Raw genomic sequence first — 72,089 nt, forward strand, 5'->3', positions numbered from 1 at the left:
TAAATACCTAATTAATGCCAGGAACATGCAATACCTATTTCTGTAGTGCTTCACTTCAGAATGTCACTGTAAAAACAGTGTAAATGGTGTTTCTGGAGAGAGAAATCAAAATTATCTTGAAATTAAGTATTTACACTAGAAATTCTCTCACTGACTCACTTTGACTTCTACCAAATGAAGTCAAAGGAAAAATGTACTATAAAATCCCAAAGAGACAGTACTGAATAATAAGGTTGGTCCCTTGATAGCATTTCTCTTTTATTTCTGTCTTTCTCATAGGAATGTTGATCACCCTCAGGGATGTGAGGGCTGGAGCAGGGTCTGGGGCAGGTGCTGACTTTTGCATCCCAACTGAAACCTGTTGCACATTTTGCAGCTCTAGAGAACAGTGTGCCTACCAGAATTACTTAGAAGAGCACTGTAATGATTTCCCTCTAGTGATGAAATATGTCAACTACAGATTATTCTACATATTTTGAGTGCTGGCATAGTACAAGTAGTTGTTTCTTCGTTCTTTTGAACAGACACTTTTGGAGAGGAAGAAAAGGCAATCAGAAGTTTATTGCTGTCTGGAACACTATGAAGTCAAAGTGAAAATAACAGCACTCTCTACTATGAAAGAAAAAACCCCAGCAACCAACCAAACCAACAAATGAAGCAAAAAAAAAAACCCAAAAAAACCCCAAAACCACCCAAACAAAAAACCAGCCAAAACAATTAGAAACAAAATTTTGCACTAAAAGTGCCTCTACATTTAGTTTGGTATTCTGCATAGAAAATGGCTACCTCTTAAATTGAATATCAGTGTATTTTTTGGTTGGAACAAGTAACTCTTTCATCAGTTGTTTTCTCTTAGCACTTGGAAAATACCTTATCTTCTCTGAGCCTGAGACACTACTTTAACAGTTATCATTTCAATGACAGGGCTTGAAAATTATAGCAGAAATAGGAATGAATTCCTCTATTTTTGCTAAGCCAATGAAGAAATTATTTAACTAAATGGGCACAAAATGCTTTAACCAACCTTTTATTATTTTCTAAAGAGCTGTCACTTTCGGCATCAGAAGTCTGTATTATTCCTCCTGAAAAATTATAAAATTATTGCCCATAGCCAAATGAATTTGACAGTGGGAAAAGGGTTTTGGAGATACTAAGTTTGACATTATTTGTAAAAATAACTAGATATTTACAAAGGAAAACTAATTAAAAATGCCCCGAAGGGCATCAGAACACCAGTAAAGTCTGTGTGGACACAGAATGCCTGTGGGAGGCTGACATGGAGAGAACCCAGCCACACCTTCACTGGTGTCTCACACCAGATTAGAGAGCAGGTAATTTACACCTAGCTCGAGGTGTCTCTTACATGGATTTTCTTGGCCACAAGAAGATGTGAGCAGAGGGGAACAAGGTTAGAATTAAAAAAAGTTGAGAATTTTGAGATAGGGATGACTTTCATCACAGTGATAAAAGAAAGATGGTACAGTTGGGCAAGAGTCACTGAGTACTGTCACTGGACAGGGAAAGGATCAGAGGACTTTTGGGGACTGCAGGTCCAACAGTGCTGCAGTAACCTCCCAAGGATATGAAGCTATGGAAGAGCCTGCATGGGTGGTTGTGGAGCTAAAACAGCCAAAGGTTGGGAAGTTTATTTTTACCTGTAGTTCTCCCTGGCCTTGATGCAGGACCTAGACTCACTGACTTCTTTAGGTCTTGTACTGCCTTATGGCTGCACAAATTATCTTTCTTGTGGTTAAATCACAGTTTGCTGCCTGAGGATGAGGTGGTGGCATTGGCATCACAGAGTTTTTCATGTAAATAGTCAATCAAAAATGAAACTTAAGGAAATGGGGCCTCTCTAATCCTGGTTAACTTGACAAATGCAGAGAACTGACTGATTATGTGATTAGATACCAAATTTTTTAATGAGTTAAGTCATGAATTGGTCACAATTTATTAAAATTGAAACACTGGATAGGCAACCTGGCTTGCACAAATGGCTTGTATCTTGATTAAAACCACTTCCTTATATGTTATCCTTAATTTTGCAGGAAACGCTTGATGCAAAATGCTAAAGTGAGGTGAACAGTGGCAAATTTCTGGTTGATCCTGACTTGTACAGTCACTCACCTCTGACAAACCCTGCCCTGTGTCTTTGTCCATCAGATGACCTAAGATATGAGGACAAGGTGGGGCAGAAAGAATAATATACTTTCAAACTGTCATTGGGGACATGCCAAACACAGTTTTGGAGGGTTACATTGCCATAATGTGCAGCTTTGGTAAGGGAGGTCCATGCCCAATGTCTCCAGCTTCTTGGAGGGGGGATGCCCCCCACTGCCTCTAGCCATCTGGGCTGTGGATGCACAGATGAAATTTGGTGTGTGTGGGACCACCAATCATAGTTTAGGCATCCTGGTATTGATGATCCCCAGTTTTTCAAGATTCAATTGGGCAAAGCCAGCAGCAGCTAAGTCTGACCTCGGGGCTGTGAGCAGGAGGTTGGGCTGAGACCTCCTGAATGGTGCTGTGAGCCTGTGGCCAGGTGCTGGGCTGCTCTGCAACTACCTCCAGATAACATTGTTTCTATACCTTATCTTCCACTCTCTTATCCATTCCTTCTTGCTTTCTTGATCGCCTTTTTCATTTCCCTCTCACATCCCTTTTCCCACCTCCCCCTATCTCCACTTAGATAAACAGTCTGCCCCAAATCAGTTTTTCCTCACTGCTCCCAGTTTTGCTGCATCCCACTTCAACTTTGCAATTGGTGACATCCTCAGCCTTGGAGGGCATTACCAAAGTAGATCCCCAGGTCTTGGGAGGTACAATGTGCCCAAAAGTCCCTAGCACAACCTTCAGCTGTCATGCCTGCCCCTTGCTCACACACCTTCTCCTCAGCTCCCTGTGAAACCTAGTTTCTCCCCCTGTCATCTGTCACCACCAGCAATTTCTCCATGTCCTGCTGAGAGAGGTGGCATCAGCTCAGGCCGGGGACCAGCTGTCCACCTGCAGTCATTAGAAATCCTCTCATTTCTTCCCTCCAGCTTACTCCTTAAGATTTCTGCCTCTCTCTCTGCCCCCATCTTCCTCTCCACACATTATACTCTAATTATTTAATGTGGTTTTATTTACGGAATATTCAGCATGTGCAGGAAGACAGTGTTAACAAATATTTAAAGAGGTGGAGGATAGAAGGACATTATAGTTGCTTGATACTCTGCATATCCTGTGTACTGTGGTCATCACAATTGCAAAAAAACCCCACCATCCTGTTAATTTTAAATTTCAGTCTCAGTGGTCATGAGATATCTATGTGAACATGCAAAAATCCAAAGCTGGAAGGCTGCAGAATCTGAAAAATAATCGGCATCACTTTAGCAAGACCTGAAAATCGCTAAATATGTGAACAAGTTTCTCTGAGGATTTTAATTATATTTAAAGAGCAATTCTTCTTTTGCACATGAAAACAAGAATGGTGTCTTCTGTGTCAGTAAATTTGCATCTAGGCTATATTTGCACTCAGTGCCATGGTTTAGTTGAGGTGTGAGAGCATGGGTTGGACTTGTTGATATTGAAGTTCTCTTCCAACCTAGTAATTCTTTGATTATATTTGAAATCAATTATGCATATTTTAAAAATTAAAATAAATTATTTTTGTTTTTTAGAGTTGCTATCATCCCAATACTGATGTAAAAAAACCCATCTATAATTAGATCTTTTACCTTCCCTCTAATGAGTTCACGTCTCCAAAAGTTAATTTTGTATATATTGCAAATACAAAATTTAAGGGCATCTATCTTTTTTTCAGCAGCACATTAACTATGTATCTTTTCAGTTTTATTTGCAGTGACTAGGCATCTTCGTCTTAAAAAATCCCTACTATGGGCAAGACCCATAAACTAACGTGCTCACAGCAAATTATTTTTCCACTACAAGTGCACTTGGGATGAGAATCAGTGTTATTTTTAATCAGGAAGCCAGTCAAAAACCTTCAAGCCACTTCACAGTTTTCAGTATAGTTTAAATGGCTTAAAAAGAATAGGATACAATTGTTGGTGCTGAAAAATGGAAACCTTTGCTCCTGTGGGAACTTAATTAATGAAGATTAAAAAAAAATAAAACAAAACAACAAAACCCTCCTAATTTGACAGCTCTCTGGCAGGCTTTGCAGGGCTGACTATGTAAAAACTCTTTGACCTCGTAAACTCATCAGATTCAAAACACATCTGAGAGACAGGGTAGGTACCAAGCTTCATTCTCACACTTGCTTAAAACCTATCTGTTCAAACTTACATCTCCAAGTACATAGAAACCTTTATTAAAAAAAAAAAATTGAAGTAGATTTTGGCCAAATTAACTTTTTTACTGAATGGTATCCAAAATACCCATTTTGTGTCAGTATCTTTCTGTAACTACATCTATGTAGTTTAGTTTTCATTTAGATGAAATCATCTATGCATGATTTCAGTTCCTTTAAGGCAAGAATTGTTCTCCTATAGACATTTTGACTTAAGGCATGCAGTAGCCTTCCTTAAACCAGGAAAGTAGGATCAACTCCTAAGTACTTTGTAGCTTTACATTTCAGCAGTGAGATGTCAAAGCAGCTTTGCTTGGCACATCGATTAACTCCTGTGTCAGGGAACAACAAGAACAGACCACAAAAGCTTTAGATAAATACAAGAAGAAAGCTGTTTAATGTGTTCAGTGGATATTTATTTACCTGTGTCAGGGTACTACAAGGCAAGACATACACAACTGTTAAGATCAGCAGCTCTGATAGATAAGTAGCGTGTCACTGCATGTCACAGAATCAGAGATGTTTTGGAGAAGGGTGAACACATCTCATTTATTTTGGAGGAGAGTCTAAAACTGAAATGCTGAAATGTCCCAAAAGCATTAATCATCAGCAAAGGTTTAGGATCCAAAGTGCTTCTCATCTAAACTCATTCTTGCTAATTAAGCTAAGAAAGGGGGCAGAATCCATGAGGCAAGCACCTAATGCTCTTGTGGCAAAAGAAAGGAGTTATTAATTTTCTGCTAGTAATACACAAAGGAATATGTTTCTGTGCTCCAAACTATCAAATCAATCATGTACAAAAAGAGGCCAACAATTCTTTTTCTTTGGGATTTATTCTCTTCTGAGGCTGTCATCCAGGCCTTGGCAGGAACTCAGAGTGAACTAGGACAACCCATCACCTCCCAGGGACATAGATGAGAAAAATACCATCCAACTTTCTTTCCAGTATGGCAGCAGATACTGCAGCAGTTCAGTCACACAAATGGCCCATTTGTAAGCTGCTGATCAATATGAGTTAATGGCAATTATGGGAGAGTGTTTCCTCTAAAACCCAGGGGGAGAACAGTCTGTACCTGCAGATGAAAAATATTTATAGTAAGAGCAATAAAAATACATGGGTTTTGTAGGAAGAATGAGTTGCCCTTATACAGATACCTAATTTTCATACACATAAAGAATTTTTGTATACATTTTTTACCATATCAGAAGTTGACACTGTACATGAAACCAAGCAGTGAGGTTGCTGACATTTGCAGAAGACAGTTTTTTTATGTTTGTTCCACATTATATATGTCCTAGAGAAGGTACAGCGTCACCCCTGCATTTCTTGCTTTCAAGTGTTTGAGTCTTTGCAGCAGCTTCTAATGCTGCTTCATGTAAACAATATGTATTCTTAGAATTTATCTGTATGTTTTGCATTCTTGTTCTCTGAGAGAGAACTTGACTGATGGTCATATTGACCAATGGAGTCAGGAGATTGTAGCTTCTTTGGGCCAATCTTGGCTCTCTGTACAAAATGTATATAAGCCTTTGGAGTCAGATAATAAAGAGCCTTCCATGTTTCACCCTGCTACTGCCTGCTGTCCTCTGTGAGGGTCCACACCACGTCGCAACGTGTTGCCCCTCTAAGGGCAGGGGTAACAGTACAGAACAGCACCATTGTGCAGTTTCCTTCAGGTTTCTGCAGAAAATCTCTCTTGCAGCTTCGGAAAGTACTTATTTTACAACATTGCTGTGGCCTTTGCTATTGCAGCTGACGATCTACTGATTAATTTTAAATTAGTAGAATTTTAAAGCAAGAAGTTCTTCTCCTGTTAAACATGGCAGTTAATAATATGGTATGTGATGACAAATATGTAAGGGTAATTTTGGGTGAAAGATAACAACTTTCCCTCTGATGATAAAAATTATTTTTTCTTTGCATTCTAATTGAATAATTTCCAGTGGTATCTTGTGCATAAGAATCCTCCAGTGTTTCTCTGCCCTTGTTTACTAGTTTCTTCAGGAAAAAGACGATCCTGTTTTGCATCTCTGGGAAGTCCCTAACTGTTCCTTATAAACAGTCTGCAAATATTTCACTTACAACACACTTCCCTTTCATTTATTTCCATTTACCATTTGTTGGATATTGGCAGTGCTGGATGTGGGTGTGGGATGTGTTAGCTTCAGACTACTTTCATAAGAGTAGTCTGTCTCTCCCATGACTTCTCAGGTCCAAAAGCAGTTTGCAATATCAAGATACAGTGGAAGCTGAAAGGGTGGGTGTGCATGCATTGGCTTCCTCTAACAAACACTCTGTTGTGCAAGTATAGCAAAAGGTCTCTGGGTTTAAAATTCTTGGCAACCTGTGCAGCTAAATACACACTGAGAACAGCTGTTCAGGAGAGACTGACTAATTGTTGTGGCTGGTGCCTGCAAAGCAGAGGAGAAATGGGATATGGAGATGGGTATGATAACCTGAGCTCTGTGTGGGCAAGTCCCACTCATTTCCAGGTTTTGTTGTGGGGCTGTGTATCCCGGTGAGTGCAAAGATGTGCTGGGTAGTTTTCCATATGTTTCTCTGACACAGTTCTCTTGCACTGACCTTGTGCTCTCCTGTGGGTGCTTTACCTGTAAATATGAGTTAAGAAAATGGGAGTCTAGACACTGAGGTCAAAGGTAGCATGAACAAGAGAGAAAAGTCAGCAGTGAAACTATGACAGGTTGTAGCAGTGGCGATTTGAGTCACAGACATTCAGGTTGTCCAGCCCACAGATTTAGGAAAGACTGTAGATTGTCCTCCCTGCACTGTGCAAAAGTGACAGGTCTCACACAGGGTCAGCACGGGCTTTTGGGCAAAGCTGGAGCAAAGCTTGCAAAGAAGCAAGAGTATGGAGCTGTACCCAGAGTGGTAGCCTCCAAGGATCCTGGAGCCAGGGGCAGCATGAACAGAAGCAAGAGACCAAACACTTCACTTTCCTGCACACTCCCTTTTCCCTCTGCCTCCTTTATCACAGATAAAGGCAAGTGGCTGCTGGCTGCATAGCTTCATTGTGGAAACCAATAGTAGTAAAAGTTGGGGGTGAAAAAAATGTGTTTGTGAAAATACTCCAATTAGTAAATACTTTAGGAAAGTATTTACTAATTTAAAAGATGGATGATCGTATTTCAGGAAATTAGCAGGGGAGTCTACAAGACCTAAAAGCTACTATGATTTCCTTTAATAGTCTTAACATTTTCTCCTTGCTGGCTAAGAATTGCATTAAGAACTATTGCAGAGCTTGTATATTCAGTATACGGTAATTTAAACTAGTATACACTTTCTTTTGAATTTTGTGATGATACACTACAATATTTTGCAGCTACACTAGAAAAAAGGTGCATTTTTTGAACTAATAGGCTACTTCTGCAGTACCAGCAAAATGGAGAAAGATTAAAAGTTGTTAACTCTCAATAGTTACTATGGTTTCATGCGTATGTTCTTTATGGTTATTGTGCAATGTAACACAATTTTATTATTATGCTTGCAGTACACAACATGTAGTCGATATAGCTATCACAAATTCCTCCGTGTTATTCAGGATCAGTGCCTGCAGGCTGACCTGTCAGGATGAACTCTGGGCAAGTCAGCAGTTAAATATCTGGGAACATCTATCCAGTCAGCAGTAGTTCAATCAAATCAGTAGGACTTTTGCCATGTCCTGCTGATTCTTTGGTAATACCCATAGGCTCTGAAAGACATTTCATCAGTTCTGAGAAACCATGAGGCATATCCAACCCAACGGCTCATTCCTCTGCCTGCTGTAGCCCCTTCATTGCTATGTTAATCTAACAAAAAATTGTGTTGAATCTGTTTCCTGGTCACACACAAAGACTTTGAGTTATTTGGCTTCAGCCAGAGTTAATATTATCCTCTTAGGGGCTGTGTGAATTTGGTATGAGTCATAGTTTGCTGACATATGGCATTGGAAAGAAAATCACTAAGCATCTAGCCAGATTTGCTGGTTATCAGGGAAAGTTTGTAAACCTGTGAGCATTGTTTGGAAGTTATCTTCCCATTTTATACTATGTCACTGTAGCTATGTAAAAAGAGATGCATGATGTACACAAAGTACTATGAAATCCTATACCTGCTCTTTGTAAAGATCAGCTGAACAAGTTAAGTTATGAATAGAGAAAAGAATTTTGATATTGTTCAGGAAAAAAACTCAAGAAACTGCATTTCCAGCTACCTTTCATCTATTTTTCATTCAGGGTAAAATGCCTGTCACTGCAACACTGCAATGTAGTGGGAAGCACAAAACATTTTTGAAGCAAAGACATAATTCACAGGACTGTTTTTTATGTGGTGATCAATCCCCCTCAAAATGGAGGATCAGCAGATCTGAGGCAGCAGACATCACTGTGTAGGGTTGATGTGATCCCTTCTGCTGTCATTAAACTCAAGCCTTCTTCTGAATGTCATAAATCCTAAAAAAACAACCAAAGGGAAGAGGTTTTCCCATTTCCAGAGAAGTGAGCTTAGGCTTTCTGTACTTCTATATGAAGTAAGAAGCCTTGCTTTACTTTTTTAGGAATTGTCATTTGTTTTGCCAAATTTTCATTGTCCTATGTGCCCTCCAAGACACTCATGTTCCATGGCCAACACATGTGACTAGGAACTCTCAGTGGAACCACAACAGTGAAGATTAAACAATTAAATTATACTTTCAGTTATAAATAATCCTCATCTTGTCTACCAAGAGTTCTTATGGAAAAAAGAAATACTTGAATTACCTAATCTAGTTTTCCTACTTCGTCTTCTTGTCCTTCAATTTGATTAGAAATAGGTTATAAACTTCTCTTTCCCTTTAGTTTATAGGCTTTTACTTGCAACACTGCATTTTAAAAACAGATCCACATAAATCTTCAATTTCTAGAGTCAAGTGATTTATCCAAGATTCTCAGTTTATGAGTTTGTAGGCTTTGTGACTGTGATGAAAATCAGAGCACATTGACATGTAATTCAAAGCCTAAAGAGATATATAAGTAAAACAAAAGGATTAGAAATGTTTTTCAAGAGCCCTGATCCATGATTAGTGAATAGGCAGTGTTTGGTTGCGATACAACAAAACAATCACATCATAAAAACTGTGGTTGATAAAGCTCCATTTTCCTAAAAGTGTAATGTTTTTTCAAAGTCTTAAATTCTGGGGTTGTTAAATCTAGAAATGTCCTTTGAAATGTAACATTTATTCCTTATGAAGAATCTTCTTTTTTGGAGTTTTCATTGAAACATCTGAAGACAAGAAGAGTTCTTTTATGCATCACGTCTCTAAGAGTCATCAGGGACCCAAGGATGACAGAAAGACATATAGGGACACAAAGATTGTTGGAATAGGTAAGGTTGGACCTAAGAATTCTACTGACACTTTCAAAGTCTCAGGAGAGCAGATAATGAGAGATCCATTTACATTTATTAAAAATATTACTGAATTACTGGTCTTCTAGAGTAGATGGAAAATAGAAACACTTAGTTTTTATATTTCACAGTTCTTCAGTAAGTTCTGAAGTGCTAATCAGAGGTAATAACTTTAGAAGTAATAATGTAAATATTAATCATTTTAATACCTACCAAGAATATTATTTACAGAAGCCTGAAACTAAGTTGTCACAGGCCACAGAAGTTCAGGTAGTAGCAGAAAGACAAATAGTTGTATCACTGAAATAATTAAAAAGCATTTATTTTTATATATGAGTGAGCATGTCAGGTCCTGAGTATTGCCACTGGTCACCCAGGCAAGGAATGCTGGCACTTAGCAGTTCTGCATGGAAGTAATAACAGGGCAAGTCAGAGCAGATGACAGAGAAAAGTGGGGAAAACAGTTACTCAGGGTGTGTGTTAGTCTGTTTCAAATTTTACACTGAAAATGTTCACAGCCTTCAGCATCCATCTTCATCTAATGGATGAAGACTTCATTAACACATACATCATACATACTGCTGCTGCTCATGAAGGATAATAAATGCTGAATATGGCAGGACCTGTTTCCAGTAAAGCAATAAATTGTATTTTTTGTTGATCACTCTATTGCAGACTGGCACCAGGAAGACCAAAAAGACAGAAGCTGGCAGAATAGGATAAAAATTTTATGAGATAAAACCTCTAATTCTTTACTTTCAAGTCCCTCTAACACCTGTATTTGTACATCTTGACCTAGCTTGAGTGGGGACCTTGGACATGGTGACCTCCAGAGGTCCCTTCCAACCTCAACTGTCATCTCAGAGCTTTTTACTTCAGGGACAAGGGTCAGGCACTTCTACCTCCAGTGAAGCCCTTGGAAGAGCTAAGTTGGGGTGCTCCTTCCATTGGCTCACCAGGGCTCCCCCACTGTAGTGTGGGGTGCCTATTTTCTGGGTCTCCATCTTTAGTACACTGGACCCACATGACACATAGACCCCGAGGTTCAAACCCACTTCCAGCACTTCTTGCTCCTCTATTCAGCTGTGTAGGCCTGTGTAGAATCCTTGTTGCCTGCCCTGGGACCAGACATACCACGAGAGCACCAGGGATTTCAGCCATGCCAAACATTGCCCAGATTTTCTGACCACCTCCTGAAGGCACACGCCCTGTGCTAATCCAGCTGGTGTCTGGTGAAGAGCACGGTGCTCTGGGGGCTTGGAGGCTCCAGCTCTCCCCTCATGTCCCCCCAACAGCTCTCCACAGTTTGCCCCAGGCATCTTGCCTGAGGGGGCTTGAAAGCTGAGGAATTGCTGAGGAGATCCATCTGGGTGTCCTCCACAGCTCTCTGGGCTTTTATCTGCTCCTCTTTTCTCAGCACCAGAAAAGCTCCAGCACTTTGCATGTCTCTCTTGGCAGGACATGACATTGGGCACCATTGAGCCAGACCTGCAGGAGCAAAGAACAGCAGCATGAGGCAGGTGCCACAGGCAGGCCTGGAGGAGCCCATCAATGCCCCCTCTCCCTGGAAGATGTCAAGGACTCGGCCTGTGTGCCCTTCTGCCTCCACGGGCTCTGCTCTGCCTGCATCCAGCACTGGGCCAGACAGAGTGCGATGTGCTCGCTCTGCAGGCAGCTGTTCCAGCTGCTCGTGTGCTCGGTGCCAGCAGATGGCCACTCTAAAGAGTACACGGTCCCCTCACATGACCTCTGCCACAGCACCAGGCCCAGAGGGGAGCCCCAGTGCCCAGCTGGAAGCTGCACTGGCAGAGCACATTGGCAGAGTGCTGCAGCCAGCTTGGCGTTTTGCTGGCTCCCGCCCTCAATAAACACTCAAATGCCTTCCAAGAGTTGTTTTTTGTTTTATTTTCAACACCAGAGACCTACCTATTCTAGGCAATGCTTTCCAACACAGTGAGCTGCCCCAGGGTGTGTATTTTGCAAATGGAGAGCAAGCATTAGGAGCAGAAAGGTTGCACTCCTCCCTGCCACCAGTAGACACATATTAGGGCAGAGCACAGTACATAGGTCTGACTAAACTTATCTGGCTCCTTGAATTCCTGGAAGATGTCATCCCCATAACTGTGGGTGCTCTGGGGCCCTCTGCATCCAAAAAGATATAGCATTCCATTGGGTTCTTCACTTCTTAGCTTAGCTCCACTTTGGGGAATGGACTATTCTTGCAATATTTTTATATTGTGTCTAAATAGCTGTGGACACAGAAAGCCATGGAGCTAAAACTGCCACTAAGACAAGAATCAGATTTATTCAGATATTGTAGAAATACTATGGCATTTTAATTCTATCCTTAGAATCACTCTGAAATGAATGTGTAGTCCAAAGCAGCCACAGTACAACCTCTCTTTCTGCCACCACTCACCATAAGTCAGAAGATGACTATAATGCTTTTTACAGCTTGAAGGAATGACCCAAAGCCACATTTAGATTTTGTTGTGACAGACCAGGAGAGACAAAGAGCATGTCTCCAGCATCTTACTGCAACTGGCTCTTTTCTGATGTCGTTTTCTGACACTTGTTTTATAGCTGTTCAGCACTTTTGTTGCCCTCCAGTTCACAGAAAGGCTATTCCCTGTTGCTTGCTCTAAATGCTGTAGGAAAGGGTGAGATGCTGGAGAAAGGCTATTTACAAAGCTCCAGGGGATCTTCTGCTGCCCAGCAGGACATCTACATGGATATGACCCAGCAGCATGGGGCATGGTCACCCAGAGGTGCTTGGGTGCCCCAAGGCATTTGGTCTGTGCAAAGCAGACAAGTGCAATCATCACTTTTTTATTTATTGGAAAAGTTTACCTGGATTTTCATGAGAATAAAAGGGCAGATTTCTGCTGCACAAACTGTCTGCAGGCAAGTCCAAATCCCTACTTCAAATCTGAGGTTGCTGGAGCTGATAGAAGGTCTTGGTACTTTACATCAGGCAGAGGAAAAGCAGTGACATATTTTTTCCTCAGCCTTGGCCCCAAAAATGGGCAAACTATCTTGACTGAAGCTTTTGGAGTACGGGGGAAAATCAACTGATAACAGATGCTCATTGTGTAAAATTTAATTCCAAGTTGTTAAGCAACTGTAAGCACAACTTTTTCAGCTTTTATAGCTGGCGCTATTACTTTGTATTCATCAAACAATAATTGCTAATTCTGTTTGCCTTCTGTTCTCTCTGTATGCTTTTTGTTCTATTCCAATTTCTAACAACACACAATGCCATCAAATTTGAAGTGCAGCAGCTGGAGACAAAGAGAGTGTCGTTAATGGAACGATTTTCATACAAATACCATGCTCAGGAGCTAATTGGGAAGTTCACTTACCTGAAAGATGGAAAACTGCTTGGCAAACAAATGTCTTCACCAGACATATCTCCCTGCTCACAATAGTTTGACTTCCTCATCTGTCACTTACAAGAAGAGATAGACTATACTGAAGAAAAGCATTAAATCAAAGTGACTGAGGTCCATAACTCCTGCTCATGGGCAACCCACAGATCCTTCTCCAGGCTCCTTTTTCACAATACCTCAGAGTCCCCAGGTGCTGCTGGCCTCTGGCACTGCCAGCAATGCTACATGTGAAGGAAGATGGGGAGGAAGAAGAAGCGCTATCGGCCCAGGGCGACTGCCTACTTGGCTGGCTGTGCTTGTGACTTTTGTTGGACCACAGCTGTAAAGGGCTTTTTTGTCCAGTGCTAATACTTCTGAGACACCTGCTGACTCACTTACAGAGCTAATGTTTTACAAAGAGAAGCCAGAGCCTACCAAAATCAGCTTCATGAACAGGAGATATAAATATTGTGACTGGAAAATGCCATGATGCCCTGAGTCCACCCCACGGCTTTTCTGACTAAACTACCTGTCCTACACTGTGGCTGGGCTGCATCTGATACTGGAGAATCTCAGAGAGGTTTTAGAGATAATGATTGGTGTCTGAGAAGGTCTGGACAGCCAGGGAATTACAGACAACTAAAACCAGTTTCCCTGCTGAATAGGAGCTAATCTGTTTACACTTGGCAAGTTTGCATAAAAATGAGTAGCTCCTGTGAAGGTAAATATCATATATGATATTTATATCATATATGATATATGTGTTATATAAGAATACTCTTATATAACACATTTTTCTATGCAAACTCCAGGCACAATTATAGTAAAATTCAAATTTTAACAGAAGCATAAAAAATATGTGCCATATGAACATACAGTTGCATGTGCTCATGCAGTTGCCTCTGTTGAGTAGCAGTGTATGTGGAAATATTTGTAGAATCCATTAAATAGGACAAAAATTAATATATATTTGTTTAGCATTGCACACTATCGTGACACTCTTCCCAGTAATGTATTTGTTATTTGGCTTCTCAGGGCTGCACTGGAAATGCAGCCCCAGGAAATTAAAGATGTGAATTGAAAAGTCAAGAATTAAACCTCATTTAAAAACATAACACAGACGCTCCTACCCAGAATTTCAGTTTCCTTAATACAATCTGCTTTAGTTCTCCTTGGAAATTAAATAAATTAAATTAGGGCCGCTTTAGGATTTTTTTTTTAAATTCTGAATGAGCATATCCAGATAAAAGTGTAAAGAAATTAAACTAATACACCTTAAAAGACTCATTCACATGCATTTTCTTGAGGTTGCTTGAAGCAACCTTACCTGATTCACATGTGGAACTCAGGGAAGATTTTAAAGACTGACACCTACAGCTCCTTTCTTATCATTTATTTTTCTCTGTGTGTTTTTGCCCACAGTCAGCAGATGTTAAATGAGTGCCCATTTCTCAACTCACTGACTTAATTAAAACTGCAATAATTTGCCACTGAGGTACTGATTTTGGGAAAGTGTGATATAAGGCTGGATACCTAGCAGGGAAAATGTTGCTTAATATGTAATATCATGGGGTTTTTTCTTCCCTCAAAGACACAAAAATGAGGTGTTGTTTTATATTCACAGTGTATATATACTCGTGTATATATACACTTGAGTAATTTCACAGGCAAAGAAATGAAGGAACAAAATGCCAAAAAGGTCTCCCCAACAACAGAAGTGTTTTCTAGTTGGTGAATAAAGTAGAGGGAAGCAAAGGCTTAAGAGGGGATGGAGCTTCAGTGTCCAACATGGCAGTGAGCGGCTTAGCCACTGGACTGTCCAGAGAATCATAGGGAGGATTGCTGGAGTCCAGGGCATCCCCTTGGATGACCTGGGATCCGAGGAAAGGAGCTTGAACCCTGGACAGGAGGGTGTGGAGCCAGTCCAGAGGGGTTGGAGACCTTGGCACAGAGCCCAGGAAGACACTGGCTTTGATTTTAGTCCATGGGAGAGGCTTCCAACACTGAGAGAGGAATTACAAACCACAAAAGTGTGAAAACAATAATTTAGCACATCACAAGATGAAAAATTTAGTAGTTTTGGGGTTCTTAGAATAGAGGTAAGTGGAGGGACAAAATGGAGGAATTAGGGTGGTTCCTTGAGTTCCTCTCCTTCTTCCTCTTCCTCCATCTTCTGAGGTGATGATGACAAAAAGTAGTCTGAGACGATTGGGTCAAAGTAGAAATGACCCTTCTAGTATAGGCACTAGGCATTGGTATGAAATTGTAAATAACCAACATGTAGTTATCTGTATAAAAGCAAAGCGACACTCCATCAGCAGTCAGTCGCCTGGTGTCCCAGTCACTGTTCAGATCTTGGCTGGTGTGGAGAAAAATTTTGAGATATCAAATAATAAACAACACGAGAAACCTGAAAACGAGACCTTGAAGACTCCGCTTTTTTCCTTGTGACGCGACTCGGGGCTTTTAGAGGGCCAAGGACTTTTAATCATTTAATCACCTGAATCACCCAAACTGAGAGAGGATGGTGATGTGCCACCCAGAATTTTGTGACAACGTACTAGGGAGCACCTTCTGGGACTTCCTCATACAGTGCTGATGGGAAGCACCAAGCCAATTACCAAGCACACAGACCTCTAGCTTGTTTTCAGGGATCAATATGTGAGAATTTTGCAAAACAGGTCATGTCATGGTGGGTATTTGCAGCTTCTGGGTCACAAGATAAGGAGCTCAGTGTAGAAGGAGGTTTTGCAGGGGGTGACTGTAAGGTAATTTTGTGATTAAGCTTATTCTTGGGTAGCTGATCCTGGTCATACCCCATGCAAGTGAGGACATGCTGGGGAAACACACAGAAAGGGAAAATTGAATAATGAATTTTTAAAAAAATCTACATGCTTTGCATGAATGTTCTTTGAGGTATGGGTTTGTCTTTGACACCACAGCAGGTCAGTTACCCATGTGTCTGTCACCTTTACCATTTTTCTTACCAACTCCTCGGATTATGGAAGAAAATATTTATATTTTGTACTATGAGGCTACAGACTACCATTGTCAATCCTGTTTTTCAATGAGACATCAAAACTCTCTCCTTAACAGCTATTTATCATGAACTGCAGAAAAGAAGTTGAAATTTGTTGTCTGTGAATGTTGAGTGAAAATACCATGTTCACATCAAGCATTCACAAGCTCATTTTTAAACGTTAAAACACACTATATTCAGCATAAAATACAGTTTACATTAGAAACTTCAGTTTTCATTACTTGGAAACAAAAGCGATGGGCCCTGAAATTATGACAGCATAGAGCCGCAGCTATAGGGCCATAAATGAAGTGCTACAGGGAGCACTGGTCTGTGGGATGGTTTCTGAAAACTGATGAACTGCAAAAGTTGATGAGGACAGAGGATGCTATCTTGTTAAAAAGGTCTAATAATTAAAACAGATATGGAAATAACCACTGTGGGTTTGCCTCACACTCTGAGGGTCCAGCCTGGCAGAAAAGTGCCTGTAATTAATTTCAGTGAGACTGCTTCTCGAAGGTGTTTTGTAAACCAAAAGGTTTAATAAAGAAAAAATAACAAAATAACAAACTTTGCAGAAAACAAATAATAAGTTGTGCATAGGCACCTGAGAAACCTCAGACACCCTGCTAACACACCTTGAAAAGCCTAGAGTTCCCTTTTGTGCTCTTTCTTAAATTCTTAATATTTTAGGAGGGATAACCTGGCTTAGAGCCAATAGAGAGGGATAGAGGGTTTGAAGAACAGTGACAAGATCCAATAGATGCTTCTTTCTTGGCCCTCAGCCAACCCTTGTCAGAAGGGTAGGGAACAATCTGGGCTCTTTACCTTAAGGGGTGAGCCTTAAACTTTCCCTGTATGGAAAACACTTGCTGGGTGTGAGAAATGCTTTACTACAAACTACCTTTCTTTGCACTTTCCTTTTTGTTCTAAGGCTTTCAAGCCAAATGTTCTGGCAGTGCAAAGCTGCAATTCTTTGGTGTCTAGGAAGGTGGTGCTAAACTACAAATTATGGAAAAAGCTGAGGGAGCTGCATACCCTGCAGCTAAAGGACTTAGTGATGGTTGTTGCCGTTTCTTAAAATCCAGAAAGATTGCAGAAGGAATGCTGTAGGAAGTAAAAAAAAAAAAAAAAAAAAAAGGAGAAGGTGAATAAGCTTAGGATACTATTATTTATTATCTCCTGATAAGTTCCCAGTCCAGTGTCAGGAAAGCTCAATCCTTCCTGCAGCATCTCTTACTTTTATTATGTGAGAATCAAGATCTGCTTTCAACTTTGTGGCTTTTAGGCTGTTTATAATGTAGAGTGATGTATGTGCACATAGGACTGTGCCTGCTGTTTGCATCATAAGCAAGCTGCATCCAGCTCAGGATAAAATATATTTTATTCTTCATATGCATAAAGAATTTCATTCTGTCCTCAAGTGATGAGTTTTGTTCTGCTATGCATAAAATTCTTCTGTTTGCTGTTTTTAACCTGAGTTTAAAACTGAGCTTCTGCTTCTGGTCACGTTCTTTTTCAAGTCTGAAGATGTTTTCACTAAAACCAGAGATTAATTGCAGTGCAGGCATGTGGGATGTCCAGGAATACCAGGCTTGGGCTACTGGACACTTCCACCCTTCATCATCAGTGCTAATATTCTCAGTTTACTATGAAACTTCCTACATAACAATGGATTTTTTGGAGGAATGGCTTGAGATAAAGGTCAATAGTGTTTGTTTCCCTAATGTTGTGACACGTTATCAAACAATTTCTTTACTCATCATTTTGATAGACAGAAGTGATGAAATCTTCTTCCTGGAAAAATGGTTTCAGGTACTGACTTGAAATGTGTTTAGAAATCAAGGGTTTCTGAAAATTGATCCTTCTGGGGTCCTCAGACTCATTGTTTTCTCCTGCTTACCTGACCAGGCTGTCTGCAGCTTCAGTTCCTTACCTGATTCTCACAACATTTGCAAGAAGTGATTATTATAGCAGAGAAAAAGACAACAATACTCACTCCTGGTCCACAGAAGAGAAGGGTGATAGAATTTATCATACAATCAGTATTTTCTGAGTGCCATCTGTGCTCACTACCTATCTGTGTGACGAAAAAAAAATAAATCTGTATCATTACTAATATGTCCTTATTTCTACTAAGTAAATTATTTCAGTGTGAAAGTGTGATTTGCACATAACCCTGTATGAAGCAGTGGTAATGTACAGGCTGTTCCAAAAATACCCATGTTATTTCTGGTCTTTAAAATCCAGTGACATCTGCATGGAATTGCTTCAGAAAGCATGGCCTGAGGGACATGTGTGGTATGCAGAGGTCTGAAAGACCTGCCTGCAGTTGGTCGCTTAATAAGAGGCCAACCAGCAAACGGCTTCTTATGCCTTAAGAAGAGATGAATTAGAGAAGAATTAGACAAGAACCATTCCTGGGGCTCCAAGGGTGAGGAGAATGTATTTTTAGAAAGCATCAGATGTCTGCCATTTGAAAGCTGGAGACTCCCATGAGCAGGACACCAGCTGGCACAGCAGCAAAACCCTTTATAAAAACCATCACAATCACCTCAACATGGATATGTATGTGCTGGTTGCTCCTGAACTCTGTGACAAGGGACAGCAATGTAACCACATCCAAATGGGCACATAGCAGAGTATTTAATCCTCTCACAGAGCAAGATTGCTCACTGATTACAGCATTACCTGGTAATGTTCACAGAAGTGTGCTAAATGTAAAAACATTGATTTCAGTCCATGGAATCCATATTGTTTTCTTCATGTTTCATTTTTTAAAGCATTAGTTTTCCCTTGATTTTGTGTATGCATTGGTATTTATGTTGAGGTGTACAGTTATTTTAGAGGCATTATGCAGGAACACTGTTTAGGACGCACAGAGCTTGTCCTCTGGGAAAAGGAAGTCCCTATGTCACATCCCTTGTGGGAGCAGTACAGCATGACAGCTATAGCCTGTGGATAAATGGGGCTGACTGTGACATTGATGGTTGCTTTAGGATACTTCCCACACGAAAAATGCATGTTTTTACAAAAGCACAAAAGCCATGTTCACATACTTCCACTTCTAATCCCATCCCAAAGGCTGACAAGCTGACAACTACCAGCAAGGCAGGACAACTTTACTGGCCTTTACCATTATAATGCAGGATGGCTTATCAAGAAGGAATTGCCATCATGATTCACTCAGTACAGAAGAGATTAGAATTGACTGGCTCTAATCTTAGCACAACTCACATCCTTTTGCTTATCTAATTTCTTCATAACTCACCTTGAAGTATTTGCCACTGAGAGATACCTGGAGCTTTTGTAGCTGTCAGTCATCCAACGCTTGGATGGGGTGCGGGATATCGGCTAAAAATGAAGGTGTCAATCGGACCCACCACCCAGAATTCAAGAGTTGTTTGTTCCATTCCTATGAGGATCACAGTGCTCTCAGGACCATCTCTGGAGACCAGCTCTGCAACATGACTTGGTCAGTAATGGGAAGTGTCTGTTTTGGAATGGCCCTAGAAGCTGGTTTATTTTGATGTTACCTGAAAAGCTTTCAAGATGAAGTCAGGAACATAAATATATACATATATGGAGATATGTATTTTTTTAAATCTGTGTAATATATATTATGCAACATATATGCTCTACATTATATATTTATAATGTTTTTATGCATGGGTCTATATATGTATAAGGGCAATGAAGCTGACAAAGGGTCTAGAAAATATCTTACGATGAGAAGTTGAGGGAGATTAGCTTTTATTCTGCTAAATTAAATATAGGTAAAGGAGAGACATGCAGACACACAAGTTAAACACAGTAATTTGAAGGAAAAGAGAAATACATGCAGATGCTGGAAGGAGTCCCCACAAAAAAAGGTGTTAAAAGAGAAATTCAAGGAAAATAAGTGTGAAAAATACAAAAAAGTTAGCACAGCAGGACACTTTGCATAGATGTTTTCAGGGAAAAATAGTTGTAGATTATGAGGCTTTTATGCTCAAGGCAGTTGATAGAAAGCTGCTGTTTTAAATCTTGAGATGTCTCAGTTATTTCTCCCCAACACTATTATCCTAACTCCAGTGTCAGACCCCTGAATGTGGTTCTTTGCAGCCACACAGAGGAGACAAGGGCATCTGTACCTCACCAGGTATCACACCAAAAAGCAACTGGTGGCATTTTGCAAATCTGCACTCCGACACTGGGATTTGTCTCTGTTTTATTAAAACACAGGAAAATGCATGGTCCCAGACAGCATACAAGATAGCAATTCACTTCCAGCTCCTCTACAGAGGTTGTAGCACTAATGAAGCAAATCACATCTCAGGGAATATAGCCATGATTTAGTACGTGTATAACTGTAATAAAATGTTGTTATGGCTGAGATTGTTATGTTTTTAATGGAAAAAAAGAAGAATTAGGATTGAAATTGAAAAACAACCCAGTTCCCATAAAGGGTAAAAATGTGCTTGGATAAAAGGTTAATAGAGTTAATTGTGGGGAGTAATACAAGACAGCAACTCGTGCTAGAGAAGATAATTGTGATTCTGATAAAGGGGAATTGTAATTAAATAGAGGTTGGATAAACACGATTATCCTGAAAAGGTTTCTCAGCACAGTACGGGAAGGTTTTAAGATGTGGAGGCAGACGCCTGTACGTGATCTGGAAGTCGAGACACCACTGCTGCCAGCCCTGCTAAGTGCTCACCACAGCGGCACACTGCCCACGCTGCTGCTCTGGCCAGCAAAAGGCAATAAATTGAGCTCATTTTGAAGTTTAGTTCACCTGCAACACTTAACTGGCAAGTGATGTCCCTGTCTTGCTCACAACCCCCAAGATTTCTCATTTCTGCTGGTCCCCATTTCCACCCCCATCCTGCTGTGGGGGGAGCAGCTCTGGGTGCTGGCCAAGGTTGATCTGCTGCAGGGTGGCTGCGGGCTGGAGCAGGTGAGGGCATCCCTCCCATACTACGCTTTTTCCAGAACTGACAGAATTTTTTTACATGGATATTAAAACGAAATGCAGTAGTTTGATACTGAACCCTGAGAGGCAAACAGAAGCTTTCCACACTGATTTCTTTTACTGAAATGGGTATTTGTGATAAATATTTTTGATTAGCTGAGTTACAAATGTTCTACAATAACCTATATAGAGGAAGGGAATCAAATACAGCATATTTCTCCCAAGAAGAACAAAATTCCAAAAAGCTTTTTTGTTTCCTTTGTTTCCTTTAAATTGCAAAACATTTTCGCTACATTTTCAACTTTTAAGTATATATCATTAAAAAATATAAATAGACTGAATTTGAATACAGGATGGTATTAATTCACATTTTTCTAGAATTCCTATACATTATTTTACAGAACACATACACAATAAAAAACCCTGAGAATTTACTAAGAAAAACTATCAAATACTTCTGCTGTTCAATTATTTATTGTACTGTTTGGAATCACTGTATACCATAACAACATACATTCCCAGATGCCTAAGGAAAATTTCTACTGGAGTTCTATTATTTCCTATTTGGAGCAAGTGAACATCTCTCTAGGGACTCTCTAGGGCCTTTTTTCCCCCTCCCAAAAAAAGAGGGTGAAGATCTTTTTGCTTTCAAATTTTTTGGCTTTGCTTTCAAACTTTTGTTTTTCCAGTGCCAACTGTACCCCAGATCTTCAGACAGACTTCACAACCCCATATGCAGAGACCAGTTGTGAGCCCTGTCACCTTTAAGCTTGACTTCTGTCAGTTTACAAGCTGGAGTGAATCATAAAAGTGGGCTTGGGTTCAAAATGTGTCCTTGATGATTTTTGGGCATAATCTGCAATGTTTGGTTGCTGACAATATACACAGTGGAATAATCCTGTAAGTATTAGGGTGGATAGCATCTGTTGTGATAGTGAATGAGACTGAGAGCAAAGTGAAAGCTGAAAGCAAACTCCCAGCACATTTTCTTTGGCTTTTTATCTCTGCATCTGGCACGTGATACAGTAATTGTCTTACTCACATTCCTGTCTTGTTTGTTTCTTCGCTTGTTAAATGAGTTTGTTGAAGTTTCTTGTATCAGATATGCATTTATTCACAACCATTTCTAAGATCATGACTCCATTGCCTAAATCAGTTGCTGAAACTTGAATTCTGTGCAAGAAATATTTAGGTAACAAGGTTATTTTTAAACTCAGTCATGCACAACAACACCTTTGCTTCCCAATCTACATTCATTTTTTTTTACAAGAGCTTCTGTTTATCAAAGCTTATTGAGTGGTTTTTTTTGTTATTGGTTTTTTGAATTCATTTATTTATTTAATTTTCTTATTTATTTATTTATTTATTTATTTTTTGTTTGCTGCTGTTGTTGCTGTTTGGATTTTTTTTAATATAGATATTTTAAAGTTTCCACTCAGTTCATTTCCTAGAGGGATTTTCTTTTTGTTGCTATACAGCAAGTATACACAGGATCTAGAATCAAACACAGGTCATAGAGATGACACAGTAACATTATTCCCATAAACCACCTCTAAGGATATTGGCTGCCTATGAAGCATATATAGGGTTTGGCATCCACAAAAATGAATGTAGAGATGGGAAACTTAAGACCAAGTTGTACACCTACTTAAAACACATTTTGAATAGTCTGCCACACAGTAGTTTCTGGAAAAACAACCTTTCACTGGTGAGTAACATATTTCCGATTCCTAAAGGAGGGGTTTTAAGAATACTACTTTTATTTATTCTGCAACAATCAAAACTGAACTCTGAAAAATGTGTTTAATTTCTATGAAAACTTAATTTCTTTGGCTCTGACTTGCTAGCAGTGATTTTTTCCCCAATACTTGAGTAACAATAACATGACACATTTACTTCAGAAAGTAACTGGCAGATGCTGTAATTTTGTCTTCCCAAGGGAAAAAGAAGTGAGAGCTTTAAAAAGGAAATAGTGAAATGGTTACTGCTTGTGTTTACTGACAACTGAAGGTGAATCTTTCAGTTATTTTGCTGTCTCCCCAGCCTAACAGCCTCCAGTGAGAGGATGGAACACTGAGCTCTGCCATGGAGAAGGATCTCTGCACGACTTTCTGGTAGTACAATGATCCAGTGAAGCAGGGGCAGCTCCATATGGAAAACTGAGGCTAACACTCTTTGGAATTACCAAAGCGGTGTTCTAAAACATTGTTTAAACTCAGTGAACACAGCTATTCCCCTCCAGTGCAAACTACCACCAGGAAAGATGATACTGCACAAGAGATCAATGTTCAGTATTCCAAATGTCTTGTTCAACTAATCTTCACCTAATTTTGATTACAGTGTCTCCATAGATGCATTTGTATGAAACAGAATTTAAGAAAGCTTTGTAAGCATGGGTGCCAGCCAAGTCCACAAAGAGAACTTCAGCCTCAGGAGAAATATGGAAAGAAGTAATCAGTTCACATAAGACTTCTGTTAGCAAAAAATGTTTGACTTTTATTTCTGCAGACAATCTATATTTCTAAAAAGCTTTAACACTCCTGAAGTTTCAAGAGGCTTAAATAATCTTGCTGGTGATAGGTATCCAGCTAGTAGAAAGTTGACAAACAAAGCTATGAAGTGTTTTTTTTTTTTTTCTTCACTGATGAGATGTTCCTAGAAAAAAGATTACAAAAAGCTTCCTGCAATGAGATTGGAAAGCATTTGAGCCTTGTATTTGTAATTCATTCAAATTAAGAACATTAAGGTCAGATAAAGGTGGATTTCTTCTGCTACTTTTTCTGTCTTAATTTTATCAAGAATATTCTCAGCTTTTTCACAACACAGGAGAAATTATGTCCTTCACAGCTGTGTCCCTCATTCATGAAATATAAAGAAGCATCCTGGTAAATCTCAGCTAGCAAGGTGATGCAGGCAGTAAAAGAAAATAATGTGGAACATTTTACGGATCAAAGATGCCATGATAAACACCACAGGTGTTTATCAGATGTAGATACAGACAAGGTGGCAAAGAGAAGTTTAAATTAAATATTGTGGTTTTCAAAACATTTTGAAGGTGATGTCCAACCCAAATCTCCCCTGACAGAGGTTGAGGCCATGTCCTCTTGTCCTGTCACTAGTTGCCTGGGAGAAAAGGCCAATCCCCACCTTGCTACAACCATGCAGAGCAGCATGGCAAACACCGGAAAGAGCAGATGGTAGTGATGTTCTGCTTGCTGGTAATTTATTTAGAAGACACCAATATTAAAGTGTTTATCTTCAGTTGTTTGCCATGGGTGTGTGTGCCTCCACCATTCCTACCCTTACATGCCTAGATCTCTTTTGCATCACTAACATTCTTACTTTACCTTTTTACTACAAAGGTATCCAAAATGAAAACAGTAGAGTTCTGTCTACAGTTAAACTACCTCTTTCTTTATTGCAGTGGTAGTGGGAAATCCAAGCCAAGGAAGACAAAAAACTCCCCATCCAAACCTAAATCCTTGAAAAACTCAGGTTTTGGGTGTGCAGAAGTATTATCGATCATTAGACTGTTCATTAGGAGGCATTATTTTCCTATGTCAAGAATATCTTCCATGATAGTTCTGCTATATTTCATTGGTTTCACTTTAAATCCCTTATCTGTTATTATCAAAAGTCCTTAGTGGAGGTCCTGAGAGGCTACTTCCCATAACACAGCCCTGAAGCTGTGAGACACAATTGGCAACACCACACAATTCATGTGTAGCCTGGCTACAACATCATTATCCAATGTGAGATAAGGCAGCAGCTTTGACCGTTGGCTATCTGTTGTCTTCTATAACAATGGTTCTTCTTGGATAGGTCTCAACGTCCACAATAATATAGTGAACCTTGAATTTTCCTGTTTCAAGATTCTGCAAAGAAAAAAATTCAGAGTGTTTTTTTCTCTTTGGTAGTTTAAATTCATGACTTGTCAGGTTGTCAGGTGTATCAAGCAATTGTACATACCTCTTTGACTTCCACATGGACCGTTCCCTGTTTCCCTGATTCAATGCCCTCAATATAGAACTTCAAACGCATATGTTTCAGTCCGTCCTTTACGTATTCAATGTGACTAAAAACAGCAACAGAAAACAAAAACCCAACCACCCAGCAAGAATACAGATTATATGCTAGTTAAGACTTCAAATTTAAACTTACTTAGAGGAGTTGCTTACTTATTTTGTAAGAAAGTGTATTCCAGTGGTGTCCTTACTCTACCTTGGGTTCCTTCTCTACTGCTCCTCTCAAGCTTTACTGTCAGTGCCTAAGGACTAGTGGAGTTAGAAGAGCTAATTAGCTGCTGAGGATTAAGAGATGAAATGCTTAAATGTCCTCACCCCAGTCCTCCCCTCAAAACTGAAAAGCAATCCAGTGCTGAAGACTATGGAAATGCCTTGTATTAATTCTAAAAAAACCCAGATTTGAAGCCTGACATCTAGAAAGGGACCTCACATCACCAAGAATTCCAGAGTTATTTTAGGCACCTAAACTAAGTTATCAAACCGAAACACACAGAGCATATTTTTTCAAATTAATTATTAGGTTGGTTAAACCACATCAAAACAAACAGTTTACTATGTGCAAAGTTACTTTGGCAATAATTTTGTTCTGCTGAAATTGTGTAACTTTGGCACTGATATGAGATCTCCAACCTAAATGCTGGTATTCAGACTGGAGTTGGGTTGCGCTCAAGTATTAAATAAATAGCACATCACTTTCAAAGTGACCACTTTGGGAAACTAATGACCCCATTAGAGTTCTGGTTTATGTTTCCTACTGAAAATATTAACTGCTGCTTAGCACCAATCTCTTATTTCCATCAGTCATGCCCAGGTACACACTGTGAAATAAACTTCCAATATAGTTTAAAGTGACATGATGGTAGAGAGAACAAATATGAAAGAAGAGCCTTACTGCAGTAAATTTACATTCAGGGTATTCATACACAAAAAAAACCTGTAGATTTTTGAGACATTTAAGATCATTCTTATACTGCAGATGCAAACTCTACAATCTTACACAGTTCTCATCTCAAAAATTTATTTAAGATACTAGTCATTCAAAATAATGGAAATTAAATACTAGGAAAGCTGATTCATAGTACATTTACTTATTTACAGACAGGTGCTCAAGATGTTTGTGCACGTTGATTTCATTTAGCAGCTTTACTTTAAACATTTTTTCACTGAGTCTGGTGAAGAGATAGAGCTTCAATGATTAAAAGCCACTTTCCTCAGACCTAACAAGGAATCTCAATTTCATGGTTCAACCTCTGTCTGGGCTTATGTGTCTCATCCTATATGAAACCTCATTGAATATATTCCTGCCAAATAACCCAATAAAGGCAAAGCAGGGAGGACTTACGTTTTGTAAGAAATAGTTTTCTTGTTTCTTTTAAAAGGAAAGTAATAAAAAGACACACTCATGAGAGGTTAAGGTGATAGACGTTCTGTTAAATATGCAGTAGAGATGCTGCTTCAAGTACCAAAAAGCATCCTGTGTATCAGCTCAGTATAGTTTCAGACTGTAAACTTCTGTCAGATTACTGCTCTCCTCATGCAAGCCTAGGCCTCTGCACTACTGTTTTCAGGCTCATCCCATTTTCTGGAGAGCTCTATGTTTACCATGATGACCATTGCTTGTTCTGAGGCATTCAGAATTGGCATTTTATATTATATGTACACTGTACTTAGTGATATATGGCACACAAGAGGCACTGCAAAAAAACTTCTATGTTTGATCAAAAGTGACAGGATATGTTACATACAGTTCATCACTCTAGAACTAACTTGTGATCCAAAAATATCTTTGCTGTGCAGAAACTGATGTCTTTATGGGGCAAACACCAAGGGGTATCTGACATGCTGTCGTCTTCCTCTTCTTGTTGCCTCTCCGTAACCTTTGATAGATTCACCAAAAACACCAATTATCTACAAGAGAAAAGAGGTTTGAGCTGTCAGAAGGGATAACATACAAACAGGTATTCCAGTATCAGCTCACGCCTCTGCTGTGAATACACCCTCTTTTAACAAAATGCCCCTGGAGAATCTAACATGTCAAGAATAGGAGTGTTTATGAAAAAAAAAGAGTTTAAGAAAAATGCCTCTGTATTCCAGTCTTTTTTTTACAGTTCTGTATTAAATGCCTAAAATAAATCCTATTGATATCTTCTATTTGTACTGTTCTCTGAGATGAAGATGTGGAAATTGACATTTTGTGTAAAAAGAAAAAAAAAAAAAGCACAAAATATTTGCCTATGTCTCCTCCAAGAGAATGTTTCAAAGTTTAAAATGCAAATGCATTCCCCTTCCTATTATCTAAAAACCACGACTGAATAAGAAATTCAGTAATTTTTTTTTTCAGATCTATAAAATCAGAGTAGATCAACATAGTCTTAAACTTACTTTAAATTTGGTTAGAAGAAGAGAAGTTTTACTGTGCAAGTACTGGAAAGAAGTATTAATTCTACAAACTTGTTCCAAAGCAGTCTTTTTATTGTTACTAGAGCAACGACTTGTCACTTCATTTCTAGGTTACCTTCAAAGGCATCTGCTACAATCTTTTCTGAAGGATGTTTTGTCTGAAGTAGTGTTTTTTAAAATCTAGTTTCACACTGATTTTTTTGTTTACACCTAGCTATGATGACTGTGTGATCCCATGACTGTTCTCTGCCTGTTTTCCTGTTAGCCAAAGGAATGCTAACTGTGCTTCAAATGAAGAATTTCAATTCCTGGGTATCAGTGCAGTGCTTCACAGAATGACAGAACCATAGGGAAGTGTCACAATAGAGTAAGAGTGTTGAGAAAAGGCAGCAGGTTAGATCTACACAACTTAGTGGGACTAGTTGCCTCTCTGACATGGAGAATTCAAGTTCTATATTTAGCAGGCACTTAGGTAAGTCCCTAAGAGTTTCTGTATGGTGACACAAGCCCAGGCTCTGAAAGACAGACTGTATTTCCATCAGTTTTTATGCTGTGGCACACTCACTTGGCTTCTAGCAGGCTAGTTCAATGCTTGCACTGACATGTCCTGATGAAGGCTCTGCTCTGGAGCTGACCCACCCCATCCCAGCTAAAAGCACTGGCAGAACTGCTAAAGCACCACACGGGTCTCCAAGTAGCTTGTGAGATTCCTAGTGTGAAGTTTTGACTTGAAGAAAGGCAGTAACTACTGAGAAACACAAACTGATGACTGAAGTTCAAAAACCAACCTCGGGGTGAGATCTGCATTTCTCCAAGGCATCTCCATAGATCTTATTTGGACTAGAAGAAGAGAATAGCTCTTTAAAAATCACATAGAACAAGCCACCTGTAACAGAGACAACAGCAGATGAAATGAAAACTTATGAAACCAGATGGAATTAACGAGAAGTGTCTTCTGATAAAGAATGTAATTTAAAAAAAATAACCTGTAACACCAATTCCAACAAGCACCACAATAAAATAGGTAAAGTCTCTTCCAGCTTCTTTCACTGAAATAAAAAAGATAATAACACATAAGTTGCAGCCTTGGATAACACTTGGATGCCTTTCTTACATAAATGCTCTTCTGTTAGTCTGTAGTTCAAACAACGTTTTACCAGAAGAAAAAATTCCAGTAACAGTTTCCATAATGCCACATTGCTGTAAAACAGGCCAAGGAACATCTCTTACATTGTACAGGTCATGTTTACATGTCAGTGTTAAGCCTTATTACTTTCGGTTTGCCAGATGTTTGCAAGATCCAAAGTAGCAATTACTGCTACTTCTTGGGTACATGAGAGCTAGATTTTTTAGGAACTAATGAGGCATTTAGCACTGCAGTATTCACACTACCACCTAAACGCACAATCACTGCAATCCTTATGCAAAGAAAAGAAGTAAAAATAAAAAAGTGAAAGCTTAGAAGTCACACACACTGAAAATAACCGGTTTTATGAATTAGCAATCAATAGAACAGTAAAAGGGGCAATATTAGCCCCAAAACAATATTTTATTTATTAACAAAACTAACTGCTGTTTGATTAGTTTTTATCTTTCAATTTTGATCTAAAGTACAAGTGTCAGTATATACTTCAAAGTAAGTCATATGAGAGTCTCTCTTTCAAAATATTTGAGTATTTGGAAAGAGACTACTATCTTTTAGTGGCAGTGTGCATTTTAGTGGAGTACAAGTTAAGGAGGAAACGTTAGTAACTATTTCTCCTGCAGTCTTCTAATTAGTTGAAGGCGTTTTTTGTAAATCATTTCAAAGTACTTAAACTTTCTGAGGCTAATTATGCAGTAATCACTTTTCACTGAAGTGAATGAGTGAAGGCAATCCATCACGTGTAGTGACGATTTGGTTGGAGGTGAATTTATCCCAACAGCCCTACAGTCAGGCTGCATGTGATAGGTTTTCCTTCTGAAAAGGAAAATGAGAGTCTGCTACACCTTGTGCCTGATAATTACTTAAATCCACAGATTATTTAGAAGAAATGACATAATTTGTTCTGATTGTGCAACGCATACATAGAAATGTAATAGCTGCTCCAAACAATATGATGCGAAAAGAAACCGGCTCGGTGTGCTGAGATTTTTTTTTTTTTTTTCCTAGATACTTGATGTTTGGAACTACAAAACTTTAGCTGAGCAGCGTACAGCATCCTGCGCCTTACCTTTCTGAGCCGCCGACACCAGCGTCTCCTCGTTCAGTGCCCTTTGCACGGACACATCTTTGCTATCGCCGCCAGGCTTTGCAGCTTTCAGCCCTCCTGCCTGGGTCCCGATTCCCCGACGGGCGGCCCTGAGCAGCAGCGGGGGCTGGTGCCGCCGCCCCAGGCAGGAGCAGGAGCAGGAGCAGGCCCCGGTGCCGGTACCAGTCCCCAGGATCGCCCACCCGCGGGTGGCGAGCAGCCAGCGGCCCAGGCAGCGCCGCCCGAGGGAGGCCCGGGGCAGCATCCCGGGCACGGCTCCGCCGCCTCACAGGGGCACGGCCGGGGCAGGCCCGCCGGATGGAGACTCTGTGCCGCTCGCCACCGCTCTCCCGGGGAACCCTCGGGGAAGTGCCCGGGCGGCCTCCGGCCCCCAGCGGCCGCTGCCCCAGCTCAGGAGCCCACCCGAACCTTTGCCACCGGCCGCTGCTGCCTGCCCCCGCCCCGGCGGAAATGTTTGGGGCGGCGGAGCGGCGGGCCCTGGGAGCGGTAGTTTGAGCGGGCTCCCTCTCCCGCCCGCCGCCGGGAGCGGCTCCCAGCGAGGTCACTACAGCGCCCGCCGTGCCCAGCGCCGCCACCGCCAGGGCCACGGCCCGCCCTCCGCGGGCGGGGACACACCGCCCCTCACAGGGGGGCTGCTGGCGGCGCCTGCCGTGCCCGTCACGCCTTTAAAGCTGTGTTTTCATGCCTGTGTTTTTTCTTGGTCTTGTATGTTATGAATAAAAATGGGCGGAGAAAATATCAATCTCCATAAACGCCTTTATTAATCAGCTCTTATTGATATTTGCCCGAGGGGTTTGGTCGCCATGGAGGAGGAGGGCTTTATCAGCTCTGCTGCATGCAATTCAACAGAGTTGGAGGACCGACCCTCGCTGGGAACAAACCCCAGAGTCCTGTCAGTTCTTTGTTTTCTCCTGTGGTCTCATCTCTGGTTTGGTCTTTTTAACTTACGGCTAGTAAGCAAAACCGGAGAAATTAGCTCTTTTGATTCCTCAGGGTCTACACGGCTGAGTATTAGTTCTTATCCGTTTTAATTTTACTTGGTTTTTATTTGATAAGGGTTTTTTTATGTTAGATTTCATCCCGGGACGCTTCTGGAGTTTTTAATTTGCATGCGGGATCACCGGGGCGGGCACTTGGAGCTCTTTGCGGCCACGTGGTAGTCTTTGCCGCAGCAATGGCGTTTCGGTCTCACGCTGCTTCACAGCGGCGGCAACGTTGTGGGGGTTTGGGCCGGGGCTTGTGCGGTGGGAGGTGGAACGTGGCGGGTGTGGGGTTTTTCTCTTGAAGCGGGGCAGCGGTCCGGCCAGCTTGGGGACGCTTCATCTGGCCAAGGCGGCTGACCGCGTGGCGGCTGCGGGCAGACAGGCGGCCGGGGCTCTTTTCTTCGCTCCGGCACGGGGAGCGGCTGGGGCTTGGGGAAAGGCTGCTCCGCGGCTGCGGGCGGGGGCGGCCGGGGTTTCTTTGCGCTGGACCGGCGGCGCCTGACTGCGGGCGGCTCCGTGGGCTGGACGGCCGGGGAGCATGGCAGCTGCGGGCGGCTCTGCAGACCCTGGGTTTTCTCCCCCGCCGGCTCCCGGCCGCGGACGGGGCTGGAGAGGGGCTTTTCCGCGGCGAACCGGGGTGGGGACGGGACAGCTGGCTCTCTCCTCTCTCCTTGTCGGTGGCAGAGCCGGCCGCTCTGCCGCGGCTCCCTCGCCCCGTTTCCGACCTGGGATGGGGGGGCGCAGCGCCCGAGAGTTTCTCTACGGGAACGGGCTCCCTGTTTTTAAGGTGGTCTGGGAGGAAAGGTGCCACGTGCCACTGAGGTGGCTTTTTACTGTTTTATTTTTATCATTGTACACGCATATGTGTTAAAGAGATGCAGTTGACATTTCCACAGATAGGGCCGGCTAGAGTGATCTGGACAGACTAAATGGGTGGGCCGAGATGGACGGCCCGAGGTTCAACAAGGCCCAGTGTCGGGCCCTGCCCACAACAGGCTGGGGCAGAGGGGCTGGAAAGCTGCTGGGGGAAAAAGATCCGGGGGTGCTGATCTACAGCGGCTGAATATGATAATATGATATCAGTGTGTGCCCAGGTGGCCAAGGAGGCCAGTGGTGACCTGGCCTGTGTCAAAAGCAGTGTTGTGAGCAGGACTGGGAGGTGATTGTCCCACTGTATTGGCACTGTTGAGGCCACACCACTGAGAGTACTGTGTTCGGTTTTGACACCCTCGATTTAAGAAGGACATTGAGTTGCTGGAGTGTGTCCAGAGAAAGGCAGTGGAGCTGGTGAAGAGTCTGGAGCACAAGTCTGAGGAGTGGCCGAGGAAGCTGGGGATGTTTAGCCTGGAGAACAGGAGGCTCAGGGGGACTTGATCACTCTGCACAAATGCCTGAAGGGGGGCTGTGCCAGGTGGGACTCGGCCTGTTCTCCAAGAGGAAATGGCCTCAAGCTGTACTAGGGAGGTCTGGGTTGGATATTAGGAAGAATTTCTTCACAGAAAAGGCGATTAGACATTGGAATGGGCTGCTCAGGGAGGTGGTGGAGCCACCGGGTCTGGAGGTGTTTAAGGAAAGACTGGAATCTGCACTTAGTGCTGTGGTCTAACTGCCGTGGTGGTGTTTGGTCATAAATTGTAAAGTAATCTCAGAGGTATTTTCCAGCCTAATTAATTATGTGATTCTGAGACCCGAGCCCACAGTGCCCGAGAGCTCGGAGCTCGCCGTGGAGCCGGGGCGAGGCTCAGGCACCTCCGCCGTCCCCGTTACCGCCTCCCCCGTGCCCGCCCGGCCCCGCTCCAGCCCCGCCCGCCCTCAGCCAGCGCTCCCGGCCCCGCTCGGCCCCGCCTCGGCCCCGCCCGCCCTCAGCCAGCGCTCCGGGCGCCGCCGTTCCGGCCCACCCCGCCCCAGGGCGTGCCCCGGGGGGTGGCTGCCCTTGTTCCTTCCCTGCCCTCCCCGCGGGCGGTGCGAGGCCGGCGCTGTCCCGTGCTGGAGCGGCCATGGCGACGGGCCGGGGCAGGTAACCGTGGGCTCTGCCGGCCCGGGGCCGCCCGCTCGGCCTTCTTCACCTTTAACGGGGAGGGGGGTTTAATTGTTTTCCCTCAGCTCCCATTGCTCCTCTGAAAAACTTATTTCACGTGTTGCACGGCTCTGGTTTCCAGCTCTCGAGTCTTCGCGGCGAGGGCTGTGGGCATGGTACTCTCCTCTCCTGGCCCAGTGGACGCCTTGCAGTGGAGAACGCTGGTGTTGCCAGGTGCACAGAGGCCTGGGGTTAACACTTTTTTTCCTGCCTGGGGAGCCTAAACTTCTGTGTCCTTCAGCTTGGAGGAGATGCTGTAATGGGTACCCACAAAGTTAGTTTAGTGGCTGCTTTATACGTCCAGGGTGGTTTGGGTTTTGTGATAAATAGGAGGGTTTCGCTGTGGAAGGTGTGATTACCATAATTCTTACAGTACAGGGTAGGCTTTCAAAATTTTAAAGCATCAGTCTTAGAGGCAAAGTTGAGAAAACAGATTTTTCTGCCAACCCATTTCTACAGCCTTAGGTTTCATAGCAGTTTCATTCCCCCTGCTGTTTTTTGGGTGGGTTTTTTTGCCTTTTTTCAACCTGCTAATGGATTGGGGTAATATCCACCCTTTAAAAATTAAATTGAAATAGACAGCTGAAGGAAAAAAAAAAACCCACAACCAACCCATGCCAAAACATCATTGTAATTTTTCTTTTTCCCTGCATACGCTTACAGAGGTGGAGGAGACACGTTTTTTCACTACTTAAAACTTTGTGTACATCATCTGAAATGTTTCTCAGAAGACAATTGTTTGCTGACCATCAAAAAACCAAGGCACATTGCAAGTATTATAGGGTATGAAAATGAAAATACTGGAAAAGTGAGCCCCACAGGTTGAAAGCTAATGAAAAAGCAATTGAAGTTGTGCCTCTTGAGTAAGATCATCTCAGTTCTAGAAGTCTCTAAAGAGGGGGTGTAACAGCTGTCATTGACTTTCATCTTAGGCTTATCTGCCCAAACTGTGTCAATGCAACCTAAAAGCATTTTGTTAATGCTAATTTAAAATCTTAGCACACGCAGTACTTGAAAAGTAATTTATGGATTCGGTTGCTGTTTGTTTCTTCACACCTCGAGAATATTTTTGTTTTGGCGAATACAAAAGTTCAGCAGATTTTTTTTAAAATTGAAGCTTACAAAAACAATAGCTATTACATTAAAGTTTTCAAGGCACCCATGGGCAAAATGTTTCCTCCCTCAGATATTTCTCCCTGGAGTGAAGAAGGGAGAGGTTAGTGGTTAAAATGAGCAAGAAGGACAGTCTGTGCAGTTTATGCTTGTCCAAGGTAGCTTATTTTAAAATCCAGAATCCAGCTTCGTATCTGAATTATTTCTGTGCCTGGAGTTTGTGAAATTGCGTCCCTAGAGAGTATGCCCAAACTCTCTGCTTTCAGCATGGATTTAGGGCAGAATAGCCTGGGATGTGCTGCCCTGGAACATACAGAAGTGATGGCTCTGCTGCTGTTGAACACAACTTGTGTCTCTAAATCCCTTTAACAGCAGTTTGTTACTGCTTCATCATCTAAGTGTTTAGGGCCTCATCATCTAAGTGTTTTTGATAATGATACATTAGTAAAACCCTTTGTTTGATCTCCAGATTGTATTTATTACAAGACTACTTTTTTGTAGTTGTTAATGTAGTTGGTTAGCACCCAAGCTCAAATGTGCATGTCTTTTTGTTAAGCTTGTAACAATTCTTAGTAAAGTGTCTTGGATATTTTTGTTTTGTTTTACATAGCACAGTTGACAATGTAGGCCAGCGCTGTTAATTTATTTTGATTTTTTTTTCTTTAAGCATAAATCAATCTTAAATCAAGAACTTATTAAATGTATATGATAACCATATACTTCAAAATTAGCTATTTCCCCCCCATATGGATTGGTTGCCTAGAAACCCCGAGCTGGTTTGACCAGGTGTTGGAAATCTGCTGGCAATTTAAAGCGTCAGTAATGCAGTGAATGGGGAGCTCTGCTTGTTCAGTGGCATCCGAGGGTATGAAGTGTAAGGATTTGGTTTAAGATTGAAACTCTGTCCCCATCTTTCTCTGTGGATTAATGATAGGATTTGTTTGCAATTACAGCTGATAAAGACCTTTCTATCAGAAAACTTGGAAAAATCTGTGAGCAGTTGGATTGTAAGAATTTGTGTTAGAAATATGCAAAGTTTCTTCCTTTTCTATCCCAACTGTGATGTGGAAATGTTGCCAGAGCAGGTTCTTTCACCATGGTGTGCAAGAGACCAATCCAGACATGGAGTTATTTGATGTATTTACAGTTCTGCACAGTGCTGGGTGGCATTTAGCAAAGGAAGGAATTAGTTCCTTGGCTACAAGCTACATAATTCTCTTATTAATTAATTTTCTATCTTCTGTTGGTTAACAATTCTCTTGCTTCTCATGCTGATTAGTTTGCATGCTCAGTCTTTCTCTTTTTTGAGTCAGTGGTGGCAGTCTCACATTTCTGGAAGCTGTAGCTGATTTCAGCACAATTGCTGAGTTGGCTTTAATAGTTTCTTCCTTATCTTGGGAGTTGTTCCAGGTATCCCTCTGGCCTGTAAATTCTGCATTCTTTGTGTCCACTCTCAGTGGTCATCCTTCTTCCCAAGCTTTGTTAACCTCTCACTACATCTGAAATCTTTGAAGCGTGTCAAGCCATAAACCTTACTAAAGCAATTCTACCGACAAGTAATTTGTCTGTCTAACACCTAGACATCCCTTAGACCTTGTTAGCTGCTCTCTGTTTCATGGGTTAAATCTCCTTTCTTTTTTGTTTATGCTTGAAAGGATACAAATTCTTTTTGAACCTCAGCAGTTTCTGAGGAAGTTTCAACGTATTGTTTTTATCTGGTATCTTTTAATCCCTTAGCAAAGTTGAGTGGCTCAAAAATGTCTCTGGAGTAATGTTGTGAAACAGAAGAATAATCAGTGAGTTTGACTTGCTGCAGGGGCCTCAGTGGAGCTTGGCTGTAGTGGCCACAGGGGTGCAGCTGTCTAAGGGTAATAAACCTCTACCGGATTCAAACTGATTTGGGGGAGCAGCAACACTATTATTGCCTTTGCCTGCTGTGAGAGATCAATCACAGGGTTGACAGCTGTGAGTTTAAATCTGAATCTTCCTGATGCCAGGTATTTTAACTTGGGTGTAATTGTTCAAATCATAATGATTGCCACGTGGTGTATTCCCTGCATCCTGCCTTGGTTGAAGTGTTGTGTCTAGGTGTGCACAATATGCGTATTTCTTCATTTTGTGAATATGTGTTAACAGCTTTTCCTTCTTACAAGTAGGTTAAGGACCTTTGCTGCCAGGCCTGGGGAATGTTCTGAAACTGTAAATGCTGGCATTGAAAGTCTGTATTTGACACCTCCCAGAAAACTGAAACGAAACATGAGCTTTGAGAGGTGAGTATGTCTGTGAGTAAGTCACCCTGTAAACTGCCTTTTGACTGCTTGCAGTAATTGTATTCATATCTTGGAGATTTCTATGTCAAATATTCTGAGTTGAAAAGATTTTCTTTCCTGGCCTGCTTTGGGATCCTGTGTTCACCTTCTAATGTTTTCTGGCATGGTTCTCCTTTGTGTTATTTGCTAGGTTCATAAGGATTATGTAGGTTTTCCAAGCCATGTGAAGCCTTCAGCAACTTCTTTGGAAGTCATGGGCAGTGTTGTTCCTTGAGAATAAAAATTGTTATTTTATTACTTCAATAAAAGCCAGATTGGAATTAAACTTCATGTGTTTCTCTTGGTTATTGGTTGTCATCAAGTGTATCTTAGTGTATGGAGAGGCTGAGAATGGTGGATTGGGATAAAAGGAGGGAGGAATTACTGGCTGCTGCATATTTACTGCAAGGTAAATGTTTCTCTTCCTGTTTGGCAGTGAAAGAGTAGTTTCAATATAATTATGAGTTGTTTTCTTTTTGAAAATTAGTTACATTTTTACAAAAAATATTCTAAGACTATGTTACCTGAAAAAGCAATTAGTTTTATACATTTGATCACTACTGTGTAGTGATTTCTCTGTTTTGCATTGGATGGCCAGTTCAGCACCTCTATGCTGTCTGACTGGTGTGATAGTGAGAGAAAAAAGAAAAAAAAATCAGCTTCCTTCAAAAGAGAAAGAATACAGCTGTAAAAACTGCTGTTGAAAATTCTGGATCAAGTATATTATTTTAGCTAATTTGCAGCTTTTTAAGGTATCACTTCTAAATTGTCTCTGGAATGAGTGCACTAATTGCTTTGGACTTAGAGTTTATGAGTTATTTCACATAATAACAGTGCAAGTTTTTGCATGTTATTTCTATGTCAATGTAACTAAGATTGTGAGTTTAATACAAACATTGAGGTATTGGCATTGTTGTGCTACCCTTTAAAGCTCTCTGCTTCTGAAACAGTGTCATAAATCAACAAGTGTTGCAAATAACCCCGTAGTAAAAGGACAAGAGGCACAGATGGGGTGTTGACTTTCACAGCACCTTTTATTTTCAGCAGTGATTTTGATGTGGCCATACTCAATGCTCAAAAAAATTAAGAGTATAAAATGCGTGTATTTTAAACTCTGCAGCTATGAGCTACTGCTCAAATTGTATGAGGTTCATGTCTGCTAATGCAAAAATCACTTTGGCTCAATCCCAGGGTATGTTCTGCTTGTCATGCCTAGACTGGCTCCTGCATTTCAGGCAGCCTTCCAGATGCAGAGACATTGGCATTTTCAGGATATCACTTGGCTCTTACTTTGAAGTTCACATCTTTCTGCTGACATAAATGAAAACTGCACAAGACCCCTGAGCACGTACAGTTTGGAGATGATGATGAGGTAGAGCATGATCTTGCTGTTAGACTAGGACATTTCTGTCCTGGTGCGTTCTCAGGCCAGACGCGGCAGTCAAAAGGGAGAGTGAATGTATCTGCAGTTTTGCAAATGCTGGTGATTGTGGAATAAACGTTAAAATCATGGTACAAGCAGTAAGGAACTGAAGCTAAATGAGATAGTTTCATATCAAACATAGTTAAAGTTAACAAAGTCTAATAAAACCTCAAACTTACAACTTTTTGTGTAATCGTGCTGTGCCACTGGAATAAGTTGTGATGAATTATTTTAGGCAAATGCCACATACCAAAGAGTGAAGTTACAGCCCAAACTCCACAATTTAACTCTTTGTTTCATCTGTTTACAACCTGCTGCTTTCCACCTCTTCTGTTTTTGTCTGGTTTGAAATTAAAATTCTCTGCCATTGTAATTTCTGGAGTTTGCAGGCAAGTCTAACAGAATTCCTCTTTCTCTTCTTTTCTAGCATGCCATCAGAAATGCTGCTGAAGATATTTTCCTATTTAGATGCTGTGTCCCTACTGTCTCTTGGTTGTGTGAATAGACGCTTCTATGAGTTGGCCAATGACAAGTAAGGAAGAGAGAAGGTCTCAGTTTGTGCCCTAGTTGTGTTTACCTGAATTATGAGTCTTTCCAGTTCAGTTTCTCTGATGCCAGAGCACCTCTGGGCAGTTACTCTGCTGAAATTGCCCTGCACAGCGTACAGTACATGTTGCATGCAATTCTAGCTGTGCAGGGCCTGTTGTTTATTGGGGGTTATGAGGCAAAAACTAAATCCAGTGCTTTGAAATGTTGGTGTTAGCACTTTTTTAATTTTAAAATTTCTATATATTTATTTGTATTCACATGGACCTGCAGAAACTTTTCGGTTCAGGTGATCCTTAATGGTGTGTTGCCAGTAGCTTTATGGAATTGTAGCTTTGACAATTTTGAAGTCCTGCATACTTTATTCTTTCATTAGATTTTTGAAGAGGAATTGATTCAATCAAATGATCCACTAGTGGTTTTTATCTGTTGCTCTGTTTGTGACTCTTTGGTGACGTCTAAATGAGAACAAAAGAGACAAAGATAAATACCGACACGTTTTTTTAATAAGGATTGCTTATACAGAGTTCATAAATTGCTCCAACCAATATCATGATAATTTTGTGAAAGGGTAAAGAGGAGAGACTTGGGTTGGTGTGTGATAACTAGGATCTGGGCATCCTTTTCTTTGTAGGATTCTACTGCATTAGTGTTGTTTGAATGAGAAAATGTCTTCCTCTATAGGAAGTTGCTGTACCAGGTATGAGTCTATTTCTCCCTTATTTACTAAAAATTGTGTGGTGAATTAGTTGGTTTACCTTGGCATTAATACCTTTAGAACTGATGAGTTTAAAGGGAAGATCTGTAATCCAGATTTAGGTTTTGAGGGTAGATAAAAATTGCATAGTTGACACAAATTACCAATCTTGGTATGTGTTTTCCACTTCAGGATGGTGAAGCAGGATAAAATCACTGTGGCTGTCCAGGGGAAGATGATTCATCTGTCTCCATCTCGACAATGTCTGTTTCCATTTTCTAATCTCAATAGAGATTAGTGTGCGTGCACAAATGAGACTTTGGAAAGAGTTAGTTTCCCTTATCTAGGAGCCTGACTGGTTCAGGGGGGACCAGGTAATTTCTTCCTGATGGATTTTCCTGGACCTTCTCAAGACCCTGAATCTTGCAGTGAATGAACAGAAGTTTTAATGGGAGTCACTGCATATTTCTGTGACAAATCTGACTGTGGTTTTTAGGATATTTCTGGTGTCCTGGATGTACAGGGAGCTGTCCTTGTTGCAACAGGACCATCAGTCTTTCATTGTGCTATGTCTGTGCTGCCTAATGCAGTGGTTTGTCTTTGGGCTGTTCACTTGAACAGTTCTTGGCACTGATGTCTCTCCAGTGTAACTATTGAGGACAAGGAAATGTTTATGACCCTCCCTTTCTGTACCCTCCTTGTCACAGCATGGGATATTCCAGCCTTCCTACCATGCAGTGTGGGAAGTTCATGGGTATGGTCTGCCTGTGAAGGCCTGAGGATTCTGATCACCAGCAGAACGTGCTTGTGTGAGAGGAAGTGAGAGCACAGGGCAAAGTCTTTGCCACTGTGGTCAAGTGATGACTGATGATGATGTGTCTGATTCTGGCATCTGAGTTAGCAGTAGAAGATTTGTTTGGTTTGTTGTAGTCATGTTCAGTAAGAGACCTTGAGATGAGTATTAACAATTTGAGGCAAGAAGGGCAGGGCATGTATTCTGCTGTGAAAGAGGCAAACTTGTGCTTCCCTGTTGGATGACTTTTTGATTTATCTGCCCTGACTTCTTCAGAAGTTGAGGATGAAGGGGAAGTGATACCTTCCTAAACACTTGTGATTCCAAGTCCTCCTTCATCTTCTTCTCTGTCTCCCTGCCCTAGCTGAATTTTTGAGTTTCTTGAACTAATTTCTTTGCTTGCCCAACACTGTTTTGGGAAAGGAAGATGCAATATGTTTCTGAGAGTGAGGATGAACATGGTAGGTATTTGTCCTTAGTCTATCTTCAGTCAACTAAATTGCCTGAGCCTGCAACTTCAAAATGCAGGAAATGCCTAGTACTAAGCCCTGTCTTTTCAGCATCATACAGTAAGATGCAGAGTATCTCTCTCCATCAAAGGATATCTTTTTTTGGGAAGGAGTTTCTAGTTATCAGGAAAGTTTTATAGGAGGTTATTTTACTGGGTGTTTTAGGCTGGTGAAGACCAATTGGATGATACACAGCTCAAATTCCCCATGTGATGTTATGTTAAGGACATCTCTCCTTTTTTCATGACTGGACAGTTCTAAACTGCTTTGGAGTTAAAAAAAGAACTTTCCCCCTCCATCAGAAATGTTTTTATACTGTCTGGTAACTTGGCTACCCTTTATGGTCTTAAAGTAGAAGGATTTTAAAACTTTGTTTCAGTTATTGGGGATTGTTCTTTATGTTACCCTTCCCACTCTGCTTTTGGTGAATGGAAGGTTGAAAACTCATGTTGACTGTGAACCCACCTTTACCAGTTATGGTAACTTATTGGTCTGTGTGTTTTAGACACTTTTGTCTTAAAAAATGGCAGTGGGGAATTCTGTCTATATCTGCAGAGCAGCAGGCTGGAAGGTTTTTGCGAAATTCCTGGGTCTGCTTGCATCAATAACCAGAGCTGGCTCTCAATATGTGGGGAGTTATTCTCAGTAGCTAATGAATTGAGAATGCTTTTGATGGGTAGGAGGCAGTGTGGAATGGATCTAGTCCTTGAATACTTTAAGGAGAAGGGAAGATGCCATACCATACATGCTAGTGTAAGTTTGCCTGAGGATAAGTGAGAACTGGTAGCCTTGCTGATAAATGGTAGAAAATGTCTCAACTATTTGTTGCCCTCACTAGTAATTTTCTTCAGTGCAGTTATGTACACTGTGTGTCTAGCATTTCAAAATTAGAAAACTTATTGGCAACCTATATTCACAGATTATTGATTGAATTTTTGTAGGTTCCTGGACTCAATGTTCTGTGAATTGTCCTAGAGATACTGGGGTGTGCTAGAGATACTGGGGTGTGAGGGGCTGAAATGTGAACTAATAGTTTTCCTGGCATGAAAGAGATGAACCCATCGTTACAGTCACATATTTCTTTGACTTCAGAAAGTCATGTCTTCTCTGGGATTTTCCAAAGAGAGTGCAGAAAGGATTGAAATTACATTAGTACCACCAAACAAAGGTGATTCTAATTGTCCTCCTCAGCTGAACTGAGAAACTTGAAGTCTACAGATGGTCTTTGTTGAATAGGAGATATTAAACCACTTTTTCCACTAGCTGATTTTCTATGAGGAGGACACATCATTGTTTTAGGGTGGAATTTTCAAAAATTTCTGCTTAACCTTTATCAGTTTTCACTTACTTGCTGACTGACTGTGCTGTCACAGAGCTTCATCCTGGATCCCATATTTTTGAGAAGACAGACAAGACTGGTTTTTTGCTAACACTATGCTCAGTGGTAGCTGAGATGTGCATGTAAAAATGAAGTGACTATTCTTGAAATTTACTCCTCTTTATTCTATTTTTATTTTCAGTGGAATTTGGCTGAAACTTTATTCCAATTATTTGCAACCAAAATGGAAAATGAAGTCTAAACAAACAGAAGCTGTTTCTTTGGGCCGTGCTGCTCTACATGATAAAAAGCCTGGGTACTGGAAGAAAGAATACATCTTCGAACAAACGTGTGCCTTCAAGACTAGAGTAATGCGACTCGTTAAATTTCTAGATCCTTACACAGGTCTTCCATGTAAAAACACAGAAGCTATGAAGTAAGCAATGCCTTGTCACAAAGATTTACTTCAGAACAATGTACAAAACATTAATGGCTTGGAGTAGTATAGAATTAGAGCTATAAAATGTATATCATAATGGAATGATACAATGATAATCTATAAATGACTGAAACTGAGTCGCAGTTAGTAGAAATGTAAAAATTCTGTTGAAAGCATAGTTTAAATTTTATCACTTTGAGAATTTGTTTTTAAACACTCCTCTCCCCTCTCAATTCCTAAATAACAGAGTCTCTGGCTTGAGTTGGATAATTGTTCTAAAGGACAAAAATGGAAAAGAACATGTAGTAGAGAATCCAAAACTATCATTTAAGGACACATCTGTTACCATACTTTGGTATGGTACAGACTGGCCATGCTTGGACATCCTGTCAACCCTAAAACTGTTTGGAGTTACACCATTGCTTCCTGACCAAAACAGACCTCCCAGCAAGAATGGGTGAGTTTTAATATAGGATTTTTGAGGATTTTTTGGGTGTAACTGATTGATAATATGTCTGTAGGACCTATCTGACATTTGTTTGATTCAATAAGTTAACCCTTCATTTGAAAGCCTCCCCGCAGTAGTTCTTTCTATGTTCTTCTCTTTGGTAGAGCTTTTTAGAGAGGAATAGTAGAAATAGTATAATCCAGCAAGCTATGGCATTAATTCATAGGTTAATTGGCATGTGATATGCAGGCTGATAGGTCCTGACTTGGAAAGCTGAATCTAAGCCCTAGAGCATGAAAGAAAAATGTAAATCTAGAAGACTTTATTGTGAGAAATTTAGCTTGGAAGAGTTAATCAGTATTTATGTGGCTACAGTCAGGTATTCTATGTTGTTAAAATTTATTTTCTGTCTGGTAGGTGTGTATATGAATTTAGGGAACTTGATGTTTAACTATGTGTGCAGTCTTCAGTACATGCATATGAAGTCACACAGTCCACAGCATGTCTCTTGTTTTTTAATTTACATGTGTACAGTGGTTTTTGTCATTATATTCTAAAAAATAAATGAAAAGTGTTTATTTGAGGTATTTGGTTGCTGTCAAGGAGTTTTGCCCACATCTGGGCCTGTGTGTATAGTAGGTACAGAGTCAGCTGCCTGCTTCTTACACAAAGCCCCTGGCCATAGAGCTCTGAAAAGAGGGAATTGGTCACCTACAAAACATCTGGTTCTTCAACCATAAGCAGAGTATATACTTATAAAACAAATAAATCAAGAGAAGCCTTTTGTATAAAGTTAACTGAACAAGTCTTGCAGTCAAATTATGTGGGAAATGTAGTTGTTTTACCGAGATGATGATTCATATGTAGAAAATAAAAAAGCTTGCAGGCAGTTGATGTGTTTATTTCACAGAGTTACAAGTTTTAGAAATTGTGACTAGAGATGAAGTCAGTGGTTTCACCAATTTCAGTATGTCATTGTTTAGACTATAAGGCAGTAGTGCAGGGACAGGCCTGATTGACTTAAAGATGGAAAAGGTTGATGTTGATCAAGAAGAAATGTTTTACTGTAAGGGTGGTGTGACACTGGAATGGGTTGTCCAGGGAGGTTGTGGATGCCCCATCCCAGACAGTGTTCAGTGTTTGATTGTAGGTGGTATTACAGTGATACTATGTGGAAGTCTAGGAACTGTTTTGAATATAGTAAGAGCCTGAGTCTGAAAAGGATTTGAGGAAGACTTCTTCATTCTGAGTAGGTAATGCAAACTCTTACTTACTGCCCTTTTTTAAAATGCATCATTAGTTAATAAGAGTGTTCATGAACTTATATTTAAGATTTTTTTGGAGCTAATGGCTTTAATTATAGGTAAAATATAGAAAAAAAATCTAAAAAAGGAAAGCTTCCTGTAGCACATACTTTTAATTTATTATATGTACAGTTTGATACTTTCCTTTGAATTTTGCTTCTCAGTGATTTCATCTAGTATCAATAGAGTATGAAAAACAAGTTATAAAGTAATTCCGTATCTTGAAAAATTGGGCAAGTACGTAAGTTCTTTTTTTAAGCATGTTTTAGAAGATCGTAGTGTTTTTTATTTCTTTTCTTGTTAGGGGTTGAGATCCTGCTAGTACACTGTGGTTGTTCAAATGTATGGTTTATGATTCTGCATGGCAAATGCTTTCAAAACCATTTTCATCATGTGCTGCTGGTCAGACTTTACAGTTAAAAATGAAATTAAACTGAACTTTTACATGAATAAGGAGACACAGCCTTTTTACTTCATTCTGTATGTTCTTTTCAAAGACCTCGTCGATTTTCCTTGATTGCTGAATACCCTCTTGGCAACCTGACTGAAAGTAGTGTCGCAGTTGGTGCTGATGAGCTTGTCCAGCTCTTCAGTCTGAGTCCAGGACTGTTAGTAGGAATTTGGAAGGTAAGATAACATTTTGTTTCTGTATTTTATTATGATTTGAATGAAAAAAAAAAAAAAAAAAGGCTTGTAGTTTGGGTTTGAGGAGGGCTTTTTTTTTTAATCTTCCTTTTTTTTCCCCTTTGGATTTTGAAAGATCTTGTCTAAACTAGTAACCACAAAACACATGTAGGGACAGTAAGTGGAAGATTTATTGTATCCTGAAGAGCTGTCACAGGAGTATATATACTTTTTTAAAAAATCCACTTCTAATTAAGAGATCAGTTATCTATCATTCCATATTAGATGCTGTGTTCAATTTTATTTATTTTACAGTCTTCACATGCCCAAGTTTGATATGCTCGAATAATTTTAAATGGAATGATTTGAGAAAAGAAGTGCTTCTTCCTCTGATTCATGCCATTACCTGCCCATGCCACTCAAAGTGATGAGTTCCCACATAGCAACTTAATTTTAATCTACATCACCAGGTAGCTGTATCCTGCTCCAGCAGCAGGAATGCTGTAAATGGTGCCCTTTTGGGGGTATTAAATTCTTGGTATTAAGAGTCTAGGTTAAGCAGTTAGCCTCTGTCGGGTAAGTGTAGACATGAATGTCTTTAGAGGGCAGTGCCGAACATCTGAAGTCGACTTCAGAAGGAATCTGCATCTTTGCATGGGATGCACTGGCACCTCTGTGTCTGCCTGTGGCTATGTAGGTCTGGGTGCTATGGAGGCCTGTTTCAGGTGTTCTGCTCTTGGTCTGAATTGAGAGGTGGTAGCCCTTTTTTCCTCCCCTCAGCCATGCTCTTGATGTAGACTTAGGTTATTTGGAACTTTCCTAAGGGAGGCTGTGAGCAGTTCCTCAAAGTTGTGTCTAATCTCCAGCTGCAAACATGCTGCCTCAAATGTACACAATCGCCAGAGGCAATGTTTAAAAGTGCAGAAGGACTATTTCTTTCACTCCTACTTAAAGGTAAGAGTGAAAATCCATTTCCTGGAAAACTTGAAAACCTGACTGGCATAAACCCATTATTGGTTGTTTCAGTCTGTGAAAATCTCTGCTAAGTGAACAGCCATTTCTCTCTTATCTTCAGACGTTTTGTAGATGGGTGCCCCTGTATTGTTGGCTCTCTGGTCTTGCTCATGCATTGGCCCCATCCATGCTCAGAAAGAGAGATCTTTCAGCACCTGGAAATGGTTCAGTCATAACCAAGTTTCACATCATTGTTAAGAATCGAGTGCCTCACTCCAGTATATTTTCCCTGCTTGCTTTTCTGAACAGCAGTTCTTATTCTCTGTGTAGGCAGAGTAATATGAGGTAGTTAAGTGTCAGTGGGTGTAATAATTGTAAATGCCACACGTCTTGTTTTTTGCACATATCTGCATAACAGAAACCAAGGGCAGGTTACGTGGGCCTTCTGGTATTTGGACAGAGAAAGACTGAGAAATTATGAGATTGATAGATCTCCCTAGTTAAATCTTTTATAGCTGTAATTTTGCACTTTGAAAATACAGGAGCAGTTAAAAAGCCAAAAGTTTGAATAGAGGATGTCATTTTCTGGTAACCTAGAGAGATGAAAACAGTAGTTGCCCACATTTCAGGAGAGTAATAGACTTCTGGCAGGGAATTATTTTCCTATTGACTTCTGTGTTTGGAAATGCAGGATTTAAAAAAATGCATTTAAAGAAAAAAAAAAACTTGATATCCTAGTATTGTGTTCTTGAAGTAAATATATACCTCTGTCTCTAGTTTTCGCATTGATGTTTTCTCTGTATAGACATCTGTAGAAGGTTATGTTTTTAATGTTTTCCTAGGACTAAATAGTCTGGTGAAGACATGTTTTTTACTTTGAAATTCACAGTTTCTATTGAATAATTCTGTATTCCTCACTGATGTTAGCCCTCTTTGGAAATAGTTCTTTACATGGGAAAATAATCTTGATGTTTCAGCAGTTGGGAGTAAGTGCAGTTTGATTTTGTTTAGGTATCTTTTTAAAAGTGGTTATTAGAAGCTAGGGGCAATTCTTGGAGCTCTCATAATTTTTGCCTAGACATAGGTAGTTTCCCTCTCTTTCCCTGTAATACAGAAATTCTGTAATCTTTTATATATATTCTGTACTCTTGTGAAAAAACAGTAAAGGTTTTAGGAGTCCAAGTATTAAAGCAAGCCATTACTAACATTATTACAGTAACTGGCAGAGTAATAAGCGGCAGCATTTATCTATGAATTTTAATGCTCAGAAAGACCTTGTGAAAAAAAGAATTTCCAGATAAAAATACATATACTTTAATTAACTTTTCAGGAGAAAAATGAAATTGCTTTTGTTATGGCGAATCTTCATTATAATCAACTTCTTGAGAGAAGCATTTTGGGTTCTGCTACTGTGTAAGTTTGGTTTTCCTTTGTGGGAAGTAAAGATAACCTTTTGAATAAAGCTTTGAGTTTTACAATTAAAATTGCCTGCTGGTAAGATGCTTATGTTTAGGCAGTAATTAACTATTCTTGTGTAATATAAACAACAGTTACAGTAAATACAAAAATGTAGAAGCATTTTCATACTAAAATATTGCCATCATTATGCTATTGTGGAGATAATTTAGTTAAAAAAGTGTACTAGTACTGGCTGTATTGAGAAAGTTAGAAATACACTGCCCATACTTTCTCCCTTTTCATAAGCAGTCTTTTTATTTCCTCTTCCTATCTGAAACAGTGATAGAAAAGAGGGAGACATTTCAGGAAGTAGAGAAGTAATCTTTGGCTGTGTAAGAGGGGAGAAAAATTCTGGTAAACTGGTGAGGTGCTTGCAATTATCTTTTAGTCCTATTCAGAGAGTAGCAGGGTTTCCTATTAAGTGTTTGTATATGTGTATATTGCAGTGTATAATGTAATACCTGTTTATACATTATAAACTGTTTAAAAATACAATTTTTTTTTTTTTTTTTTAGCTTTAGAACAGTATTTGGGGAATTTATTTGCCACTCCGCTTTCTAGTCAGATACTTTTGTATCTACCAGTAGTCTTAAATGCCCACTATAACTCAGTGTGGCTCTTCTCTCACAGAATGTAAGATTTAACACCTTCTCTCTTAGTACCAGATTGGATCCTGTGTAGAAGTTGCTCAGTTGCCTCTGGCATGTGGTCACTTCAGGTCATTTATGTGCAGTAGTTATTTAGTTAGGCACAGGCAAAATAATTTCAATATTTGCTATTTCAGAGAAGTCTCTAGAGCTAGTGGGCTTTTAGATTTGTAGTTAAGCTGATGCTTTTTTCTTTGTTGAAGACAAATCCGTGTTTTGAAGTTTAACAGATGTACCTTTTAAAGTTGACTGCCATATTTTCTCCCTTTGGCTGGGCTGAACAGCTGATCAGCAGTTTTAGACACTGTATTAGTTTAAAAGAAGTGTGATGAACTAGAGATGTTTGATTTCAAAACTGTCTTAAGATGACAGTCTCAGTGTAGGGCTGTATGTTACATCTCTATTAAGTCATGTTCCCCCTTGCTAAATTCTATTATTTTTCTTTTTTTCAAGTCAATATACTCCTCCACCTAATCAACCTTTACTGGATGATATTGACTCAGAGTATGGACTGCATGACTACAGCCTGCATCTTGACCTTCATGGCAGAACCTGCATGTACCTGTGTGGATCATTCAAGCGCCTCTTCTGCAGAAAACGTAAAGTTGACAGAACAATGATGTTTGTTTTAGAAATGATCCCTGTCTTTCCTTCTTGTATCCAGTTTCTCTCTTTTAAGGGGTGAAACTGAAATGGAATTTTAAGAGTAAGATGTCTGTTAGTTGTGTGGTTTCTTTATATCTGCATGGTGCTTTGTGTGGCATCCTAAGGCTGCTCTGTAAGAAGTCTGCCCATTGTTACATTTTTATAGTGTCAGGCCTGGGACTGAATTCTTCAGATTGTCAGGGTCTTTTCTTTTAGTTCTCTGCTGCATTAATAATGCGGTGGCATAGCTCTTGGTGCAGGCTGATGTTTCTTTCAGTTGTATTTTATAAAGGAGAGACAGTTTGTCCTCGTACAATTTGGAAGCTTATTTCTGTAGAATTCTCCTTGAGTATACTTTGGATGCACAGACAGATTGAAAATATAGATAAATTTGTAGAAGTTACTGTGAACTTTAAGATCTATAGGGTTTTTTTGGTGAGCTTGAGGTTGCCTGTTCTGGCATCTCGTCATTGTGTAGTAAACAATTTCAATCATTTTTTTTAACTGCTGCTTCATTCTGTTTTCAGCACTTCTTTCCATGAGACGTGATTGACCATCCCTGTTATTCTCATACAGCCCAAATTCATAATTGTACTGAGGTTTTGAAAAATACATGTGTGATCTCTCTTTTGACATAACTTCAGCATAAATTCCTACAGCTACATAGCTGTCTTTCTGTAAGCAGAGACAGATTAAAATATTAAAATTAGACATTGTCATGAATTTAATTTAGAATTAAGTACTGTAAATTAATTATTGCTCCCAAATAATTTTTTTTTGTATCGGCAGTAATTTTTTTTATCCACACTCCTGAGCAGTGCGGATTGCAGAACATGTTGTTTTTCGGTCAGTAGAGGGCACTGTTGTCAGACGTGAGCGCTTTTACCGGGCTACAGAATTTCCCCGTGATTTGGTTTGGTTTTTCTCGTTGGTGTTTGGTGATTCCAAGAGCTGTCATTTAGATGGCAGCCTTGTGCAGTGTGGAGTGTAGTAGTCCTTGAACCTGAAATATACCTGAAATACATTTTTCAGATTCCAGAAAAGTTGCAAGCTTAAACTAAATGAATAATTCTACGGCTAAAACTTCAGTGAAAGTCTATGCATGTAGCAAGAAATCTTACCTGAAGTGTTGTGTAGTACAAGAATCCTCTTTATATTATCAGAAAAAACCCCAAAACTTCTCAAAATTGGCAAGAGGATTGAGTTTTTGGAATTGTGTTGGTTGTTCTGGTTTAGCTGAATGTCATATTTTGTTTTCTAAAATGAAAATGTTATGCTCCTAGCAATACAGTTGCACAAGAAAAAGTATTATGTGGCATACTTCCTTTCTTGATACCACTTTCTTGCTGCTTAGAAGCTACTTCCACAAAAGATTAAGCTGATAAGCTGATCTTTATGCAAATTTTAGGAAATGTCCCTGAGCTACAGTTGTGATGCCATCTCACTTTGCAAGTTACAGAATCTGTTTTATGCTCACAAGTGTTTTCTGAATTACTGGTTTTGTGACCTTCAGCAGTGTGACAGCCACCAGATTCTGGTCTCACAGGACATCAGGCAGCTGAAGCCATGGTTCTGCAGACAATAAGCTCATTTGTCAACTTGTCCCTTCCATGTGCTCACACAATAATTCCTTGTGGAAAATGCTTGACTTCCTCCTGAAATGGTGTAGTGATGCAGCATATGGTTGTCTGCTGTCACATTTTTCATTCTAAGTTGTTGTTCATTTTTCTCATTTTGGTGAACATGGTGTTGCTGAATGTAGTGGCCAGGTTTGTCCAGACTGGTTGTGTTTGCTGGTTTGTGTTTTGGTTTTAGGCTCCCTTCTAATAATATTCTTTGTCCCTTCCTCTGGGAGGACTCTGAAGCATGGAAGTCTGCAATGTTCTTGTCTTGCTATTTTTGAAAGTTCTCTACTGAGTCCAGTTTTATTTTAAATTATAGACATGCCCATGGCAATTTCTACAACTTGAGGCACAGATCAGTTGTCAGCTATTATACTGTTCTTTTACTTATTTATTGGTTTTCATTAGGGAGCTCTAGGCCTTCCTAGGTTACCAGAGAATGCCCATTTGTATTTTGCAGAATAACTGATTTATTTGTTCAATATTAATATTTATCTGCTTTTTGTTAGTGTCTATTAGTATTGAGCTTCATTTTGCTACTCTGTTTGCAATTCTTTTTGCAGAATTCTTAATATTAAATTAAAAAAGTTATGTCACACTTCATTGAACCAAGTAGATGGAGTGTATATGGCTTCAGATTTTTTTTTCTGTTATTAATACTTACATTACAGTAATTAGCTGGTTTGCCACTGTTTGGGCTGGGGTTTAGCATTTTGTTTTATTCTCCTTTTCATGTAAACAGAATTGGCAATATGGTCTCACTGGCAGATAGTGTAGGGTGAATATGCTAAATACTTTGTAACTGAATTGAAAATATTTAGAAAACTTTCCTTGTTTTCAGGAAGGTATGACAGGCTTTTCTCCCAGAAGACTCCCAGAAGCTATGAATCCAGCTTCTTAATAAATACTTTTGAAGTGTATTTTTACCTAGGTTTTCAACTTTTTAAGCACAGCTTTGTACCCACATGGTAGTTTAAGCTTTGACTTTTCAATGTCATTTCTTGTTGATGTAAACTGATGTGATGTGCTTGCAAAATGTGAGAGTTGATTTTTGTGTATTTAGAGAGCTTTTAAGATTTGTTTGTAAAATTTCATATCAGGCTTTTGAAATGTTTTGCTTGACCTTGAAGATTGATTTGCAAGTTTAAATAACCGTTTCAGTGTCTTAAGGCTGGTTGTTGGCACCAGAATTAGTGTTAAGCACAGCTTTTCCTCTGAAAATACCAATCAAATGACAATTTGCAACAAAGGCTTGGTTAGCAAAACAAACTTCCTTGGCTTTTAGCTAAAATAAGTACTCCGGAACTATTGGTCTATTTGTTTCTTTCCCCTGAAGTTTGTCTACATGATATATGTTCTTTATTACCTTTACTTGGAAATATTTGTTCCCTATAACTTACTCTGCTGCTTTGCTGCTATGCGTGTCTTGCATAAACCAAGGACTAGAGATGTTATAAGGGGACAATGAAACAAAGTCTGGATCAGGCTGAAGAAAGCCCTGTCCAATTTGCTTTCTCTGTGTTTCTCTTCATATGTTTAACATAGCTTGTTCTGTCCTTTAATTTCATTTTCTTATGTGACTGGGGTGAGGAAGGGAAGACTTCAGTACTTAGCCTGCAGTTTTGCTGGCACTGCCTGCTGGATGCAGCCATTTAACTCACAGCCAGCCTTTCTGATGTTGCTTCTTCTGTCTGTGGCCTCATGCTGCTACTTCAGCTTGATCGAAGGAGAATCACAGGCAAAACACTTCCTTTTTCACTCTGTCACTTCCATCTTAAACCTCTGCAAGCCCCTTAGCTTGTTACCTTACCATCCAGGACCTGCTACTGGATCCTGACAGGCATTATATTCCTGGGAATTCCTTCTCGCCCTTCTCATTTGTCTCCTGCAAGTCCTAGATATTTTCTTTTTTGTACTGAGGTCTCTAGTGCTTTTGTTTTGCTCTTTTGAGAGAGAATCTCTTGTTCAAGGAAACTTGTCTAAGGGATGTCCTACCAAGAAATCTGCTTGTGTCATGTGATGCTTTTATTTTCACTTTTCTTTGTAGTCAGATTGTGTTCATTATAATGTTCCCAAACTTATAATTAGAATGTTGGAGTCCCTGGTTCCTCCTCTGATAGCAAAGGGAAAAAAAAAAAAAAAGTCAATCTCTTCTGAGAGAAGAGATACCAAAGAAATATGGATATACGTAGTAGTAAAAAAATCACAAATCATAGTAGTTCTGCCAAAAAAACCCCAAGAACCAGGAGTTTTGGAAAGCTACTTTAAAAAAAGTTAAATTCATAATTTAAAAACTTGATTCAAATCAAATCATAATGCATGTCAATTTAAATGATGCAATATCCTTTCTAAGGAGAAATTGTTACCTGTATACCCTTTTTATTGGGTTGAGTTTCCAGTTAGAGATGGAAGTGTTGAATATGAAATTTACTCCTTGCATCCTTGTGTAAGTTCTTTAGGTGCCATTCCTATTTTTATGCTAAAAAATACAAAAGAATTTTTAGCTGCTATTTCTGCTGTGGATCACAGAATCAAACTTCGAACTGCAACTTAATTCCTCTATGAAGTGCTTGATATTTAGCTGTTGGTGTATGGCAGGGTTTCTTATTGGTGAGTGAGATGAAAAAGACATGAAAAGGAGAACATTTACAGCGTACTTGGACTGAATTTGATTTATACTGCTGTAATGTTGTATATTGTTTATATTTTCAGGTGACATTGAAAATGGATACCTGAGGCTCAGAGTTGTAAACTTGAAGGATAATAGGAAGCACTTTCCTATTACTGGGACACTTGGCATATGCTGGGAAACAGATGTGTTTAAAGGCAATGTAAAGGTCAGAAATATTTTTTTGTTTGTGGAAATGCTTATCTCAAAACAGAATTATGTTTGTGCATCTTAAATATGCTAATTTTAAAACAATTTTTTGATACGTAGAAGGTGTCTGTTACTAGACAAAGACCTGTGTTCCAATATTTTAAAAAATAAGTGAATTTTGAGGAAAAACATTTTCTGCTTTCTCTCATAGTGTGTGGATTGCATGCTAGACTCATTCATGTAATGTGTGTTATCACTCCAGTGCTTTCCACTCAGCAAAGATGCTGTGGCTGACCAGCCTTGCTTGTAAATGCTGGACAAAAAAAAAAAAAAAAAAAGAAAAAATACTGCAGATGTACTTTTTGTGAGGGCTTTTTTTGGGTTTGATGTGAGGGTGGGTTGGTTTTTTTGTTTTGTTTTGTGGTTTTTTGTTTGTTTTGGGTTGGTTGGTTGGTTGGGGTTTGTTTGTGAGCAATAAGCCTTGAACCTCTGGGGAAATACTCTGCAGTTCTGTGGTGTGTATGCAGTGAAAGTTAGGAACTGCTGGGGAATGTTAAAATGCCAGTGGCCACAGGGAGAAACTACAGACCACATCCACACAGTCAGCACCTAGCTCCAGTCAGGTACATCAGTCAGCTGGATTAACTTTTTATTTTTTTAGAGGAATGCTCACACATTCTGTTGGATAAAATTCCTGAAAGAGTTACTTCAAACAAAGCTTCAGATTATTTCTGTACCTTTTGCAATAGTGGTGAAGGCACATATTTTTAAATGTACTTTATCGGCGTGAATGTTTCAGAAGTTGTAAAAATTCTGATGAATGTAGTTTAAGCACTACTGAAAAATCACTTAGTTCAACACTTGATTTCAAATTTGGCACGTCTTTTGAAAAGACCCTCAAAATTAATAAAACTGCTGTTTCTGCCAATCATGTATAGATGTGGAATGAAATATTGTTTGATAAGGTGAGACTTTTTTACTGAGGCATGTGTTGACAAAACAAGGGACAATATTTTTAAACTGAAAGAGGGTAGATTTAAATTGGACATTGACAAAAAAAGGCAAAAAAATTCTTTCGCCCATGATGAGCATGGTGAGGCAGGGGAGTTGGAATTAGATGACTTATGTAAGTCCCTTCTAACCCAAATCATTCTGTGATTTTAACCCGAGTCTAATCTGTGATTCAGCTGCTTGGCAGGATTTTTTTTTTCCATGAAAATACTCCTGAGTAGTATATAAGAATTTAGGAAGTTATCTGACAGAGGAAACAGCTGTGGCTGTAGTCTTTAGTTTTTCAGTTTTAGTCTCCCTCCTATGTGCATACGGCATAAATTATATTGAGTGTTTGTTTCTACGACAAAATAAAGAATACAATTTTTTTAAATGCCTCATTTTGGGGTGACAGATAGAATTTGTCAGCATATAGCCATGGGTTGAATTCACTGTGGTCTTTACCATAAGTGTCTAAAATTCTTAAAATGTGTGGAGGCCGAATAACATCAGCCACAGAAGTAGGACATTCCACTACTTGGAATTTATTTGAATTTTGTTTAATACTCTTAAGGAAAACCAAAAAACCCAAAAGCTTTCTTGGCACTTCTGGGTTTTTTAGTAAAAAATTTAATTGCTGAAGTACAGATAGTTGGAAATTGTCATGGCTTAGGAATGGTATTCTCCAATTTAATGTTCTCACTGTAACCACTCCAAATCACACTCTCTACTGGCTCTCTCCCCTTCCTCTGCCCTGTGCTGAGCTGGAGGGGAGAACTGGAGGCACAAAGGTAAAGGTCAAGGTTGAGATAAGAGCAGTTTACTGGAAACAGCAATGGGAGAAGAAAATGGAGAGTAGCAGCAACAAAATTAATAATAAGAAGGTACAAGAGAGGCGAGTGATTAACATGCAAACATGCATGTGAAGGGAGGAACTCAACCTGACCATGCCACAATAGCCTGACTGAGAAGAAAACCTTTTCCTTGCTCCTGGAAATGAGATGAGGTGGTATAGAACAATGTCACTGTGTTAGCCATGCTACCTCCTGGCTGCTGCAAAAATTAACCTGATCCTGACTAGAACCAGGAAGGAAATGCATGGAAACCTCACCATCCCACCACCCAACACCATCCCACTTTACATTTTGTAATTGGCCTTATATATGCAAGTTGTCAGACCAGAAAATTGTAATTCTTTCTGGTTTCCAGTGATTCTGTAGCTCATATAAGTTTATGATACCATCATTATCAGGTTTGGTTTGAATTTTGTATTTTCAGCATAGTCTGCATTAAAAGGCTTAGGGAAACTGTGTGTATCATACTGCCTCATGTTTGTGCCATCTGCCCTTATGTTGTTTGATTGAAGTAAAGTAATAGTGAAAGCAATGTTAGAGCAACAGAAACACAACTATGTAGTACAGAGAAATAAAGCATTCCAAATGAATTTTTTTGGCATGGAATATGTTGGTTTTGGTTTATTTCTGCTTTTGGACCACAGATACAACATAATTAAGATAATTTGATTCATTTAGTGATTCAGAACTCAAGAGAATAAGGAACAGCTGATACTAACCATGACAGACAACTCCTGTGCTTCTAAGGGATATGGGAAACTATCAGTTTGCAAAGACAAAAGAATTGGCATTAACATTTTTAAATTATCTAGTTGTGTAATCTTGTAAAGAAATATTTTCAAGAATTTGTAAGAGGAGGAATTACATCAGGATTATTACTATTACCTTTTTGGGAACTGAAGCTGTGAGCCTTTCAAAAAGTACTGTATACAGCTGGCTTGGAAGGGTAATTTTGTGTGCTCTGCCTTGAGTGGTCCCTGAGTATCTTTGCAAACATTGCTACATTCACACAAGTTTAGCAACTGACATTAAGCTTAGGTTGCTTACTCATATTGAAGGGACTATAATCATTTGAATGGTAAAGTAACTAATAATTGAGAAAAACAGATGTTAAGGGCTGAAAAACGTTCAAGAAATAATGTCTGATTTGGTTTGGCAGTGGTACCTTCTGTACTGCAGTGTTTCATGTCTGTGGGTTGCAATTTTGATTTCTGTAGAAAACCTCTAAGTAAGTATTTCTTGCAATAGGTCAGTGAACCATTATCAATTTTATTTTGAGGTTTTAACCTTTGTACAAAACCCTCTGAACCCTTTATATTTCTTCTAACATCAGGGACAGATCTACTTACTGGGCCATGGGGAAATAATCTCTTCTGCTTGTGTTTGTAGGACTGCTTTGTGATGGATCTGACTCTCTTGGATGAAACTGGAAAGCCCTTCTGGTGTTTTAGTGCTCCAGTCCACATGGGATTGTCTACCAAGTCATCTGGCCTTTATGACTACATGGGTCATATTTATACTGCAGACTATGCAGATTCAGAGGGTAAAGTCTGTGTTGAGTTTGTGTGGTTGGAAGAAACCAAGGAATATATTGTGGTCAGTTTGGTGCTTTATGTAAGCACCAAAAAGGTAAATAGCTGGTATGGAACAAATTACTGACTTAATTAGGTCACTAATTTCCTTGCTTTAAAAACCAAACAAACAACCCTCCCACAATAAAAAAAAACACAAACTGATATTTAAGATTGACACCAACGAGCAAGACTGCAAATTTTCCAGTAATAAGCGCAATTGCCTAAATTTTTTTAATAGGCAACTGAGGGATCAAAGAGACATATTGATTTATGTGAGAGGCTTTCTTCTCTGTTGAACATTAGTATGTTTCTCGCTGGCTATATTTAAATTATTTTTAGGAAGATTTTTCTTTATAGACACATGTTACTGTCATTAAGGAATTGCTTCTTTTGAGAGCCATACGGTGGAGATGCCTTACCTTACATAAGCTGCACTGGTTTTGAGAACGTTGACTTTTAATGCTTAGTAATAAAACAGCATGTGTGCTGTTTGCTCCAGGTTTGTTGGAGTATTACTGGTAAATTACAGGCTTTGTTAAATGCTTTTTCCAGAAAAACGTCACTTAAATATATTTTAGTAAAAGATTGAAAGGGTAGATGGGAAGTCAGGTTTGAAAAATATGTCAGTCAAGGCATTTGTTAAGGAAGTAATGTGTAAAACCTATTTATGACGTTTCTTTAAATTCCTGTTTGTTCTGTTTTCCCATGTTCTAACCTTGTCTGATTTGAGCCTAGATACTTGCCTCACATATTGGCCTATGAGTAAGTGTCCCAATTATAAGCTAACCTCAGCTGGTGTCTGTTCATACTGAATTTATGTAACATCCAGTTGTTTTGGAAACAATGTATATCTGATAGTTTATCTAACAATATGAATACAATTGAAAATTGAATATATGTGCCTGGTCTTTCCAGTTCCTTGGAGTAAGTTTAGGATCAAATTTTCTACTTCCTGTATTTAAAAAACAAAACCAAAAAAAACCAAAAAAAACCCAAAAAACAAAACAAACAAACAAACAAAACAAAACAAAACAAAACAAAAAAAAAAAAAAAAAAAAAAAAAAAAAAAAACGCCAAAACAAAAAAAAAAAAAAAAATTACACGATACTGAGAGTCCAATGTCATTACCTGTCAGGGACAATTACATAGCTGACTGCTCTGACTTTATTATGGTAATGATTTCCTTAAAAATAAATACTCTTTATTTGTTTACATACGTTAATTGGTTTGTACAATGTTTATATGTAAGCATGTCTTCCATGCTACAGAGGTAGACAGATGTTACAGCCACAGAGTTGTATGTTAATTTGACTTTCAAAGGCAATAAGCTGAGGCTGTTACCGTTCTAGTTCACCTTGTTAACTTTACCCAAAGAGACAGTGGAAATGTTTCTACCTTTGGTCGTTAGCCAGAACAAGAATGATCAGCTGCATTTTGTCGTCTTTCTTACTGGATGCTTCTCGGGGTTTCAATCCGGTTGTTTCCTCACCCGAGATTCCAAGGCTGGCTGGTGGTTCGTGTGGGCACGAAGGGAGTGATTTTCCCTCTGGACCTCTGAAGGATTTAGGGTCTGTTGTCTGACTCTGTGTCCCTGTGTTCTGTGCTGAGCTCGGTGCTCGGTGTTCGGCGCGAGAATGATGAGGAGTCTCAAGGTCTTGCTTTTCTGGTTTCTCGCGTTGTTTATTAGTTCTTATCTTACAATTCTCTGTGTCCGGCCATGGTGTTCTCAGCAGCTCGGACACAAGGCGACTCCCCCCTGTGATGGGAGGTCGCTACCTCTTATACAGATAACTACGTACCCATTGTTTACAATTCTGTGCCAATGTCTATCACCTATACTAACACGGTCATTTCTACTTTGATCCAATCCACTGAAACTATTTTGTGCCCACGTCACTGCAGAAGATGGATGCCAAGGGAGAAGAAGAAGAACCCAGGGCACTGCCCTAAAATCACCATCTTGTCCCTTTGCATCTACATTCTAAAAATCCATAACTACAAAATCTTCTGCACAGTGATAACTACACTACTCTCAGTAACACCTTTGTGACTTGCAATTCTTCTCTCTGTTGGATGTTTTTCTCATGGACCAAAATCAAAGCCTGTGTCTTCCTGGGCTCTGTGCCAGGCAAATCCCCCTGCACAGACCCCAGACCCTCTTTTTTGGGTCCCAGGCCTCTCTACCGAGGTCTGTGACTTCCCAGGGCGCCCAGAGGGATGCCCTGGACTCCAACATCTCCCCCCTTTGTTTTCACCAAAAAACACCTCTTTGGCTGCTTTGCCATATGCATTAAAGCAAACACAACTTCATCATGAGAAGAATTACAAGTCTCAATAAAATACATACAATTTTTTTCAAAATTTTCTTCCACAACCGTGAAAGGTTGAAGAAATCAAACATGCCATTCATCTGTGATCTGGTTTCTTCTCTGAGTTTGTTCACTCCATTTCCCAACCGCTCTGTGCTCTCGTGAATTGATTCTGAACCATCTGACAAATTCATGCAATACAGAAGGAAAAGAAAACGCAAGATATAAGTCCTTGCACGCAGAATGAAAGATGTCTGCAGTCTTGACACTGGTTCACATCTGCATGCTCTCTCCTCTACTCTTGAAGCCGTCAGAGCTTCTGCGCTTGACATGATTTCCACACTCTTTGCAGAAATTCACTTGTGTTCTGTATCTGCAGAAACAAAAGCTACTTCTTTGCCATAGGTTAGTTAAAACTGTACTTTGATGGAAAATGCACAACTCTTGTTAAAACCTGAAATCCATCAGGAAAAGTTTCACATGCAACATCTGTGCTTGTTGATGAACACATCTCTCCTCTAGTTAAAGCCAAAGTGTGGCCAAAACCCTGGCCTTATCTAGAGTGATATCCTTTAATACAGTTTTGGAACAAAGCTCTTAACAACAACAATTATGAAATGCTTAAACAACTAAAGAACATAAAGGAGAATTTTGAAATGTATCATGATACAATTAACAATACTTATTACTTAAAACTTATTATCTTAAACTTATCTTATTTTACCAACTTATCTTACTTATTACCTTATTATTTTAACTTATTTATTATCTTAACTTTCACTTACTTAACTTAAAACTTAACTTATCTTAAAACTTATTCTCTTAACTTATTTATCTTAAAACTTATTTAGCTTAATATAAAATACATTTAAAATTTACATACAATAAAACTTTAAATTTATAAAATATAAATCTATCACTTAAACTTTATCAATCCTTATCTTAAATTCAACTTTACTTACTTAACAAATCTTAAAACCACATAGAAATCCCTTCTAATGTCAATACAATACTAAAACACAAATCAACTTGGATCCAAATACATCAACACTATAATCAAAAATCCTTTTCCATGTCATGACAATAAGTCTTTTGCTCCTGATCATGCAGCTGCTTTGCAAACATCCAATGATTTCCAGATCTCTGCTTCTGAATTCACAAAACCTGTAACTTTAATTGAATTCTTATTTTGCCTGAATGCAGCCCCTCCTAACCCCGAGGGTTACTGCCTTCCCCGGCATCCCTCCCTCTTCTGGATGAGGAGTGGAGACTTTAAAACTCTAAGAAAAGGGTAAACCCAGCACGTAGCCGAAGGATAAATGAAGAAAGGGTGTGTGCAGTGGATTCAAGGGAAACTTGGCTACCTTTTGCTGAAAGGAAAACTTGAGGGAACTGGACTGACAATGTCAAAGTGCCGCTTGTGGGCGGGGTCAGGCTCTGCAGCACTCGCTCTGAGGGGGTGGCGCCTTGGAGAAACTCTCCGCCCTGGCCACGCCTCCTCCCTGCTTGCTCTGCCTTTGCCTGCCCCGGTCCTGCCTGCGCTGGCACCACCTGCCTCGGCACTGCCTGTGCCGCCCCGGCGCTGCCCGCGTCTCGCTCTCTGTCGGGGTTTGTCCCGCCTGGAGCGATCCCACTGCTCCAGCTGCATCCCACTTGCTCTCTGCCTGCCGCAAGGCCTTCTGGGATTTGTAGTTTCTAGCTTTGCACTTGCGCCGTCCATCTTGGCTCTGTCACTGCGCATGCACCAACCGCAAGGCTTTCTGGGGTTTGTAGTTTCCAACTCTGTACTTTCTCTGCCTGTTCCGGCTCCTCACTCGCGCTCCGCGACACAGGCCCTGCTCCGCCCGCGCCGCCCCCGCAGCCCGCGCTGTCCCGACACGGGGCACTCCCCGGCCGCCCCCAGTCGCGATCGCTTTCGCGCGCACACGCCGCAGTGTTATCTCTCACCACTGACGCGATCTGGGCTTGTTTTCCCTGTTTTCCTGGTGTCTCCTCCACTCCCCCTTCCCCCCTCTCTCTGTCTGTCCCTGCGCTGAAGGGGAAAGGGCAGTGGAAAACTTTCAGGCTGTGTCTGAACGCGCTGTGTCTGAGGGGGGCTGCAAAGACTACTGGATGCACTTTGTCTCACCTCTCCCTCCCCCACTGCTGCGGCAAGTGTCCCGTGCTCACGGAACACGCCTCGAAAACAAGCATGTCCTTATCTCGGGATGGATTAGAAGTTTTGACTTTCCCGAGACGAATTTCTGGGACTGAATTCCTGAGGACTGTGGCGAACCCAGGGAAAGTTGATGACTTTTCTGTGCTAAACTCAAGGAGATCTGCTGACTCCCCTGTCTCGAGGGTTTTTTTACCTCCCTGCGGTAATCCTGAGGGTGCTGGTATCTCTCCTTTCCTATTAAAACTCAGAGGAGGCTGATGGCTCTCCCCTTCCCCACCTCCTGTAAGAGGTGTATGAGACCCGTCTGCTGATAACAGACGACAGGACCTGCCTGGCTGCCGGCCAGCAAAAGAACCCGCTGCTCGCTGCTGGCCACAGACAAACCCCGTGCTGGCTGCAGGCCAGCTGGTAAAGTGTTTCTTCCTCCCTCCCCGCTACACTGCTGCTGCACGGAGAAGGTTTTTCCCTTATTTTTCCCGGGAGAGGGTCTCCTCCCGTGTTCTAAATTTAACTGTTCTTACCAAAATCGAAGAATGCAGTGCAGGTGTTCTCAAATTCAGTTCGGAGGTTTCCTGATCACCGACCTGCAGATTTCAGGAGATGAGTCCTGGGCCCTTGGGACTCGTCGGTCCGAGGTGAATTTGCAATCCGCTGCCGTCTCTGGTTAGAGATTTCTTCCCCTGTCTTCTCAGCTTGTCTTCTTTCCTTCAGAGGTCTTGCTGTGTCCACTGGAAAGCACCGATTCTGCCCACACCGGTGTCCATTCGTGCCCGTTCATGCCCATCCATGTGCCCACTCGTGTGCCCACCCAGGGACGCCAATTCTCGGGGTTTAATCCGGTTGTTTCCTCACCCGAGATTCCAAGGCTGGCTGGTGGTTCGTGTGGGCACGAAGGGAGTGATTTTCCCTCTTGACCTCTGAAGGATTTAGGGTCTGCTGTCTGACTCTGTGTCCCTGTGTTCTGTGCTGAGCTCGGTGCTCGGTGTTCGGCGCGAGAATGATGAGGAGTCTCAAGGTCTTGCTTTTCTGGTTTCTCGCGTTGTTTATTAGTTCTTATCTTACAATTCTCTGTGTCCGGCCATGGTGTTCTCAGCAGCTCGGACACAAGGCGACTCCCCCCTGTGATGGGAGGTCGCTACCTCTTATACAGATAACTACGTACCCATTGTTTACAATTCTGTGCCAATGCCTATCACCTATACTAACAGGGTCATGTCTACTTTGATCCAATCCACTGAAACTATTTTGTGCCCACGTCACTGCAGAAGATGGATGCCAAGGGAGAAGAAGAAGAACCCAGGGCACCGCCCTAAAATCACCATCTTGTCCCTTTGCATCTACATTCTAAAAATCCATAACTACAAAATCTTCTGCACAGTGATAACTACACTACTCTCAGTAACACCTTTGTGACTTGCAATTCTTCTCTCTGTTGGATGTTTTTCTCATGGACCAAAATCAAAGCCTGTGTCTTCCTGGGCTCTGTGCCAGGCAAATCCCCCTGCACAGACCCCAGACCCTCTTTTTTGGGTCCCAGGCCTCTCTACCGAGGTCTGTGACTTCCCAGGGCGCCCAGAGGGATGCCCTGGACTCCAACAGATGCTGATGGGAACAGGGATCCCTTGAAGTGATATAAAGGTTTTAACATGTGGGCTGGGTGTGATGAATGCCAGAACGACGGACACTGAAAGTGATCTGCACAGACAAGCAGCCAGTCTGGATATTTGGTTTTGCCCAAATTTAACGTTTGAGATACCAGTTTTAGCAAGGAAATGGTAGCTCAGTCCTAAAGTTTTCTTAGGCATTGGCCTTCCTGCTAAGCTTGTAAACAAAAATGTAGAATTATTCTGGCTATATTGTTCCTTTGAAATGTGCAAGTATGTTCTCTTCCCTGCTGTGAAGCTATCAAAGTCAATGGGCACCCAGCAGCCATCAAATGGTGAGAGGTCTGTCACTGTTCATTCCAGCTGAATTTTTATTGTATTGCCAATGTTTCTGGGTTTAGAGGTTTTTTAATAAAAGTAAAATACTTCCTTTAATAAGCAATTTCAATTTATAAAGTATTTGAGTATTTTATACAATTGAATGTTTTATAGAAAATTCTGGCATCACTATTGGAAGTGAAAAAAGAGAATGTGCTGTCCCTACCCCTGACAGGCTAATCTAGTAGCCTGAAAGCTTACTAACTGAATTGATTGGGATGAGAATAAGTCTTTAGCAGCTCTGTCAACCTAAAAGGTGATACAAGGCAGAGCAGTTTCCTCAGGTTATTGCTGGGCTGGCTTATTTCTGCTGTTCAACAACGTGTATTCAGCAAAACCCAGGCAAACTGTTCCAAGATCTTAAAAAATGGACCCAACTGTTGCAGAGCTATTCTCCTGTATCTTCACTGACTATAATTATATGAAGGATGAAGGATGTGTCCTGAAACAGGCCTCAGATGGACCTAAACTTGATACCATATTTATGCCACTTCTTTGATTTCAGTTGGTTTTAACTTGCACAAATTCAGTAGGTACCACCTGTATGATCAAACCTAGTAAGTTACATATGCCTTAACTGAAGCTTCCATTTCTTCAATTTGCATCTTCTTTTCATTATATATGTAAGGATATACACTCCACAACCTCCACAAAGGATAAGAACCTCCACAGAGGAAAGGGTTTACATTAGGTCAACTGCAGTGGTCCGTTTCATGAAAGAAAGCATCTCTTCCAAAAACTGATGCTTTGATAAAATCATCTAGTCTTCTAAGTTCCTTTTTATATACCTGGTACAAAAGGTGATAAGAGTGAGTTGCACTCTACAGTAAAAGATTCTTGTTGTATAAAAGACAATTATTAGAACAAGCAGGAAAGATGGAAACACCAGTTGAAATCTGGTCATGTCACAACTGGTTGTGACAATAAGCCTTATAGCACGTTTTTTCTTTAATGCCTCAGGATTTCTTGCAGCTGCTTTTAATAATTTTGTGTTATGTACTGAAGACAGAACAATGTGTTTGTTGTAGTTTTATCCTTTATACAAGTAGTAAGACAATTTCTGTGAGAGGAAGTATGAACACCTGCAGTTAAAGATTTTACTTGTATCTGTACACTTCAGGTACCAACTCATCCAATTAAAAATAGAGCAGCCCCTACCAACATCTAAATGTGTATGTTTAAGTACTCTGCAACAGATAGAAATGTGATATTTTTAGAAGGTGATTTGCATGGTTGGCAAGCATATAAACAGTACTTATGTTTATTTTAGTGCAAATATAATAGTGCTCATTTAACATAAGGAGTTTAAATTGCATTGAAAAGGAATCAGTGTGAAAGAGTGATTTAGTGAAAGGGCTTTCATTAGATTATTGTAACAGTAAAGGAGTTGTCATTTAATAGAGTTACATCTAAATGTTAATCCTGCCATTTATCCTTGTTTTGCCAGATGTCTACTGTGTACCTAAATGCTTTTGTATTCTTTTTTTTTACAAAAATATTTTTAGGAGGTGTTTCTAAAGAGAAAATGTCTTCAATGAGCAATTCATTAATATTTTTTGGCATTTAATGTGATCTTCCATTGATACAAGCTGGAACTGTTGGTTTATATCATCTGAACAATTGTCTTTAATTTTAAGAGCGCACTCTGGAATCAGAGTGTTCTTTACTGCAGTTGGCTTACTATAGTGGGAAGCTAATGGCAGCTGTATATTCTGAAGTCTTTGTAGCATAGGCAAGTAATCGCAGTATTTTTCTTCCAACTGGCCTTTCAGTTGCTTTGTTTTTTCTTCCCTTTTTTTGCAATTGCTTTTATAATACATTTCAGTTCCAATGTGCTTTTTGGTACCTTTGATTTAATGTGGAAAGCAACTGTATGGTGGATAGTTGCATTGACTTTGCTTTTCCCTGCTTGGCCTCTCTCCCTCTTTAGCAAGTGTGTTTTGATTTGCATTCATCTCACTTCGTGTTTAGGTATAGTCTTGATTTTGTTGAAATCAACACCATGTTTTGTTCTCATTGTCAGTTCTTGCCTCAAAAAGCAAGTACATATCTTTTTTTTTTTTTTTTTTTTTTTTTTTTTTTTTTTTTTTTTTTTTTCCCCCCAGGTACATGGCTACCTGATACTAGGGATTGGGTGCTCAACAGAAATTCTGGAACAGGATACCATCGGCTGAAATGCTTTAATTCTGTTTCACATTAAGAACCTAGGCAAGTGATCAAGTTTTATATGTTAGGTATATTTGAATGATTTACTGCCTGGCAACAGTTATGTAGTAGCCTACCTTGTATTTACCAGACTGTTCAATGTATTCAAACAGTTGGAAGGAGATTTAGGTAAAAGCATTTGGTCTTTTGCCTTTGTTGTGTATTATTATGGCTCAGTTGATCTGCTGTATCTAAGTTTTGATAACTGGATCTGAGCTCAAAAGTAATTGCATTAGAAACTGTACAGAAAAATAGTGTTTCAAGAAGTTAAAATGAGAACAAGTGATGTGTTTTAATGTCTGTTTGTGTGTAGTGAGTTGGAAGGACATTAGTATGAAAAGTTAATTCCTGTCTCTTGCATCCATCATAAATTAGAGGGAGAAATGGTGGCAACAAGGATGACTAGGGAGTTGAGTGTGGTGAGGAATTTAGCATTCTGAATGTCAAAGCACTGCTTATTCTATTCTTTCTCAGACTCTAAAATGGCTTAAATTTTTTTTCTCAGTCTGTGCCTCTAAAAATGTTACTGAAAAAGGAGTAATGACACTTTGCATTAATGCCACTCCAGTTGTAGAAGGGTTTGTAATGAAGTTTAAAACTGTAAGGCTTTTAAATATATTGAAGAAAATTAAAATGGAAGTTATTTTTCTGGGTTTAAGTTGAAGAGAGATGAACCTATTGAAGGGAAATGTGCTTCTGAGTCAGACACTGATCATCTCTTGATAGGTGGAATTACTTTTGTTCTGCATATAAGCCACTTAGAATATGTGTTTACAATTATTTCCATCCTGAATGAGTCATAAAGTTAAATTCAGCTGTCTTGATGAAATGTTACCCTAAAAATGCAAGGTAGAGAAAAATATGTAATCATCCTGTTATGCCCTGTTTATTCACTGAAATACTATAAAACAGTTTAATCTGCAGGGATTGGAAAGTATTTAACCATTGAACAAAAGATACCACCATTAAACCCCTCAAGCTAATGCAAATGCTTAGCATATCAGAGCTCAGAATCATCAATATCTCCTCTGTACCAAAGAAACAATATACTTAGAAATAGGGCAGAAAACCCCCTCTTGATTATTGTAATAAGTTAGCTGAGACTCCATTTTCTTCATGTGGGAAAGGACAATTCTTTATTCACATCACTTATTTCATACAGTTTTCACAGACCTCGTGTGCAACACCTGTTGGCTGGTTGTTTTCTTACTACATTTCTTGGTCAGAAGGTGATTTGTGTGTACATGCTAAGATTCAGGTTGTTTACTTTTTTCCTTTATCTGTTTCCTCATGGAACAGATCTTATTGCTTACACAGATGCACTTACTTTGCAACCCAATAATACGTAGTCGTGTTAAAGAACTTTTCATACCAAGATTGTTTTCTAGTGGGAACTTGAAAATTGCCTAATTACAATTAGAAGAGATGACAGGCTAGCTATTAATTTAATAGAGCAGGCCTGATTTTATGAAGCCTTTCTTTTATAGTTCTTCTACCTCTCAGAACACTTGATGTTTGGAAGAATCTGAAAATAAAGATTATAGATTAAAACAAAACAAAACAAAACAAACCACCAAAAAAACCAAAACAAACCAAAACAAAAAAACCCTCAAAGCCTTAGTATACTGAAAACTCTCCATGTTTGGAAAAACCTGGAAATAATGAAGTTAGCTATTCTTATTTGTGATTGTCAGTGCTGCTTTGTTCGTTGTTTTCTCATTTGTTTTTGATACCTTGGTTTACAAATTCACCTTTTCTGATAGAAATGTGCAAAGACAGGTGCACATGTGTACCTGGTGAAAATGTTCAAGAAAAACTTTGAAAGAATAGTAAAGTACTCTGTAACTAAAAAAAATTTATTCTGGGCTTGCTACCTGGATGAGATGGTAAATAAAACAAATTTTTTGAGAAAAAACCCTCATCAGCGCAACTATACCACATGTCCACCATGCTTTGTTCTAATGACATGTATATAAGGATCTTAAAATTTCAGTTTTAATTCTACTGCAGCGTAATTAATGGAATACTTGTGTGTGAGGAAAGGCAGAACTTTGTAAGACTAGTCTTCTGCCATCCTGAAGAGACATGTAATGAACAAGTAATGGTGTAATACAATTACTTAGTAATTTTTTAATTTCAAGTTTTGCACCTGCTTTCACATATTTTAGGACACATGGTAAAGACTGAATTGGAAATAAGACTGTCTTTAAAAAACAGTAGAAGTAATTGATAGTGTGCTCTTTTTTAGAAACTCAGAATTTCATGTTTGCAACTTACATACTCAAAGCATAAGCAGAAGGCAGTTATTTTAGCCTTCAATTTTCACTAGTTTTTGTAACTATGTAAGAATTTGTGGAGCACACGGATTCTTACCCATATTCCTCAGTATTTCTGAAGGATCATAACTGGAGTCCCAATCATAAGGACTGGGACTCCAGTTTCATGCAGCTGGAGACTTCTGTCTGTGGGTTGGTTACCTCTGTCTGTGGGTTGGTTTAGGGTATTCTTTTTGATTGAGGTGGTAGTTAACCTATTTGTTGTTAAACAGTATGTGATCAAGTTTGCTGCATTATTTTATGCAGCTCTGTTCTGTTAAGAGCCAACCTGCAGTGAATTCTTTCTAAAAAACATGGATTCAGAATGTATCCATTACTGATAAGTACATTGCCTCATTCTCATTAGCCAGCAAGCAGAACTGGAAAAAAACTGTCACAAAGTTTATCACTTTCGAGAGGCAGAAGCTTTTTTCTGGCGTCTCCCCACAATCACTGTTTGCAAGTAGAGCATAATTGCTGATGTATGTGGGGCTTTCCATTTTAGCTACTCGGTGCACTTATATGTGGAATTTAAATTTACAGTCACAGAGCTCTCCTTTATTTCTTCTGTTATGCCTTGGTCCCTCATTTTGCACCTGCAGTGATTTTGTGCAAATTGTGTACTGTGATATTACAGTGCAAAGAGGAAAATGTCTGCAAATTTTGAAATCCAAAGAGAGTCCCATCTGCAAGTCAGACTGCACATCCATATTTGTGTTACATGGGACATTTATTCCAGGATTTATTAAAACTGGAGTCTTGGTTGGAGCTTTAGCTTAGCTCTTTATGTTTATTCCTACTAATTCAGCAGTAAGGATTTCCAGTGTAGATGCCCTTTATAATGGCCTATCTCTGTGAGAGCTCAAATAAATTGTCTTGAAGTGAAGCTGGAAAAATTACATTCAGGAAGAAGAAGCTTAAAATTTTTGATTTGTGTTGATAGTTTTGTCTTGACTGTTGAAAATTCTATTTAAGCAAATGGTTTGTTTCCAAATAATACATGGATAGCCAAATAAAAACAGTCTTGATTTTTGCTTTTTTTTTTTGCCCAGAATCTCTGTAGAAACTTACTAGACTACCTCAAATTTATTACTTAGTCTACTGAAAGCATTGTATACCATCCAAATGTTGTAGCAGCTACTGTAGCTTTCTTTGAGATTCCTCTTCAAAAAAGTAATTTATTCTGTTCTAAAAAGAATAATAACAGAAGTTGATTTATCCCTAATGAATAATTATAAAGTATTTCTGTCAAGCACTTGTTAGATTAATATTCTCATAGTGTAGACATTCTTATTTAGGTAGAGCATAGATGTGTGTATCTGTTTGTGAAAACTGATGAACAGGTAATCTTAACTTTTTCTCTCTGTAAATAATTTGCTGCCTCCTTTAAATCTTCAGTTTGAATCTTTTTCTAAGGACCGAGTTTTTGGAAGTTGTTTTTTTTTTTTTCAAAACCCCAATGTGATTTTAAGCTACAAGATGTCTATGTCTCCTGCCTACTTCCCACATTTTCTCTCTCTCTTTTGTTTCGTTTGTTTATTTGGTGGGGGTTTTTTTGGTGTGTTTTTTTCGTTGTTTGTTTGTTTGTTTGTTGGGTTTTTTGGGGGTTTTTTCGTTCTCTCTCTGGAGGCCTATGTCACATCATTGTAGCAAACAATTCTTAGTTTATTCCCTTCGTGATTTTTTATTCTAGCCCTGTGGAAGCACCAAGCATTAGACATTCCCGGCATGTCAGTGTAGAGCAATCTAATCCTTTCATTCCCCTTTTCTTGTTTCAATGTGGTGCAGAACATACACTGGTGTGCACACAAAGCCTTGCTCATAGAAAATGGCCCATGACGGTTCACTCTATTTCTGTCACAGGCAGCAGCTGGCACCTGTATAAGGTCACCTGCAGGTTAAGCATTCATTTTTTCTACTATTAGGGTGCTTTGTAAGACACCTAAATAGCTGGTCCAAGATAAGATGGTCTGGCCATCTGTAATCTCTTTCTGTTGAATGACTTTGTCTTGCAGATGCTTGCTTGCTACTTTCATTTCCTCCTATTTCCTGTAAAGATGGTGTGAGAATGCAAAGACCTTCTTTGTAACTAAGGGGTTATAGTGTAGGCAAAACCTAAGAACTTTTAGACACAGGTTACCAATGTTTCCTGTGGTATGCTGAGACTTACTTCATCTGAAGAGCTCAAGTTCCAAAGTTTTGCTCTTGGAGGAAAAGGAATGTTTCCCCCCGCCTTGGCTTCCTTCAGGTATCTCTTTCCCATGAAGGTGGCAAACGACTGTAGTAACAGGGAACTCCGCTAAGGTTCATGGCAGCAGGTGAGATACACCTAAGGTTTTTGAGCCTTAGACATGAACTTTCTTGGATCAAGGTAGAGTAAAGAGCTTGTTGTGGGACAAATCCCAAAAGAGTGAAGGAGTTTGAGTAGAAGCAGAAAGTAATTTTGGATAGCCCATGGAACACACTGGTCTGTTGTAATCCTTATGGAGGGGTGAATTTCTTTTATTTCCAGCATATCTCTCAGAATGCAAAGTTTGCCGAGAAGCAGTTTACTGAGCAGTAATTTGATGGATTTTTTTGACAAGCCTTTCTGTGATTTGTGTTGCTAACAACCCATCTCCTTTGCTGTGAGCCACTCATAAGAATTCAGGGAATGTGATGTAGGACTGGTACAACAAATGTAGCCAACATATGCTACTCTTTGCAGCTTGGAAACCGCAGCAGGACTCTGCAAGATACAGATCACTGTATGTAACAACATGGATAAGGGCTGCAGCTGAAGGTGGAAAAAAGTTCTGCACTTCAATCCCTACCTCTTCTCTCTTATTTTGTTCTACTACTTTTGCTTCTTTACCTGTTTCTTCCTACACTTACATCAGATTCTGCCTTTGTCTTATCATAATCCTGGTGGTATTCATAGAGGGGATTCATGGAGGGGTTAGTTTATCTGCTGAATTATTTGGCAGGTTTGCTGCTGGGAGCTGCCTTATCTTTTTTAGCCTCATCAGTGTCAGGCAAATTGTCTTGCCATATAGCAACTACCATAAATCTTGTTTGATCTCTTCCCACAAGCGTGGAGCTGTCTTAAGCAGTTGTGGGGGCAATTCCAGATGTCCTTGATGAAAACAACGGTAGCTGCCCAGTAGATTACAGCAACTGAGAGACAGAAGATTGCAGTATAATATAAACTTTTAAAACAGTAAAATTTATACAGGGTATGTCACTTGGGTAGCATCTTCTTACTACTGGCGGAATTGGACAGGTTATGGAACAGATTTCAACCATTTGTAAGGAACATGTGAACTGAAACATTAATTTAATATATAGCTGCAATCTGGCAAAAGTGACACAGTGAACTTTCTAGTCATCTGTTCTCTAAAGAACATAAATCATAAACCATCACTTTTCCCCTGAAACTTCAACTAATGCTCATTTTCACATTGTACTCCATAACTTTGAGAGGCAGCAAGAGAAGTCACACAGGCATGTGAGATTTATCTCATCTAGCAGAACAGGGGAGAGAGAGAAATGGGGAAGGAATAAAAGATGGGATGCTTTTGTGAAGAAGTTCTATTTAGCTTCTGTGGCACCTTCCTGATTGTCATGGAGGTACACAAAAGCAGTAACATTCCCCCTTCTGTTCCCCAAGCCCCTCTCACTCGGGGGTGCCTGGGTTTGCTTTGCCCAAAGGATCACTAAAAGGTATCCAGTAGGAAAATCATTTCCACAAGAGGAATGTCAAAGACACTCAGTCCCGGGAAAGTGACCTTGTCTGGCATCCCAGCCAGGATGGGTTTCCTCTCACAGACCCACTACTCCCAGGAAAAACCACACTCTGGGTGGGTTTCTGGCAGGGTGTATATAACCTGGTCAGACTGAAGCTTGTCATGCATGGTAACAGTCAAGAAACTTCTCTGAGACTCTCTGTGTCTGTGTCTGTGTGTTCCTGCCACTAAAAAAGGTTCGCATGAAGGGGAATTTAATGGGAGCACATAAGTGAGTTTAATGAGTTAGCTTAAAAGGAATTTTGTAATTGACACTGAAATTGGGTAATTTTATTCATTGGATTTAGAAAACTCCTGTTGATATTATAGGTGATGCTTTTCTTAGTTTGCATTTTGAGTGAATGTAAGGCTGTGGAAAGTACTTCCTTTAGGCAGAGAGACTCTAAGTGGGTCAAGAATGGTGTGGGGTGTATCAGCAACTTCACCCTGGGAGTGTCACCTTCAGACACAGGCAAGTAGCTGCCCAGTGATGTCCTTTCAGTTTGCTTTTAGAGATAGTAAGGATGATGAATCAAATTAGATCATCATCCAGAAATTCCACTCCACAGTAGTAGAAACCTGCAGGTTCATTGCTTTCTTCAGTTAACTGTGGGGAGAGAGGTTTTGGCATGCAAGCAGTTCATGCCTGTGTTGCCTGCTTTTCAGTTATGTGGCCTATCTTATTCTGCTGCCTTGAAATTTTATAAGTATTTTATATATATTTTAGCATATTTTATCTGATAATGAAAGAAATCTATATTGAATTTCTTTGACTAAATTTTAAACAGTGAATTGAAAGGTGTTTTCTACAAAATCTCTTTGAGTATCTATGCATACATCTCGTTTAGATTTTTGTGAATGAATTCACCATCTGCTTTTCCTCAGGACCCAGGGGTTTTTTCAGTGAGAATATTGACAGAAGCATATCTGTGGGAAAGGGTTTGATCCCAGCAGGGCTTAAGTGATAAGCATAGTTAAATATGTGAGCGTACATTTGAAATGTCTGAAGTTCAGTCAATACATAACTTACTTTCTGTGTTCACGTTTCCCTCGTTGAGTTTTTGAGAAGGTGTATCCTTGTGTTCGTTGGAATTTTTTTTTATCTTTGTAGCATTACGTAGGATGCATTGATCTTGTCTTAAAGCACCTGCAGTTCATGTAATACAATGAATGGTAAAATACATCTCCTTGTAATGGTTACCTTCTCAGATTATTATGAGAAGGGTAATTTTGTGGAGTATCTCTGAAAAACACTTCTTTTCCCCTGAGCAGTGAAGTTTAATGATTGGAAATTGATGCTGAGAGGAATTCTAAAAGTAGCTGAACTGCTGCTCCAATTTTTCTGGGTTAGCTGGGCAAAGCAAAGTGTTAATGTCCTTTTCCATTTTCTTTTTTTCAGCCAATGTATCCTGAAACTGCAGCAGTAAACCCAGGGGTAGTCAGGCAAATGTCCTTTCTGCTCTCCCCGTGTGGTTACGTAAATGCTCTCCCCGTAGGGTTGCACTGGTGAACAATCTTT

The 72,089-nt window shown here is 39.9% G+C and overlaps 2 protein-coding genes across 2 annotated transcripts; one reads left to right on the plus strand and one right to left on the minus strand.

Moving 5' to 3' along the window:
* Positions 1 to 23,485: 23,485 nt before the first annotated feature.
* Positions 23,486 to 32,674, minus strand: LOC310923412 (mitochondrial import inner membrane translocase subunit Tim21-like; the record flags this gene model as incomplete). Its single annotated transcript, XM_083885429.1, has 8 exons — positions 23,486 to 24,890; positions 24,985 to 25,090; positions 26,875 to 26,948; positions 28,229 to 28,326; positions 28,427 to 28,489; positions 29,654 to 29,956; positions 31,241 to 31,434; positions 32,574 to 32,674. 8 exons carry the CDS (start codon positions 32,672 to 32,674, stop codon positions 24,798 to 24,800), a joined length of 1,032 nt encoding a protein of 343 aa, XP_083741555.1. The 3' UTR covers positions 23,486 to 24,797.
* LOC310923406 (F-box only protein 15-like) lies at positions 32,214 to 57,045 on the plus strand. The gene is made up of 10 exons (XM_083885423.1): positions 32,214 to 32,692; positions 36,022 to 36,135; positions 38,025 to 38,129; positions 41,663 to 41,896; positions 42,147 to 42,356; positions 44,149 to 44,278; positions 46,560 to 46,642; positions 47,788 to 47,933; positions 52,314 to 52,438; positions 55,653 to 57,045. Exons 1-10 carry the CDS (start codon positions 32,673 to 32,675, stop codon positions 55,920 to 55,922), a joined length of 1,437 nt encoding a protein of 478 aa, XP_083741549.1. The 5' UTR covers positions 32,214 to 32,672; the 3' UTR covers positions 55,923 to 57,045.
* Positions 57,046 to 72,089: the final 15,044 nt, after the last annotated feature.

This window comes from Zosterops lateralis (assembly GCF_965231275.1).
Source record: "Zosterops lateralis genome assembly, contig: HAP1_HAP1_SCAFFOLD_52, whole genome shotgun sequence".
Classification (NCBI taxonomy): Eukaryota; Metazoa; Chordata; class Aves; order Passeriformes; family Zosteropidae; genus Zosterops; species Zosterops lateralis.

Excerpts from the sequence above, each read along its gene's own strand:
- LOC310923406 (XM_083885423.1), top strand. The coding sequence starts at position 32,673 with ATGGCGACGGGCCGGGGCAG. Across the intron at positions 42,357-44,148 it reads AGACCTCCCAGCAAGAATGG|ACCTCGTCGATTTTCCTTGA; the intron begins GTGAGTTTTAAT and ends TTCTTTTCAAAG. Across the intron at positions 44,279-46,559 it reads TGTTAGTAGGAATTTGGAAG|GAGAAAAATGAAATTGCTTT; the intron begins GTAAGATAACAT and ends TTAACTTTTCAG.